The following is a 56,223-nucleotide window of genomic DNA, read 5'->3' as shown; positions in this document are numbered from 1 at the left end:
CATAGTTTTTATACTATGCTGAGGAGAAGTCTAGCTTGGGACATCCACTGGTAGGTCAGGCTGGAGCACAATTAGCCTAGAGCAAGTTGTACTCTACTGTTCCTTCTTGGAGATATTTAAAAACCATCTGGGCAATGCACTCTAGGTTACCTTTCTTGAGCAGGGGGGTTGGACTAGATGATCTCCAGAGGTCCCTTCCAAGCTTCAACCATTCTGTGATTCTGTGACACCCATTGGGATATAGCACCCAGAAAAAATCTGCATCTGAGTCACATTTGCATCTAAACTATGTGAATGGAAAGCGAACTGAGTGTGAACATAGGCACAGGTTTGATAATATAGATATAATTGAAGACAGTAAAGATAATGCAGCAGTTGGGAGTATAAATTGCAGGGAAACATGAGGAAACATGCATCTGCACACTGCCTATGTAACTAGTACTTTTGCAATAGCATTTCTCAGCTCAGTTCTGGTGCCCACAGTTCAAGCTGGTTATTATGGAAAACCTTTGGGAAGAGTAGAAAATAAGAAAACACGACAGGCAGAGAGACTCCACATGATTTATCTGTTAAAGGGACAGTTATAGTATACTGTATACCAGTATACCTGGCATGAAGGGAATACACCTTTAATAGTGAGCTTTAAATACAACATCTGAGGCCTAGAAGCTGAAGCTAAACAATCTCTGATTACATACACTGAACACATTTTTACAACAAGTAAGTCTTTGGAATAATTTGCCAAAAGCTGTGGTGGGATTTCCCAGAAAATCAAAATCTCTTGTTTTTCCTAAAAGAGGGGCTCTAATTCAAACACAAATTGATTAAGGGAAGTCCTACAGCTTGTGTTATGCAAGAGGTCAAGCGAGATGGTCATAACAGTCTCTTCTGGCCTTGCAACCTATAAATAGATAAAGCCCCTGTGGAAAAGAAGTGATTATCCTTATCTTGGGCTTTCCTAAAATACTGTGGAAAAAACAATAGGAATGTAGAAAGATCAGAAATAGTCACTTTGCAGCAATTATGCCTAGTTATGTATTTCTATTGAATAAACCAAAACATTTTGTGATCTGATTCCAGAACACCTTTTAAGCTCTTCCTTCATGCTATCAGAGCATAGCCATACCTAATACACATATTTTCAAAGCTGCTAGCAAGTTAACATTCCATAATTATAACAAAGGTTGGGTCTGAAGTCCGTGGGAGTTTTGCCATTCTCATTTAATGGGTGGATCAAACCACTGTATCTTTGAAAATTAAGGACCCAACCCAAATTCTCCATCGGATTTTAAATGAAACTCAAGGGAATTATGCCACACAGAGAAGTGCTGAGTCTAGAAAGAACACGCATTTCTCATAGAGGGAGAAAGCGTGCAAAGTTGTTATATTTAGGCAATATTTGAGAGTTCTACCTAATAAAGTGAATCATTAAATAGCCGCAGTATAAATGCCATACCAACAACAGACAAGAACATTTATTTTGTGTGACTGTGCTGCCTTCATAGTTCTTGCAAACATCGTTTACCACAGAAGTAGTCATTGGAATAAAAGAATATTTTACATAGCATGTATCCTCCTGCAACCCTTCTTGTGAAAAAAGCCTGCAACAACTTCTGTCTTTGATCTTCTGGGAGCATTCTGCATGTATGAATCAAGGAATGTAGGAGCAGTGATTTCTTGGTTTGACTGTTGATTTAAAAAATATAAGCAATGAAACAGCATTCAGGTTAAGTCAGTATCCTCCTTTACTCACTGAGATAATTTTGCCACCTAAATGAACCTCACCCCAATACATAAGTTCTTCAAATTGAACAAAACAATCCAAAATGTCTGAATACTTAGAGCCCTTATGCAAAAAGCAGGCAAAAGACTAGACTCACAAAAGTGCTGCTATTATTCCAGGGGTACCAGCCCCTTTTACCTGCAACTTATTGTCACACCTTGCTCTGAGCATGACAAAGGAGGGTTTAATTACTTCTTTTGTCAGGGGGAACTTGAAGCCATATCGTTTGCAGTCCACTGGGGGAGAAGAAACTCAAGTTCAAAATCGTTCTTTGGTTTGTAGCAGGGATTTGAAGCAAGGTGGTTTCTCTCAGGTCCAACTCTCATGAGTACGTGCTAACTAGCAGGCTCTGGAGTATTCCAAAATTGAGTTTTCCTCACTCTCTCCTGAGGTTTTTCTTTTCTTTTTAACGCTTGAATAATACTTTAATTCTAAAACACAAAGAAAAACGGCTCTCAAGTCTGCTGGCCAGGACACCTACCTGGGTGGTATGACACTTGGTCCTCTGCTACAAAAGATATTTAAGTATTTCCTTAAAAGAGGAACATTGCCAACAGACATGCCCAGAATATCGTATTAGTGTATTAACAGCTCATTTGTGGGAGAATAAAATGGTAGTTTAAATCTTCCCAGCAGAGGAAGATCTGAACCCTAGTTTCTCACACTATAACTGAGTGTCCTAAGCACTGAAAATTAGGATGAAGTGGGAACTGTTATAATAGTAGAAGCAACATAATTGTCAGATTTGTGAATCTAGCTCAGAAAAACACTGGAGAGGCGTTCCTCCCAAAAAAAACAATGTGATTTCATATCAGCTCCACAGATAATTTTGAACCAATCATTCCTGCCTATTCGGGGTGTCCTTTGAAAGGACTGTCCAGTTCCCAGTGAACTGCCAGACTTTAGGAAGCAGGAAACTTCTACTGTTGGCAACAGCCTACTGTTGGCTCCCATTTACAGTCTTCATGAATTCAGTGACAATACTTCATTAATTTTACAGCCACCACAGAGTCTGGCCTTTAGATAAATTGTAAAAGCCCCATCAGAAGAACTGAGCATTGAAGAGTTCAGCGAACCAATAGGCAACCAATAGTGGCTATTAAAGATATACTTCCAAAGATTTTCAAATTCACACCTTAAAAAAATTGCATCTCAAAAATATGGTTCAGATTAGATCCATGCTTCTATATGCTAAATATAAAGCAATTATTACTGGAAACAAAGGCAAAGGAGAAACGGAAAAGATGTACAGATTCTTAAGTAACACGCTTCCTGACGGAGGTATAAAAAGGCCTGTGTTTTCAAATGAAAAACAGTCACCATTTCAGGCTGTTCCATAAAGAAAAAAAGCACTTTTTGAAGAGACTTCTGTTCCAGATTTCTGTTACAAGGAAATTGGGCAGCCGTGGAAAAATAAGACAGTGTTCACGTATCATGAAGATGTCCTAGAAATTATCAAAACTTACAGGAAATGAAGTTCATACAGGCAGGGTCTATTTTAAACTGAAACGATCTGAGAGAATAATAACTCCTATATTCTGCTCTCTCCTATAATCATATAGTCAATGGATTTTTGCTAATAGTATACATGGAAACAGGACTAGGCCTGAAGAGCACTTCTGACGATTCGATGTGCCAGCATGGCACCACTCGCCTGAACTATGCTGCTACATGTTCTCACACCAACTGGCTCTCAGTGTGAGTATCAGAGTCTAAGCTAAGAGATATGTGATTTGTCTCTAAGTTGGAAAAACACATTCAGTAGTGTAAAATGCCTTTCAAGTGCTAGCACAATATATATGTTTGGCTCTGACTCACACGGGCTCCCTCATGAAACTGGTGCTTAGGTAGAGCTTTACAGTTTGATTCTGGCCCGTGATGGGTCACAGGCTACTAAGCAACTGAACCAGGGCATTCTTATTACATTTAACTCTACTTTTTAATTTTACACAAAACCTATCTTGTACCCTTTGGGTACAAAATGAGATAACAATTATATGCTGTGCTTCACAAAACTGCCCCATGGAATCACAAGACTTTGATGTGTAGCTTTAAAGCTGCCCAAAACACTTTGGATGGGGGAGGGGGGAAAAAAATCACACAAAACAGTCTATTTAAGAAAATCTTGCAATTTTTATTACTTTTTAGGATCATTTCCTCATATATGTTTAAATTTTAAACCATCTATAGTTTAGCCTATAGATTTCTTCCCTATAGAAAGAAAAAAAAGTCAAGGAAAATCTTGGGAAAGAAAAGCTCAAGAAGTTACTGTCATTCTACACACACTGTATTGTTATTGCTTAATTACAATAATGAAGTATGCATGGCTGGGGAAACTGAGGCTGCGCGTTTACCCTTGGTGTTTCCTTTCCATTTTTGTACTTTCTAGTAGAAGATATGCCCCCTTGTGGAGAGAGGTTCAGACCTGTAAATCATTGGTCTTCCTTTAGCAAGATAAGTGTATCAGGCAAGAGGAACAGCTTTCATGTGCCAGCTTTGTTGTTTCTGCATTTATCTCTTTTCAGTCCCTCTTTAGTTAAGTGATGCTTGGAGTACCTTGTACAGATCTCTTCTGTGGGTTGTGGGGAGGATGAAGAAAAGTAGTAAGCCGTAAAACTCCTGAAGAGACCATAATGGATGATTACCGGAATAATTATAGTGTGGATCCAGTTCTTCCAGATAGGCCAAATTTTTTAGTTTTAGCACCACTGCACCTTCATGAAACAGAGTAAAACTGCCCTAAAGAAAGCACTGCATAAAATTTTGCTTGTGACAAGGATAAGGGGACAAGACGGGAGAATTCCCTGGCTCTAAATGGGCCGAACAAAAGCATAATCTCTGCACTGAACTCACTGTCAACAGGTTCTTAACTCTTGTCTAAGCTACGGTAATACTGAAATAGTTCTGAAGATGTTTTCAGGCAGTTAAAAACATTTTTTTCCTTCTTGTGACATCCATTTAGTTGTTGCTACTTCCATATGTTATATACATGCTGTCCTTACCCATGCCTTGAATTAATTTTATTATTTATTAAGACTGGTCATTTCAAAACCCTAAAAATTTAATTGACGTGGATCGTAAACATCCACTTACCGCCATTACCACGACATCAGATCTTAAAGTAATATAACAACTCCACCGGAGTTACGAAAGCTGAAGCTATCAAATTACATTCAGTCTGAACATAGGATAAGGAATACCAAACAATGTGATATCTCATGACTATTAAACATAGCGGGATGGTGTTTTTCTTCCCTTCAATATGAAAAGCCTTCTGGTGTATGAGATGCATGCAAATTAATTGTCTCTCCAAAACAGAGAAAGGGTCAATGGAACTATCAAATGATCTTTCATCAGAAGCACAAGACAAAAAACAAGCATATTAAAGCACTGAGTATAGTAGAGTGACAGAGGGCTATGGCACTCTGCATCACACAAACAGGGGGCAGAAAGTACACCCGAAGTGCAACATAATGAAACAGAAGGAGAGATGACAAAGAAAGAGAAGGGAGGAAATCTGTACCGACAATGCTTCTAAATGAGCTATTAGCATAAGACATGACAAACACCATGTTTTCTAGATTCATATAACAATATTAGTATCTCCTGCATCAGGCTTTTTGCCTCCAAGTATAAAGAATCCTCTTTCAAAAATTCAGGATCCTCTCTTAGAAAACCATTCACAGCGAGAAAGAGTTATTCTATACTGTTTTGTTCCTTACACCTCAGTACACACACCAAAGTCACATTTCTTATCGCTACGGATACATCTGTCTGCTTTGTTGCTCTAGACATAAATAAACTGCAATACGAGTATGCAGTAACCTGTGTTCTGGGTGCTGATTTTCATGGCAGACTATACGGATATTCTTTCCACTTTAACTTGCGTGGAATCTTCATCCCACTTTTCTTAAAATGAGAAATTACAGAGCGTATCAAATAAAACTTAACACATGAGATGGCTGGCAAGTTTGAGATAGTAACATAATTCTGACTTAGCGATTCCTATTTCTTCTGTGTTCCACGTAACATCATTCAGCATTTGAAATACCTGAGAACTGTAAAACATTGCAATATTCATCACTGTTGCAGTTGACTAACAAAATAAAATTGATAAAGTCAGTTGTTGGAAAGGTTCTCCCCTTTGCTCTCGTGCTCAACTGTCACATAAAAGGATGTGCACAAACTACATTAGCTTTGTGTCATAAATAAATTCGGGTAAAATCTCAAGCCTTCCACTGAATCATCTCTACAAAGATGGCCCATCTTCTCAGCTAGCAGCAGCCTACATAAAGAAAAAGATTTGTTTTATTACTTGGAGACAACATGATAATTCAAGGTTGATAATTCAAGGTATTATTAAACAGGGCAATTATTACTTACCTTTCTTTGGCTAAGAGAACAGACATCCCCACAAGCTTAGCAAACTCATCAGCTGTGAGAGAACCCTTTTCAGATACCTATCAAAAAACAAACACAGAAATAAACAAACTGTGGCATGAAAATAACAATGACGTTCCCCTCTCGGATACTAAATTGGCTTTTTAGTTTAATAACACAGCTATGCTTGCAAAGTGACAAATTGGTAGCAAATCTCTTGCAAAGACAACTAGTCTGTTTGCATTTTAGAAAAATTACAAATAATTATATGCAACTTCCCTCCAAAATACCTTTTAAGTGTCCTGGGAAACTTGCCAAGTATGAAAAATGGGACATAGAAAGGAGTTAAATCTGTAAAAATATTATTTCTTTCCATTTTTTAAAAAAGATACCTCACGAGAAACAAATGGAAAAATTAAAATAACTCACAGTCAGCAGTATACTGTTGCAATCAGTATTTACACAGCCCAACTGTACTAAGTGATTCTGTAAACAGTGAAGCTTGACAGAGGAAATAAAAGGCAGCAGGGCAGGAGGGGTCATCAATTTAGAAATTTCAGTCATCTCAGAGGGAGGTGGAGAATTTGAGTTAGTTTAAAATATCCCACTGCCTGTAATAATTTCAAAAACCTTAGTACACAACCCTAAATTACAGTATACTAGTGGGATCAGTAAAAGATACTATCATATTCAGACAACACAAAAGACAGGTTCAGTCTTCAAACTTAAAACTTTGGTCCTGTTTTCTCAATCACATTAAGTTTCCACATGCGAAAATGAAGCCTTCTTGCACAGGCTGGGCACCTGGATCCTTAGAATATTAGTTGTCAATTATAGGCTTAATACTGCATTGAAATTGTCATATAAACACGTTTTATTACCCTAGAATTAATATTTCTTATATTTCTCCACTGGTTCAGATTCAAGCAAACTTTAAAATCCAGATGTAGTTGCCATTTCCTGCTTCCCACATAACTGTGTTGGGAGGGGTTTACTTTGAGACATTCTCAGCAATCTCTGTGTAGTAGTTTCCATTTTACAGTCTCAGATTAAATTAGCCCTAACTTAAAATTTTTATGAAGCTAAATAATTGAATTTGAGTAATGCAAATCAGTTACACAATCTAACATGGCATATGGGTAATTAATTATGTTTTTCATTCCCAAATCACTGTTCTCATTAAGAGTGACTTCAGGTTCCTTTGATATCCATGTCATTTCCTGTCTTCATCAGCCATTCAAAACCACATCACTCTTCTGTCTGAAGCCCTGTGACTTCCTTTCACTTTTTCTCAAAGGTTCATGTTACTGTACATTAAACACTGAATATACGGCTGATTTTGGCCACAGTTCTGATCTCATCTAGCCCTTATGGGCTAGCCTTCCTCATTCAAAGCCTCTCCCTTATATTTTACTATGAAGTCAAAGCAGAATATTATGAAAATAAAAGAAAAGGAACATCTGTAATAAATCCACTATCTGTTGCCCTTTGTGGCTGACCTCATAGGGTATGTCAGTATTTCTACACCCCTCTTGAAGAAGGGTTTCTCCTTTCCTTTATGGAGATGAACACTTTTGCTGAAGACAACAAATTCATGAGAAAACAAAGATTACCAGCAAACAATTGAAATGACCTTTACATTCCTTTGGAAATATGAAAAATAAGCTGCAAGGATTAACATGAACTGAAAGGTTTAAACATTTTAATTCTTACAATTTAAGACTGTACTTGTTAACAAACTCTGGTACCAACCGCGCAGAACACACTGAAAAATCTGTCTCACATATGAAGTGAAAAGGTGCCTGTGGTAGCCCTACTTTTATTCCTCGACTGTATGTCTAACTTTGGAAGAACTAAATCGGCCTTTACACAACTTTGTGAAAAACAGAAATTAACACTCTGCTGAAAATCACATAGGAAAATGCATCAAATAATGGGACACCAGTACTTTAAACAGTCAATAGGTAGGTAAAAACAGTAAGTTTTATCACAGTGAACAATTTGTGCTACTTTTTTTTTTGTGATGAATCTAGCTTAACTGTAGAGCTCTTCAGAGCAACAAACTCAGTATGTTTCACATACAATGTCCTATTATTATATGAAATGAACCAAAACCAAACTGCCTATATTGACATTTAAGAGCTACTTTCACTACCTTCAATCATACTGTGTACAGAGTTTGAAGTCCATTTTTGTTAAATTAAGTGCCTAATACCATGCCTGAATTTTATCCTGCAGTACAAAAATCCTGGAGGAAGGCTGAAGGTAATGAAGTTTGAAAAAAAGATGGAAAAGTGATTTATTCCTTAAGAGGAAAGCAATGACTAAGACAACTGCCTGAACACCACTTTGAAAAGTGCTATTTAAGTACAATATAGTACTGTTAGAAGATTTTGTGGAAAAATATGTACTTCCAAACCTCAAAAGGAAATCCTGTACCTTAAGTTGTTATACCTGATGTGTTTAAATTTCCCCATCATGGTTAGAACATTGAAGAAAATGAACGTTCACATACTGTCTCTAAAGCAGAAGCTACCATTTCCTCTTCATTGTGGGACTGGAGTTCAATCACCATCACACCGCTGTCAAATATCCGAAGCCTAAAATCAAGAGAGAGATTCAAAGTAACTAAAACCTCTGTGTATGTTACCCATGAGCATATTTCTCATCTGTTCACATATATAAATGTACTAAGAAAGAAAAAAAAAAGTGCTGTTAAGATGAACTTAAAATAAAAATATCTTTAAAATCTGAAGAGGCATATACCAGGGCATATGCCTGGGCTTAATTAAACACTTATCCCAGTCTGAAAAACAAACTACAGTAATAGTTGGGTGGAAGAAAACAGCAACTTACATTTGCCACATGTTAAGTGACCATTAGCTTGGTGTTTCATGAAGTTAACACTTTCTGCTTGTAAATATGCACAATTCCTCATTCTAAGTATGGATGGCTGACTTTTAAAGGAAACCCTGTGAAACTTTCTGTGGGCCTTAGGTATGAGATATGTGTGGACAGAAAAAAAGGGTCAAGGGGATATAACTATTTTTAGTCTTCTGCACCTTTTTTCTCAGCTCCTCTATAATTTTTGAAAACTACTTTGGTCAGTAAGCTATTCATCTTCCTATTTCTGTTTTAGTCTTAAACTTCCACTGGAATTAGTAGAACAGCACAGGTTATTGTAGCCATGACGGTCTAAGGGATGTAAATGAGATGGGATTTGTGTTGCAAAAAAAGGTTTTGTGCCTAAAAAACAAGCTACAAACCTTGTCTTTTGAAACTAGTGGCTGAACAGGCAAGAGCATGTTTACATGTCTGAACAGGCAAAAGGCATGTAAGTAAGTTTTTTCTTCTTTTAAAGAGCTAAGTTACAATCTTCTTAAACAACATCTGACTAAGTTTAGGTGTCCAGAGTGTGTCTACATCCGATCTCGTCACCTCAAATACTTTCAAAATTTTATGGAGACCTAGCTGTTGTAGTCAATGATTTGATTCACCTTAATCTAAAGATTTGGTCAGATGAAGCCTAAGCTTCTACCTTAGATGTACACTACTACATTTTACATATCAAAAGTTCAGCAAGATGAGTCTCCCTCCTTTTGTCCCTTAGTAACTGAAATAGAATGAATACTTCCTTACTTGGCAGGGATATTATGAAGAATGACTTTAATTAAAGAGTGCAAGATGCTAAGAACAGTAATAGATCCATCTGAAAGTTCTCAATCAAAAGATTTCAAGCACAAATTTTAACTATCAAACTTAGAGGAAACTATAGGAAGCAAAAAGAATACTGACTTCTAAGCAGACAAAGTGAAGTATAGTTACAAATTCATATTTTAGTGCAGAGTGGATGTTCTTAGATGAAATAGTTCTTGGACGACTTTGTTTCTAAAATCTACTGTATGCAATACATTAAGTCTTGCACTGTGGCCTGGCCTGTGAATGCTGTGTTTTAAAAATGCATCAGTAATTTTCTTACCTTAGTGGTAGTTTCAGTGACTCTAACATCTTACAAGCATTTACCAAATCTTCTGGTGACAGCAACTATTAAAATAATCAAACATATTTATTCACAGTTTACTTGTGAAGTATACAGTATTATACAAAAACAAGCAGTTATTACAATTGCAGCCATAAGATGCATCAGGTTACATAATTTTCTTCATTTATTTTGTTACATCCTCCAATCTACTCTCTCGGCTGTTACACTCCTTTCTGTTCTCTTAGTATGTTTTCTGTAATATTGCTTCATGTCATGTCAACAGAGAGGATTGTTTTATTTTAGCAACAACTTTTCACCATCCTCTTCTACTTTCTGTCCTTTTAGTTTTCTTTCTAGATAAGCATGGATTTTCTCTATTACACATAATGTTTTCTTTTCTCTCTTTGTCGGCATGATAAAAGCAGCATATATTATGACAAGCTATGGAAGAATGTAAATATTATGTGGAAGGAGGAGAACGGAAAAAGGTGGAAATTCCTGATTTTAATAAAGGACTGATTTCTTTGTGCTGTTAGACAAGGTAGAGCAAGCAATTGGTAGAGAATACGCTCATGCTTCTTTCTTTAATTAGCTTGTCAATGAAGTACATTCTGTAAAATATTTGAGAGTATCTATTTCTCACCTCTAATCCTCGTGCTCGATTTACCATACAGTAGACCTCCGTAAGTGACATGATCCCTCCTCGCTCCTGTGTAAGCACAAGACTGGTAAGAGAAACAGTATTGATCTTGTAAACACAGTATCTCACTTGCAATTGACTGATAAACAGGCAAAACACAGGAGTTAAATTATGAGCTTTAATGCAAAAATCTACCCAGACAATACCAAGTATTTCTATCATTAGAGAAAAGCTGTTAAATTATATCTTTCTCTAACCATTTTAAAATGTAAAACACTGATACTATATTGGAGGGCTGTGAATTATTTCAAGGTCAAAGTAGAGAATAAATTATAGGAGCAAGGAATTTTAATATATTAAATCTATAAATCACTTTACAGTTTTAACTTCTCAGATAAAGTCAATTTTCCATTCTGATCACTGCAGGTGGCATATAGCTTTCACAAAGCATATATGCTTTTTAGGAGACACATAGCCTTATAAGTTTCTATAAGAAACCAAACTTTGTGGTGAAAATCTGGAGCTCTGTAATAGCTTAAGATAAAGTAAAATACAATATAATTCCACAATAGAAAGAATAATATGTAATAACTGTTTTGTTAGTAAAATATGTAATTTTAAAGCAGTTTTAAAGACTGCTCATATTTTCAAAATCAGTGTTGTTTTTCTTTTTCGAATAAAAACCAATATTCTGTGGCAAGAAATGAATACAAGGGTCTTTAAACAAGAAAAAGACTGTTAATGTTATTTACAAAAGTATCACCCATACTCTGCTAACTGGAAGTTGAAATGCCATTACCCCAAAGACAAATTTTAGTGCTTATATTTAAAGGTTCTCATTTAAAAAGAGCATATGTTTTCCTAAGAGGCAAAAAAATTTATTTCATAAAAGTTGAATATGAGGCTGCATTGCTAAGTCTGAGATTTAAAGGAAGGCACAGTACTACAGTCAAAACACATTTACATCAAAATTCAGCAACATTCAGAAAATGCACAATTAGGCGTTTTACCTCTAATGGAGTCTGCAGTATTCCAGCTAGTTGCTTTGCCAGTTGCATATGGTAATGTGTACCAGATCCATATGTTTCTCTGGTAACTGGATTAGCTATTCCCATACTCAGCAGATAGGATTTGAATCTAATAGTCTAAATAAAAAAATAATAAGGTACATCTGCTAGTGAATGAGTCTGTTCTTTAAGTCTTTGATTTCGTTACTGTAAGACATTTTTGGTGACTAAATCAAATCAGTTTACTACCAATAAAGTCATTTACTAGCAAAGCAAAACAAAGGCAAAACTAACACAATATGCTTTTGACTAGCAAACTAATGAAAACCTCAGAACTGTCATCATGCTCTACTGAAAGGCAGTAATATCTTTGCTTTTAAGAAGTGGTCAAAACAAAAGGTAACATGTTAGCCATTTTACCTAGAAGAAAAACAGAAAAACCCAACCATACTGAAGTGTTTTTTTACTAACATGAAATGTACTATAAGGATAGCTTTTTGCTTCACAGACAAACATTTCTGTCGACTTTAAAAACAAAGTTCATTTACCTCATCCTCAGTGATGTCACCTTGTTTTTCTTTAATTTTATTAGCTATTGACTTGGATAACTCCACCATGTCCTTAGCCTATCAAGACAGACACACACACACATATATATATATATATATATAAGTCAACTTTCAGCTCAACAATGTGCTTAAAAGCGAGAAAACAAGAATAAGTCCACAAAGATACATGCCATACCTTCTCCATTAGTTTACTAAGGTCCTCAAAAGCCTGCAATGAAAAGCATTGACACTGCAGTTAAGTGTAATTACATAATTCAGGATCACAGAGTCAGTGAACTGCCTCTGTCCACCTACCCAGGATATACATAAAAGCTCCTATGACTTTAGATTAGTATATTACAATTTAAATTTTTATAATAAAAGGCTTATACATGATTAATATTTTATACATACACCTTGAAAACAAAAACTAGACAAGCCAGAAACAGCAAAGAATGAAGGAAGATCAGACAATCGTACACTTTTCTAGTAGGTGAACGCTTTTCTAGTTAGGTTCAATGTAATTTAGAAGGTTCATATAATAGGAAAGAATTGACGAGATATTAAGACTCAGAAAACATTATTTTCACCAACTTCATTATGCTCTCCTAAAATATGAGGGAGGGTTTCTGAGTGATGATGGTAGGTTTCCTTCAAATATTGAACCCTCCCAGAAGCAGAGCTCTATTGTTTTCCGCCAGCAACAAGCTGACAGAAGTATGCCTCCTCAGAAGACAGTTTTACTTTAATCACCAAATGTTACTAAGTTAGTAAGACTGGAGTTAATTTAAAAATGAACAAGGAAGAGGGTATCTGCTTTCAAATATATGCTTAACTGAGAAGATAAAGAGCCTGAAAATGTTGGCAACATCTTTTCATTTAAGTATCTCACACCTAGAAACAGTGATGCTACCACAGCAAGCAAAAAATCAGTTAAAATTAGAATGAAATAAGGTCTATGATATCAGATAAAAAATTTGGATGGAAAAATAATGTAAAAAGCATCCTCTGAAAAACTCTAATTGTTGGATCTAAGAAAAGCAAAACATCTGCTAAGCAAGGAAAAGAATTGGTTCATACAAAATATCAAATTTCTACTCTGGTGAACTTTATAATTTTTTTCCCTCTAAAATATGTAATAATCTGGACTTCCACCATAGCGCCATGATTATATCAAGTCTACTCAGCTTAATAAATTGCTGCAGTCTCAATTACAAAAATACTACAACCACCAACTCCCTGATGGCTCAAATAAAACATATTTAAAAGAAAGCTGAAGGTATACTAACATTCAGAAGTTTTACAATTACATAAAAATAACCAACTAGCAGGAAAAAAATAATCATTTATTTGATAAGAGAGAAAAAAATGAACTAACAAACATATTAAAGCCATTCAAAAGCAGCTCTCATTTCTCCTGGCCTCTGCAACACAAATCCCTTTCCCCAGACTCTGAAACACATCAGGAGATGCCCAGGGGGGTGGTCAACACTTCCGAACAATCTTATTTTGAACAACTGCTGTGAGAAAAATTCCAGAGCCTTTTTAAGTAAAGCATGCCAGAGAGCAGCATCCAGTCCTCTCCACACCCACAAATAAAAGGAGTTCAGGTAGAGTATCTTCCGGCCACAGACACCTCTGGCCATCCCTGCTGATCCAATAGTATTAACAGTATTGTTTGTTATGCAGATGAACAACTTTCTAGCTGATTCTAACTAATCCCCCACTACACACATTTTAGAGTAACTTCAGCAGCAAGGCCAACTGCACCCATCTATACTTAGGCACCTGACTTAGAAACTTATTGGTCCAAGGTTCCACATGCAAAGAGGAGAAAAAGATGGAGGTACAGAGTTTCTCATCTGAATTCCATCCTAATAGTGCCCATGTTTCTCCATGGGCTGGAAAAGTTCCTGCTGACTTGCCTTCTAAAGCCTGGTACCTTGGGAACGTATGCAAAATTAAGTGGGACAAAGCTGGATCCAAATGGAGAAAGGAAAATATACCTCTTCATAATAATAACCTACTAGTATCAGAACAAAAGCTTCTCATTTAAAATACTTTTCTTTACTTCCCCATCTGCCAAATTTCCTAATTTACAATAGATTTCCCAATCTCTGGTGTAAATTAAAATGCTTCTACTGTACTTCTATATTATATCAACAAATAAAAGGTTTTCTATCAAGGCTTTTCCCCGCTTATTTCTAATCTCAATAACATGCATGAAAACATCATTTATCAAAAAAACCTCTTGATTTAGCTAAATAAATACCATGCTGTGTATAGCTCCTCCTCCGCCTGACTCACCAAGGGCAGGCCTGGAAACAAAGGGAAATGTGCACACACCTAACAGGAACTTCCTCAGATAAATAAAAGGCTAAAGAGCTGCATTCTTATCAGCAGTGAACAGCACACGCAGGAAGCCTTTTCCTGGAAGCCAGGGCACTATTTTTTTAAAAAATTAAGTCATTTATAACATTTAAAGCTGGAGGAAGGCAGGATATCATTAGTTACAATTTTCCTCTGTTCATACAACACGCATAAATGGTTTTCTTTCACTCTCTAACAGAGTTGCTACGGAAAAAATAACCAGACAATACCTTTTGAACTGTATGTAAATACAATACATATGTAACTACAATACCTTTTAAACTACACATACAGAGCTTCATTCATTATATCCTTCATAAACAGAAAAAAAAAGTTTAATCCTAGCAGTAACAAACAGCATACTGCTTAAAAACCTACCATAAATTTCTTATAAATCAGAACACTGAATGCCTTTTTTTTACTGTGCTACTCTCAATCAAAGCATAAAGCTTTGCCATAAGAATTAATCCACTGTAGTTAATTTATGACTACTTTTGTTTGGCATTAATCTCTTACCTAGACAGAACCAGACAGGTTTTGAGGGTATCACACCAGATATATCTAAGAGACTTCTAGTGGAGAAATTAATATTTTCTATTGTTCATATCTGGAAGTCAACTATTCTGCTGTTTCTGGGGAGAAGGACTGTCTCCATCTAGCCTAAAGATTTTGCACAGATACTTGTAACATCTTGCTGGTGCACGGACTACCGATCATTTTGCTGTAATTACAAGCTTAAATCTAACATTTAAAAAATGAATATTTATCAGATGGAAACTCACTATACCACAGCTATGTGAAGACATTTAGACCAGCACATTCTTCTTAATATATATTAAATTTTCAATTTTCAACCAAAATTAGCTGCACATAGAGAGGAAAAAAAAAAAAAGCCTGTAATGGATTCTTTCTGCAGAAGCGTCTGTTCTGCTTCCCTGGATAGAAAGCCACCGAACTAAGATTTGTAATTCTGTCAAAATTATTTTATAAACATACCACATCAGTTCCACAGAACAGTCTTCCTGAAAGGAACTGTTTAAATGAAATAACCTTACATATACTGAAAAGGCTAGTTAAAAGTACGTAATTGTAAATCATACACCCATAATAAATTCATACTCTCAACATCAACAACAAATAATCTCAGCTGCCCCTAACAGAAAGTGTGAATGAGTGTAAATAGCTCACACAGGTGGTTGACCTTGAAACTTTAATAGTAATTACCTCGGAAATGTTTTTGTCAGTCTCTTTTCTTTTTTCCTCTAATTTCCTTTCGATCCCTACAATTCCTACAGCCCTTATTCTTCCTGCCTGCAAAAGAAAATAATGTAAGGAATCAACATAGGAAATGCTAAGTTTTCTCATCCGCCTCACTATGAAAAAGCTTTTATTAGAAAACAGAAAACTGATAGAAACTGATAGCCAAAGAACTGATATCATACATACAAAATTTCATATATTTCTTGAAAGTCTTTTTTACATCAGTGTCAAACATTAAACAATAAATGTAAAGCAAGTATGAATCTCCTGTAACATATACAGATAATAATTAACATATTGAAGCTATTAATATAGTTATACTTAATCGTCTGATCTAAACTAAGCATTCCAACTCATCTCGGCTAACACCTTTCCAGTGAATGTGAATATCTACATTGCAGAGCAGTGGAAATGCTTGACTGTATCTGAACACAATCACCTGAAGAAATTCAGCCTGAAGAAACAAAGCTACAGCAACATAGTGCTATGTACAGCCTAATTTACCTTGCTGACAAGCATCAGCATGGAGGTACCTAAGTCTGTGATGGAGAACTTTTTGTCTGCTGCTGAATGTGTTTTAAAAAGGCTGGTACCTAAGTGGCATTGCTGCCAGCCCTCAAATACCTGCCTGCAAAGCCTGGCACTAGTGGTAGTGATTTGCTGTAACTTATGAATGAGAGCAAGAGGTAAGTCATCTTCATTAAGTGGTTCTTGACTCAAGGTATCTACTTCCTCATCAGTCAGTCAAATGCAAGTGTTTATACATACTACATTTATAAAGGATAACATATGTGATTTGACACTGAGCTAGCTTTAAAGCATCCTAGTTCATTGACAGTACTACATATGCAACAAAGATACACAGAAACACTAACCATGTATTTATCCAGAATTTATAACCTAGGAGTATGTAGACAGATTAAAGGAGGCAATCTAACATACGAAGAAGAGATTCTTCACAGTAACAATGGTCCACTTAAAATATACATTTAAAAGAGACATATACAAGTTACAAACAGCTATATGAAGGTTATATGTCATATATTTGACTCCCAGACACAGAAAAACAGAAAAGAAATCTTCAGTCTCAGATTTATCGTGCTGAATAAAATTATAGGCAAACACACACACATATATGTATATATACACACGCGCACATACACACAACTACATAAAGAATGGAGCTTATTTTTATTTCATTCAAGTCTGAACACACCCAAGGAAGGGAGGTCACTCTGTCCTATATAAAGTGAAAACTGCAAAGGAGAGATTAATTTATGCCAGTGGAGAAATGAGCAAAGTAAAGCTGAATTCATGCATGTCCCCACAGTGCTGGTTAAAACACACATGCCTGATGCAGCATATGGAGCGGCACAAAGTGGAAACAAGAGATTACAGATTGGCACTTAAGGTAAGCAAACTGACATGGGACATAAAAAAGAATGTCAGAAACTATGTACATACCTGTGGGCTTTTGTTAACCTGAATGGTCTGAGCAGCAGGCACGTTCTCCCATCTCCTTTGTGTGATTTCTTCTGACAATCGTCTATAGAACTACAAACGTTAAAAAGTGACAACAGATTAATTTATTAATTTTGTAGAGTATCTTGGAGTATTTTTAATGTCTTGGTGAAAGATGAAACAAATTTTACTAAAATACAAAACATCATAAGATCTATGCTTTCACAGCGCAACATTCACTCTTTGGAAATTAAAAATTTCCATTCTTCAAAAATACACACATTAGAGGACAAGCCACATCAGTTACTAGTTAAGCTTGCAGGAATACTACTATAATGAAGTATTTTTCCAGACATTCAAGTCTTCCAAGACATATCAAAGTTTAAAATGTCCATGTTCAGTTTCTGCTCAAAGACAGGCTTTTAAAAGGTAGAAAATCTGATCAATCCAATTACTATTGATCTGTTAATTCAACAGTGTAAAGAGAACCACAGTAGACCAATTACACTTAGTTGTTTTATGCTAATACTAAAAGGTGGCATTGGTTAACTAACAATAAGTGTATCTCACTGAACAACATCTAGAAAGAAAAGTGTTCCATACTCCTCATTGTCCAAAGTTCACATGAAAGTATTCTGAAGTAATAAACCAAAGATCTGGAGTATAACCAGTATGGTAGGTAACCAATAAGCAGAGCGTTTGATTCTCAGACATGAACATTAAAATTAATAAATAAAGTTATGAGTGGGCAAAACATATACAATTATTACTAGGCACAAATCCACACTTTTAATAAGCTGGAATCTGCTCAACAAAGAAGTGAAAATAAGTCTGGCCCAACACATGCATTTGTAGATATTTATACCTCATTCAAACTGAAAGTCCCAATTTTCCATAGTGAACAGATAAAGCTTTTTTTTTTTTACATTGCAAAAATCAAAATTCATAGTCTCTTCAAGCAAATAGCTTACATTCTGCAAATGCACTGAATTCTGCAAAAAAATTCACAGCGTGCGTTGCACTTTTTTTAGAATGCTCAAAGCCTCCATGATTAAATGCAAGTAAAAAAATCAAAATTTAGAAAACACAAAAGAAACACATTTATGAGACAACAGAAAGTATGCAGTAACAAAATTAGAGCTGATAAAAATTAAGTTGCTTGATTCCTATTCAATAGAAAGTTAGGTACAAAGAAACAAATTTTATTCTGTTAAAACAACCAACAGATCTCAGAGTCATCATTTTGGAAAACACTGTGTTCAATTTAAAACATAAGATGTGATGTATTATCTTTAAACTATTAATATGATGCAGCCTAGTAATATTTCCTGACAGTTTTGGAATTCTATTTGTACTATTGAATTAAAGCATAAAATATTGAAGAATCACAGTTCCTGTCTTCAAAAACAATTTTTGGAAAAAGCTCCCCCTTGAAAGTAAACATGGAAATAAGGGTAACTGTCACTAGCAGAGTAAGAGCAGAAAAGTGTGTCCAAAGATCTGATATACTGGGTTTGCAAGACACATAACTTACCTCAATCTGACCATGTTCTTTGAAAGAAAGTTTGATGTAGGAATACTTGCTGCTTTGGAATGGACCGGGCTCTTTGTTTGAAGAAGCAGGATGAAGATGAACTACTATTTTGGCACTAAGGAAAAATAAAAGGAAAGAGAAGAAAATTTATTTTCTACTATCTAAAAAATTACTTCTACAAAGTTAATCATTTAATTAAAATATATATTAACTTTACTTCATGTAAGAATTAAAATATATTAAACATTTCTTTACATTTGTGCATAAACAACATTAAGTATTTTGCCTCAATACAAAAGCTGATCTTGCATAAAAATATGACTGTAAACTCTGAAACTACAATCTCACAAATTTAAAACATACACATCATCAACTCTTAAGAAATAAATTTAATAAATTTTAACATTTCAAGCAATCATTTCTGAAAATGTTAGCTGAGGTACAAACCAGTTGTCAAGCAGTGCATTTGATTTGGCTTTTAACTTGCAATAACTACTGCCAAAATATGCTATCTTTGTCACAGGAAAACAAAGGTCTCAATATTATGTTTGACCTATCCCACTTGTATATGTCACTAGTGAACAGTGTACATGAACTTGTCCAAAATCAACATTCAAAGGTAACGTGCATGGAAATAATGGTCTAAAATGATACCTACCAGCAAAACAATCCTTGAGATTGCATTATTTTAGGACTGTAACAAACCACTATCACAGTGCAACTTCAAGTCCATCATTCTTATTTCATTTTACAGGTACTTTTTTCATAGGTCTTTATTTAGTTGACTTCACCAGCACTAGTGAATTACGTGATCTCTGCTGGACACCTCCAGCATATTGCCTTATTCTACCCATCTGACTGTGGGCTGCAAGCAGATATAAACTGTTCATATTTCCCCAGTTAATTTTTTTCTCTTTTTCTGGTGAAACTTTTTTGCACCCATAACCCTCTGATTTATCTATCCAGGTGAGCTGAAACAACTGAGTTCCTTCCAGTCTTGGCTAGCATTTCCAAGCCAAAAATCAATCAGATGGTCATGGAAAGTTATATAAACCAGGATCTGGCACAGTTTCTATCCCCAACCAGTTCTGTGATATAGAAGACTATAATCAGCTTTCAAGCTTAGATCCAGCAACATCAGCATGGCATTGATGGATAATAAAATGAAAATGGCAAGCTAGAGCATGGTTTTTGGTGATTACAATATGATTTAACAAATCAAATGAAACATAATTTTTGTCATGACTCTCCCATGCATTTGATCCTTATATCTTAAGGGACAAAACCAGGCTTCTGTAGCCATCAGTCTTGGAAATCTGGATTACCTTCTGAATTTACCATACACTAATGCATAATCTTGGGTATGTCACATAATTTATATGCCTAAATTATCCAACTGAGAAAGTCAGAATGTCTATCACCTTACCTTTTTCCTATCCCAGCGGCCTGCTCTTCAATGAAGACAATCTGAGATAAAGGTAGAGCAATGCAGCATTCCTAGAAAAATTGATGCAAACGCAAGAGAAATTAAAACTATTTTCCTGAAGATTCTGTAAAATCAAATGTTTTAACTTCTTAAAAACAACTTTGATTTCTGTATGTGCTGTCAGAGGCACCCCATATAAAATACTCTGCTAATGGTAGAAATAATCTATTAGAGAGAAATTCAAACAGAAAACACAAACGTGAAGCTGAAGTTTAGATAACCAACCAAAATACTTGCATGTCAATGTGTCAGTTTTAGACCCTTCAGACTAGATTCATAAAAGATGTAGGAATTTGGTAAAGCTTTAAGACTTATGTTCAAAATCTAATCCCTAAATTTTCCACACTACTGCAGCTTATCCCTGTCAGTGCACAATGCTCATAGGTTCTTAAAATTTTGTCATTCATGGTATGTGAGGAGCTAAAAATCATACCTAAAACCTCCAGTCTTGTCAATGCTGAATATCTAATAAACTAGGCTTTTCTATGAGCAGCATAATTAGAAACTAATTAGAAACTAATTAGAAACTCTTAACGCCAAGGGCTTGATCCAGCAGCTGATGCATTTCAACACACACTGGATTCACTTTACACAAAACAGAACAAGGCAAGAAACAAAAATGCACCCATCTGTGAGAAACTAACCTATCCAGGGTAATTTTTTTTCCATAGGCATTTGAGACAGAAGTTGCTCCAGGGAGCAATTCAAAGCATCTAGTTAGGTGCCTGATCTTGCTTTTGTGAATACCCTCAATGTCCCCCTCCATGCAGCAGTTAGGTTCAGAGACGGAATGTAACCCATGTTTCCCATATTATAGGTGAATGCGTCAATCACCAATCTCTTGCATCAGCCACAAGGGTGTCCCTAACATCAGGGTATAATGTATATTGTCATGGGGTCTTCTCAAACCCTACTACCGAAATCATTCCTCTTTGCTCAGAATAATTAAAAACTTACTACATCAGAAATTAGGGAAGAATACTTGCAAGATCTCTTACTGATGAGTAAATCTCTCATTGGGAAAAAAACGTAGGTTCCCTGCTCTAAAAACTCTAAACTGTTTAGATTCTTCTATGGCTCTAGATTTTAACTGCTATACAAAACTGTTACTGTTTGTATAATACCCACATTGTTCTGGATGCCTTAAAAACAGGCAAAACAATGCTTCTGTTAAAAAAAGAAAAAAGGGACTTTTTTAAGATAACAGAAGTTATACTGTGTATAAGTACACATATTGTACATACATTTTCAAAACAATTCATTCATTTATAGCTCACAATCAAAACGTTAGAACTTACTGTTGGCACAGGGACTTATATTACCTTCATAATGTGAGAAGCAAGAGGAAATAATACAAGAGAGTTGAGTTAAAAATGCAATGAAAATCTGAAATCAAAGACTTTATTTTGATATGTTTCTTAATGTCCAATGCTCACATTATGTACCATTTCACGATTTGAAACGTTGTGCAGGTCTGGCTATATAACAAACTTAAAAGAACTATGTAATTTTTATTTTGAAATCAGTATTTTCTATACCGTTCCAACTGCAGATGGTATGTAAAAAAATCAGCTATAAAACAGAACCGACTGTTTTCATGAAAAGGTTTGTGATGCTAATCTAAGGACAGGTAGCACCCTTTACTACTAAAGTTTACTGACGCAGTAGAAGACTGTCTACCAGTTTATTCCTGGTGAACTAGCTAAGGTTTCTAAGGTTGATGTTATATTACAGCTAAGCTCAGCCAACTACTCACTATCAATGTAAGAGGCCATTGTGCTTCCTGTTTCATTCCTAAGAGCTTGAGAAAAGAATCACCCTCATTTACCACACTGACAAAATTATTTGCGTACCACAGATTAAAAAAACCCAACCAACCTCCCCCCCCCCCCAAAAAAAAACCATAATAAAACACAAAAAAGGTTGGCTCTGCTGAGATAGATCTATACCAGATCAGCGCCGAGTAATTTCTGTTGATCTGCTGGCCATGTGTTCCTTCTCTTAATCAAGCCTGGAGCTTGTCAGAATCTTTGTCCAGTTGAATTAATTTGCTAACTCAAAAGAAAACTATTTTCTCTTTCTTCATGATTCTTCTCTGCTGACTTAGTAAATTCAATGATCTTGGGAGAGCAGAGGGAACCACGTGGCCTAGGAGCAGGGAGAGAAGCTGGGGAAAAGAAAGGAACAGCTTCCTTTTGGTGGGAAGAAGAGAAAGGGGATATGGATGGTTGTTAGCCTAGTTCAAACCATGATGCGTAACGTTACCCAAGCAAGTAAAAAAAGTCTAAGTGAGAAGACTAGAAGCAGTACACGGTGCAGGACACATTCACCTCTTAGAAAGAGATTCTAATGAAGAAATAGGAGGTGATATACAGGTACAATTTAGCACAGGTAAGTTATCTCACAATGACTGGGCATAAAAAAAGTTAATTTATATGTAATAGCTCATGATCTGGACAATCAACCTTTGGCTTATTTCACAGCAACCTCACCCTGGAGACCAGCTCTTAAAATGAAGCATTTTGAAAAATTTCAACCAAAAATAGTTCTGATGTCTCTGAGAACAACTGCTAAAGATATGTTGTTTTGCCAAAAAAAAAAATCCTGGTGACCTTATCTTTAGAAGGCTCTTAGTAGCTCCTTGCTTTGGAGCAAGGATGTGATATTCGGCAACGAATGACCTTTGGGTGTGGGAGGCACTTCAGCTATCCCTGTGAAAATCTATTCCAGTAGAGAAAAATACATATTTGAAAATTGTCATCTGCACATGCTCTGTCTAAACTTTGGCTTCCACGGATACACATTTGAAAACTGTCATCTGCAATTTCTCTGTCTAAACTTTGGCTTCCATGCCTATACTTTCTTAAAGATTGTGTCCAAAATAAGCATGATCCAACCTGTCTCTGAGGAGAGCTTTTCTCTCAACTGCAGCTTTAAGATGGTCCATATTATGTCAGTCTACATGTATGGCTTCTTATGCTTTCAATAACATCCTTACCGCATTCATAAAGTTTGGAGAAAGAAGCTACCTATTCGCGTGTTGCAGAAAAAGAAAATTTACATGATTCATTTCCATCCCTCCTCATCTCTGCATGATCATTTTCTTAAATCAGAATTGGGTAAAATAATTTGCCTTGTACATAATTTTCTTTCCACTATGAGTCAAGAAATGGACTATGCTTGTAAGACAAAATGCATACAAATGAAAGAAAAATCTCCTCCCTATATACAGTTTTTCATTGTAAGCAACCTGTTGTTTATTACAAACTTACAATTGAACAACACACAAGAGAGAAAGTGGGACTTACATGATTCTTCTGATCTCTCCAGAGGAGTCTGTGTGTGCTAAGCAGTAATACCCCACTATCAAATCTCACCTAAATGGGAAAAATAAAACAGATTAATAACAAATGTAATTGGTAAATTGTATAAATAATGATTTTGGAAGCATTACACATTACCACAACACAGCAATCAAATTCAATAAGCTAATATTTTCACAACACTCTTTTTATCAGTTAAATGAAGTTTATGAGACAATAGAGAAAACTAGTACAGATTTTTTTTTTACATTTACATATATAAAAATAAATAAATATACAAACTTCCTTTTTCAACTGTATAAACTTTCCCCCAGGAAATCCTGAAGGATCCTCCCCTCCATATGCTGTGTAAGATACACAAACACTCTGAAATATTATCTTTAAGAAGGGCTATTGGCTTTGGAACACTATTTGAGGACAAAGAAAGCAAGTTATGTAAAAAAGCAAAGCAAACCATTAGGAATGTTATGCAAAGTCTGAAATCTTATGGCCTATCAAATAGGAGTATTCTTCTACTCATTTTATTTGTTGAAAAAAAAAGTTCCTTTTTTATCAGAAAACAATTGCTATTTCGAACACCTGTGTTAGTAAATCACTTCCTGCTTCTAAAATTAAGGGAAGTTTTTAGAGCTTTTTATGAGGGCATGGAACTACTCTGGTGCAGAAGAAGGAAGAGAGAGCAAGAGTTAGTCCAGTAAGGAAGAGGAGTAATAACTGAGTTAGTTCAGAAAGATGAGAACAAAGGGCAAGACACCACCACTCAGGATTAACGTTAAAAGGTATTTTATGGCTACCAGGATGACCCAACTGTGAAATGTATGACATGCCTAGTACACAACATCAAAGAAAAAGAGGTCAGCTTGTTGTGTGGAGCAACATCAGGGAGGGCTCAGCCTGGGACCAGGGAGACAGTGAGAACCCAAGCAATGGGCATCAAGTTTCATCAGAGCAACACCAACTATGCCCTGTTGGGACCTCTCCTGTCCACAAACTCTGTGACACATACTGCCCGAGGTCTTTCCTGCTCCCGCAAACCCCAGATCTCCTTCCAGCAATCTTCCTACAGAGCCAAACTCTGCCAGACCCCTGAGCAAAACCTACTCCAAGCACATGCTAGACACTTGCAGGATGTTTCTCAAAGTCACCTCACATCCCTCACCCGATAACAACCAGGCCCTGACATCTCTTGTGTGATACCCCAGAGCCAGATCAAACCCCTTGTCCGATAAACTCAGACCCAAGGCCCCTCACACCTCCGCCCCACACCCCATACCCAGACCACACCCCTCGTCCCATACCCCATGGCCAGGTCCCTCACACCCCCATCCCACACCCTGTACCCAGATAACATCCTTCATCCCATACCCATGGCCAGGTCCCTCACACTCCCATCCCACACCCCATACCCAGATCACATCCTTCATCCCATACCCATGGCCAGGCCCCTCACACCCCCATCCCACACCCCATACCCAGACCACACCCCTCGTCCCATACCCCATGACCAGGCCCCTCACACCCCCATCCCACACCCCATGCCCAGACCACACCCCTCGTCCCATACTCCATGGCCAGGTCCCTCACACCCCATACCCAGATCACATCCTTCATCCCATACCCATGGCCAGGCCCCTCACACCCCATACCCAGACCACACCCCTCGTCCCATACCCCATGGCCAGGCCCCTCACACCCCCATCCCACACCCTGTACCCAGATCACATCCTTCATCCCATACCCATGGCCAGGCCCCTCACACCCCCATCCCACACCCCATACCCAGACCACACCCCTCGTCCCATACCCCATGGCCAGGTCCCTCACACCCCCATACCCAGATCACATCCTTCATCCCATACCCATGGCCAGGCCCCTCACACCCCCATCCCACACCCCATACCAAGACCACACCCCTCGTCCCATACCCCATGGCCAGGTTCCTCACACCCCCATCCCACACCCTGTACCCAGACCACATCCTTCATCCCATACCCATGGCCAGGCCCCTCACAACCCCATCCCACACCCCATACCCAGACCACATCCTTCATCCCATACCCATGGCCAGGCCCCTCACACCCCCATCCCACACCCTGTACCCAGATAACATCCTTCATCCCATACCCATGGCCAGGTCCCTCACACTCCCATCCCACACCCCATACCCAGACCACATCCTTCATCCCATACCCATGGCCAGGCCCCTCACACCCCCATCCCACACCCCATACCCAGACCACACCCCTCGTCCCATACCCCATGGCCAGGCCCCTCACACCCCCATCCCACACCCCATGCCCAGACCACACCCCTCGTCCCATACTCCATGGCCAGGTCCCTCACACCCCATACCCAGATCACATCCTTCATCCCATACCCATGGCCAGGCCCCTCACACCCCATACCCAGACCACACCCCTCGTCCCATACCCCATGGCCAGGCCCCTCACACCCCCATCCCACACCCTGTACCCAGATCACATCCTTCATCCCATACCCATGGCCAGGCCCCTCACACCCCCATCCCACACCCCATACCCAGACCACACCCCTCGTCCCATACCCCATGGCCAGGCCCCTCACACCCCCATACCCAGATCACATCCTTCATCCCATACCCATGGCCAGGCCCCTCACACCCCCATCCCACACCCCATACCAAGACCACACCCCTCGTCCCATACCCCATGGCCAGGTTCCTCACACCCCCATCCCACACCCTGTACCCAGACCACATCCTTCATCCCATACCCATGGCCAGGCCCCTCACAACCCCATCCCACACCCCATACCCAGACCACATCCTTCATCCCATACCCATGGCCAGGCCCCTCACACCCCCATCCCACACCCTGTACCCAGATAACATCCTTCATCCCATACCCATGGCCAGGTCCCTCACACTCCCATCCCACACCCCATACCCAGACCACATCCTTCATCCCATACCCATGGCCAGGCCCCTCACACCCCCATCCCACACCCCATACCCAGACCACACCCCTCGTCCCATACCCCATGGCCAGGCCCCTCACACCCCCATCCCACACCCCATGCCCAGACCACACCCCTCGTCCCATACTCCATGGCCAGGTCCCTCACACCCCATACCCAGATCACATCCTTCATCCCATACCCATGGCCAGGCCCCTCACACCCCATACCCAGACCACACCCCTCGTCCCATACCCCATGGCCAGGCCCCTCACACCCCCATCCCACACCCCATACCCAGACCACACCCCTCGTCCCATACCCCATGGCCAGGCCCCTCACACCCTCGCCCCACACCCGCAGCCCTGTCCCCGCCTGACCCCCGGGGGTCCGTGGCTCCGCCGCGCCCGCACGGCCCGCCCCGGCGCCCCGTGTGCCGCCGCCGGGCCCGCACCGCACCGCCGCCGCCATCACCTTCTCCTCCCCATCGTAGACGCGCACGCCGCGCTGCTGGATCACAAGCGTCTCCTCCAGCTCCAGCAGGCCGCTGGCCCACACGAACCGGTCCATGGCGGCCCCCTCCCCCGCCCGGCTGCTCCCGCACACCAGGCCGCCGCCGCCGCCGCCCCCCTCCCCGCAGCGGGCGGGCGGGCAGGCCCCGCTCCCGACCGCCTCCCCGCAGCCGCGGCCGCACGGTGCCACCTAGCGGCGCCCTCCGGCGCGGCCGCCATCTTCCCGCCGCGGCGGGGCGGGGCGGGGCGGGATTTTGCCACGCTAGAAGCTCCCCCCCTCCACCAGCCCCCTCGGCACCTCCCCAGCGCCCCCTGCTGGCCCCGCCCGGCGCGCGCGCCGGGAGCCGCCCCGCCCTCCGCCCGCCCCCGCGGCGCGCGCCCATTGGCCAGTTCAAGCCCCGCGGCCGGCCCAATCAGGGAGGCGCCCTCCGGCGGGTAATTCAAACGGCGGCAGCGTCGGGCAGCGGCCGCTCGCGGCCCGCTATAAAGCGCCGGCGGCCATGACAGCGCGCCCCTCGCCGCACCTGCCGCCCAGCCGCCGCTCCGAGCCGGCCTTCAGAGGTAAGGGGAGCGGGGCCCGGCCCGCGGCGCTCCGGCTTCCCCGAGTCGAGCGTGCGGAGCTCCGCTTTGAGCGGACGCTGCTGTCCGAAGCCCCGAGGCGCCGGAGCAGCGCGTGTCCGGGGGCCGCGGGCGCGCTGCCGGGAGCGGAGCTCCGCGCGGCCCCGGCAGCGGCCGTGTGCTCACGCCTGCCCGGGGCATGCTGCCTCTCGCGGCTCCTCGGAGCTGCCTCCGGTAACTAGCACAAGGCATCGCGCTTTGAGTATGCAAGGACCTCTCAGCTTGCTTACACCTGAATAAAAACGTGTTTTTGTGGAAGTTAATTCTTGTCTTAGAGGTTACTTCTAGAATAAACCACACACCTTTGTTTCTACTGGGACCAAGAGATGCTTTGTACTGGTATTAATTTGTTTTAGTACCTGTGAATGTCCCTGCTCTGGGGCAACGAGGAATATGCTGCTCCTGCACAGCTTTGTTCCCTCCGTGGGCTGGGCTTTCAGGTCATCTGCGAAGCTTTCGCAGGGCATCAGGAGTGGGTGACAGCCCTTCATTTAAATACGATGTGTGACTGCTCAGCACCCTGTATTTGCATGCTCAAAGGGAACACCTGAGAGGTTACCTCTGTGGAGGATGTGCTACTATGGTACAAGTATCTTCTTAATTTTCTAACAGAAACTCTGAGGCTTTAGCCTTCATTTCCTCAGAAGAAGGGAAGATGCAAGTCTAGGGGGTTGAAGTGGTTGATGAAGTGAATGAGGGCTGGACTATTAAGGCCAGCATAGCTGTGGGGAGTGGTAAGCATCACTGCACTCACATTATTACTGACCTCACTGCTTGATCATCCAACTGCACTGAGCACATAAGCAGAGCCTTTATCTTTCTTAAAGCAGCCACTGCTTTTTGTTTATGTAGGGTAGTAACACAGAAAATCACTTCTGTTCCAGCACTTCTTGAAAAAGATCAGACTTTGATTAATCAGAATAGCTTAGATTTTTACTATTTAAAAGTATATCTATAAAAGCTTCTTTCAGGCTTATGAGCCATATAGAAGTTGAATCCTAATACAAATGCCCAGCCACCAGCACTGGTACCCTAGTTCCTCTCTTAATACCTAAAACTCATCAAAGGGCAGAATGTTTGTTGTAGCAAACTCTGTGCATGTCTAAGGGAATTACTAATGCAGGTTTCTTTGCAGGACTTCAGCTCTGCAAGCTTCTTCCCTTGTACCCACCTGGGAAGCTAAGTTCTCCCAAATATGCAGTTTCTACTTTTCAATTTCACCTGAGTTTGAGTGCACTTCTTTCAGCTCTGGATGATTCTTTCATAACTTGTTTGAGGTATCCCTGTTAATTGTCACATACCACAGATAGCTACCAAATCAGTCATGCACCCAGCTTTTCAGCAGAATGGGCCCAGCCTCATAAATGAAACAGAATTGTAGTAAGCCCAAGTTCCAAACCACTCTCAGCTGTGTGATTCAGGCTTTAGTATGCCAGTGCATGAGAACTTGCTTTTCTGGGTTCTCCCATACTAGAAGGAGGCCCTGAAGATACCTGCCACATTCTGTGGGATGAAAACTTTCACCATGGAAACTGCACAATGAAGTAGTGAATTCTTGCTGTAGAGGATGAACACTCGTGATATTTTTGCAGTTTCCAGCATCTGAACTTGATTAGCAGAGTATCTCAGTCCTGAGGGATCTTTTTGAGGCTTTTTAAGTGTGAATCAAGAATAGTGGGCAAGACAAGACATGAAGAAAATAAGCGGAGGCTTGGAAGGGGCATCATGGCTGCTATGGAGGTTCAGTTTGATCTGTGAATTCACTGAAGAAAGTTTCCATTGGTAAATGAGCCTGTTTATGATGGAGGACGGTGCAATGCTACAAGTTCTTGAATACCATAAAGAAAGTGTTGCTTAGAGTAGCTAATGCTTTAACGTCCTGTTCTGCCATCCCACTGCATGTGAAACAGCCGGAAGATCAGAAGTCCTAGTTTCTTTAGCTTGCTAGTTAATGTAGCCAAACATTCTTGTCTATAGACGTAGTGTGATTTCACAGTTAGCTTTGAATATAGCCTTTCTCAAGAAATGAGAGAATGTGAGATGTCAATGTTAAACTGAAGGCTTAATCTCCAGTGTCTGAGTTTCATAATGTCTTCATACTTTCCTAAATGCAGTTCCTTTCTGAAGAGACAGTTTGTCATGAATTAGTAGTTGAGCTGAAAATGAAGACAAAATCTAATATTTTTTTAACCCATTAGAGCAAAGAAGACAAAAAGTTGAAGAATATCTGTCAAGAAAAAAGACCTTTTCTGGTGTATGCATTCAAGAAAACCAGGCATCTTTCAGGTAGTGTTATGCTTTCTGCTATGGCTAATGTTCCTTCAGAAAATTTCGTGATTGGTGGAAAAGACTTAAATAGCAGTTCTTGCTAATAACCACAGATTTCCTAAGGTTCTTTTACTGGCAGCAAATACTAAAAGTTTCTGTATACAAATGCATCTTTTAATACAGTCCATGAGTTGCATTTATTACCTGCTTCTCTTGGTCCTGAGACAGAGGGACAGGAGTTCTTCAAGGCAGAACTCCTATTTTAGATGCCACTCTGCTGCTTGCCTCTAACTTTCATTCTACAAATAACTTTTCTCCAGTTTCTATTCAGGTTATACTGTTTGTGTTCACTGTGTCTATTTCGTCTAGCTTCATTACACTTAGTTACTAATTCGCTACTTTCTGTTAAAAGTAAATATATTATCATTGAACGCAGCCTGTGCAATGGATAAACAGGTAACCATAATGTTTTGTTAGCAGAATGTGGGCTCTGTCTCACCAGTTAGTTGTACTTACTAACTTTTTGTTGTTGTATTTAAAACTTCCTGCTGTTGGCTAAAATCTGGATAAATATTTTTTTAATATAAGACTTCCAAATAAGCAACAGAAGTTTCCTTGGAGAACATAATGGTGTGAAGCACTACAGAGCTTCTAGTTGTAACATTAGTTCATGGTGCAGTTTTGTCATGCTAATCCTTTTTTTTTTTTTTTTTTTTGCAATTGATAAATTTCAGTGTGAAATGTGTGTTCATCTGCTTGGGAACCCTTGTTTATCATTTCATATACTTGAAGTGGCATGGTCCTGGGTTCAACAGCAGATGGAACTACTTAGTGGTACAAATTTAACAGAGCAATTACTTTTGAATATAGAATACATCTAAGTGCCAAGGACAAATATCCTCTGACAGACACTCTTCGTGTGTCGTAGGAAAAGACAGTTACTTTTATGTGGTAGAAGAGAGAACATGGAGCTACTGGAGAGAGTCCAGCACAGGGCTACAAAGATGATCAGCGGGCTGGACCAGCTGCCCTATGAGGAACGGCTGCGAGAGCTGGGCCTCTTCAGCCTGGGGAAGAGAAGCCTGAGGGGGAATCTTATCAGTGTGTACAAGTACCTGAAGGGAGGGTGTCAAGGGGACGGGGACAAACTCTTTTCAGTTGTCCCATGTGACAGGACAAGAGGCAATGGGCAGAAATCGAAGCACAGGAAGTTCTGCCTGACCGTGAGGGGGAATTTCTTCCCTGTGAGAGTGACGGAGCACTGGCACAGGTTGCCCAGAGAGGTTGTGGAGTCTCCTTCTCTGGAGATCTTCAAGGCCCGCCTGGATGCAACCCTGTCTACCATGCTCTAGGTGACCCTGCTGAGCAGAGAGGTTGGACTAGATGATCTCCAGAGGTCCCTTCCAACCTTACTGATTCTATGATTCTATGAAAGCTATCTTATGTTAGAAAATCAGTGCAAACTGCTTGCATTGTAGCAATGGTAATAACTTAGTGTTTGGGCTACTTTAAGTCTTTTACTTGCTTTCAGTTCCTTTTCTGGCTATTAAATTCCAGGGCTATTTATAGCTTTCAGTTAACTCACTATTAAGTGACATCATGTTTGTGATTATGACTAATGCTTTTATTTTGCAGGTATTTCCCTTTCTGGAAGCTGTTACTAGCCTGCACTGTGGCCTGGCCTTAAGACTGAGTTTTCTGATCAGTTCCCTTAATGTATTTTCTGTATCATAGGTGAAAATGAGGTGATAACATGATGCAAACTGCTTTCTCCAGTATTCAGAAGTCACTAGTGTATCTTTACCTTCCTTTTCAATTAAGTTAGCTTTCATAACATCTTCTGATGTTAAGATATTCATTGCTAACTGGAGTATTAATTTTAAATTGCATGCAACTTGTGCTACTTGTTCTGTATATTGCATTTGAGGAAGGATTTGAATTTGTAACTGAAATATTTTCTTTTGAGTTGTCATTACATTGTCATAGCTTCTAGGTGCTAACGCTGGTCTTGCTGCTTACTGGGTAATGCGATCTTGACAGCTCTGATGCCTGGCTGCAGTTTTGGAAGCTCAGTGAATAAGAACTGTCCCTGCACAGACTTGCCCAAGAAGGCCTGGCTTCTGACTATTGCAATAGCTTAGCTTGGGTGCTTTTTGCAAGATGTTGCTCCTTCTCTTCCCTCCCCCCAAACATGAAGCATGTGCAAAACTTGACCTCTATAGAAGATGTGCCAGGCAAGACAAGTTGGTATTCTTTCTTAAACATGAGAACAAAAGTGGTGTCTGCAGTAAATATGGTCTGTTTCCTGCTCTCCCCTCAGCTAGTCAGCTCTGTATAGTGCAGGAAAGAATGTTCTGCAGTCTGAGCCATGATTGCTGCTTGATTAGCCATTTATCTTTTTTTGTTTCTGGAGGAAGAATACAAGCTGAATAGAAATGCTTTAATGTGAATTGAGCCTGTAGACTGCCACCTGGAGCATGTTAACTTACTCTTAAAAAAAAAATACTTTTTGTTATCTTGCAATATGATTTAAATTATTGTCTTTTTTTAAGCAGAAGCAGAACTGGGAAAGTAATTAGCAATAAACTGCAAGACAAAATACAGGCCTTAAAATCTGCAAAGCCAAAAATGGTAAGTCTTTTCTTAAATTGATATTCAAATACTGATGGCACTCTTCTGTGTTCTGAAACAGTTTTAGTGCACTGCCACATTACTGTATGTAATGTATCATACTGAGACTTTGTATCTGACTGGAAAGGGGGTGAAGAATTATTGCTCAAATAATAAAATTTTCACACCTTGGGGTTCTTGGAGCTTTTTGGATAGATTTAGTCTTCAGGATATCTTTTTAAAACCTGATCAAGATCTTCTGTTGTCAGAATCTCTATTATATTGTTACTTTTGTGTCCCCCCTGCACACCAAAACCTCCAAAAGACCAACAAAACCAGCTCATGAACATGTGTGGTTTTCAGTTATAATGCTGGCAAACTTAATGTGCTTGGAAGCAGTTGCTAAATACCAAATCAGAGTTTAAAGAAAGGTTTATTTGATATCATTTTGTATAACTTTTACAGAATTAAGATGTACCCATGTACATGGTTGTGCTGTTAGAAATAACAAAATGCACATTCCCCTCTAACCTGTTCTTAGCAAAAAGGATGAAACACTAGACATAAAACCTACACTTATGTTAGATGATCTTGAGTTTGGCAGTGAGGCATCCAAAATATTTGAGAAATCTGGGGTTATTTGAGCAAAGAATTTTGAAAACGCCTGAGGGAAAAAACCCATGGTGAGAACAAAAGTTTTTAGAATTTTCCAGAAGGAGGGGGATGATTTGGTTTACGCTAATTTCTCATGTCATTTTAAAGCTGAGTTGACAAATTTGGTGCATCCTTTAAATAACTAGTTCTTGAGTGCAAGGATTGCTGTTGACCTGGTCAAATCTAAAATTTTAAATCTGAATGATGGTTCAGGAAATAAGACGTAGTACAGTTTTCTTACAATTCAAGGTTGGAGGAGAATATGCTGTGGTCTACTTGAGTAATTTTGAGAGTCAGATCGTAAACAATATTCTCTGCAGCAATACTTTCCCAACTCCCATGAGCAATAAACTCCAGGCAGTGATCAGTTTCTGCAGATTTCCATGTGCTGTTCTGGTATTTTTCCTGCCTTTGGATATTTTACTTTCCCATAAGCAGCTTGAACAGTGCTGCATTAGTTGCTGTAGAACATTTTGAAGGAAAATACTAAATGTCTCTTCTCATGACCTCTGAGCTAGGATTACACTCAAAATGCAATCAAGAGTTTCAAAGAGTAGTAAGGGAGAATGCCATAAATCAAATTCAAGTCTCTTATTTGCTACTTTTTGTCTATTTTATCCTATTGTTTGTTAGAAAGATTTCTCTCTTCTGGTAACATACATTAATACCTCTTCTTTCAAGGGCTTTGCTTGCTACCTTGTGTTAATAGGCTATTCACACTAAGGGAAGGAATGGTTAAGTGATGGGGTATTCAAAGTGAGCTATTGCTTCTGACTGTATGCAGCCTAAAGCAAATCTGCATTTTTGACTTTTTTTTTTTTAAGGCAGCTTTGATAACTGAGGATTAGCAACTGCTTTGAGTTCAGTTTCAGAAAAAAGCATTTAGCCCTTCTATTGTTCACTCTTACTCCCACGGGAATTCAGATAATTCTTATTTGATTCTTGGATGTGAATTCTGCAGTAAGAGTAGATGACTTCCTGTATATGTGTGAAAGGCCTCTTTCAGAAACATGAGTAATATGTAGTATGAATGTACTTCTAACATCTCTGTGGATATGCCTTTGATTTCAGGAAGATACAGAGAATGCTGATAAACTTTCCTGGGACCAGTCAAGCAGAACCTTAGAAGAAAATGTTACTTCAAAGTCTTCTACAATCAGTCTGGCAAATTCCACACTGGGGACAGAGCTGACTTCCAAGGATGAAGTCACTGAAATAAAACCTCAACATGTATCACTTAGCCAGTCTTTTTTGCATGTCAGAAGCATAAAAGAGAAACAACTGATTGCAGAAAAGCAAAATTCAAATGTCAGGTTACCAAAGAAACCATTGCCTGGTACATATCGTGGCAAAGTTATCCAATCCAAGATAAACTCCTTCCGAAAACCACCCAAAAGTGAGGAGGGGGAAAGTTCTTTGCCAGACAAGAAGCCTCTTATTTCTGCCACCAAACCATCTGTGAGATCTCTTTCCACAAGCAACTGCAATGTAGTTATGAAGACCATCCAAGCTGCAAACTCCCCTAATTCTGTAAAATCAAAGGGTGTCCTGCCATTCCAGAATAAACCAGCTATCAAAGCTATTAACTCAGAGTCCACTCTGAACAAGCAACAGTCGACATCTGCTATATCACTAACAAAAGTAACAAGCCAGAAGATGATTGGACCAGTGCCACGGAGGGCTGCTTCTAACAACTCTGACAAGAAAACATTAGCAGTGAAGAAATTTGCAGATTCTTGTGAAGATGCAAGACCAGAAGCTACAGCAAAAGCAATTTCTGCTGTTCCTGTTACCAAGTCAGGACAGGATTCTAAAGCTATTGGCAACAGAAAATCTGTTCTGCCAAAAGAGTCAGCAGAAGAGAGAAGGTAACTGTATTACTGACTTGTAGCTTGATCTCATTAGGTATTTAGATCTTCTTTCCAAGAATACCTAAATTGATCTTGTTGCTGTAGATGCATTGAAAACTAAGAACTGACTGTTTAAATTGAACTTGATGTTGACCAAAAGTCAGACTGTAAACCTGCAGTCTTATACTGAAAAACTGGGATTCAGACTAATTGCAGTACTACTTCAGGTTACAGTTTGTCCTGTGCAAATATGAATAGAAAATTTATGTGTTTCCAGTTCTTCTAGGCTAAGTGTTATGACAATTTTTTAAGCATGACATGCTCCTGTAAATGAACTGCACATATACACCTGTGCTTAAAAAACCTCATGCATAGAAGTGAGCCTATTCATAGGCTGAGGGACAGCATGTGTCAATGAAAGATTTTTCAGCTTTGTGAATACGGCCTAGGGGTGATGACAGGTCATCTAAATGTTTTAGGAAGCCATGTTTAACAAAAAACGGTGGTCTAGGGAAAAAGTGGGAAATAGATGTGAAGACAAATACACTTGGACAACCTCAGTTCCAGATTTAAAAGCTGTGTGATAGTGTTCATGGTTGTTCTTCATGCTTTATCTTTAGAGACAGTCTTCCTTCTCTAGTTTTCTGCTCTGAATTGGATGATGAAGTTAGGCAGGAGGTGCCACAGACTAATATCAGAAGCACATTTTTACTCTCTAGAAAAACAGTTTGTAGCCTAAAGCTTGCTGCTGCTGGAGAGATTTAAGTATTCCAACTTGGTAGATAAGTAGCAGCTGGGGTGTTAGTCATGGTTCTGAGGTTTGTGTAAAGATTTGTGGCCACTATATGCTGCTTAGGAATAAAGGGAAAGGACTGGAAGACTGTATGGATACTAAATTCTCAGAAAGTATGTCTTTGACTTACCTAATTAGTGTCAGTCAATGTAGAAATAAACATCTGTGATTACATCTAAATGTTCTTAAATACAGAGTTCGCCTGGCTGAATGGAGGGCGTCCAAAGGAAAAGTGATGAAAAGACCACCTCCATCTGTGTTTCTGAGAGCCCAGACTAAAGGCGAAGCACAGGAATTCTCTTCTAATGATTCTTTAGAGCATTTATTACATAGTGAAAAAGTCAACAAGACTCTCTCAGAATGTCTGCACTTAACTGAACAGGTATAAGATCTCTTGCCTGCTGAGTTAATCATGTAAGTGCCTAGGCTGGTGGTGGAATTATGAATCAGATGCAGGGGACTAACTACTCCCTAAATTAAGCAGTATCATGTTTTGGCACCTGGACAAATCAGGTACTAAATGAAGTTGCTAAACTTAATTAGTTTACCAAACTATCCAATGACTTTAGCTATAATATAATAAAATAGAAAAGCCTTAAATTAATATTAGCTATAAAGTAACTAAGCTAAAACAAGTTTGTATTTGTAGAAACTGGTCTGGACCTCTGAAAAAGCCTGTTTACAGTAGTTCTGAAGATGTATTACTTCTGCTAAAAACAGAACTGTTTAAATAGTCCTTGTTTTGAGGAACAAGTGAATAAAGTCTCCTGTTACAGTGATCGCATCATATTCCTGCATAGTTCAGTCTTGTAAATACTTGCTATTTTCAACTTTAAGAATTATTCTTCAAAAAAAAAGCTTCCTTGTTTTTTTAAGTCAAAAACAGCTAAAATACAGTACCTTGGGATGTTCATTGCAGTTACATCTCTCCTCTCATGTACATTTTAGCAATGTCAGAGGGACAAAATACGTGCCATGTTGGACGACCTGATAAAGAATATTCCTGGGGTTAAAAAGCTTGCAAAGTATTGGATCTGTTGTATGCGTCTTGACCAGATGGGCCCTCTCGAAAAGCTCATTGTTGTCTACGAGGAAGCCATTTTGGCAGGAGCCATGGTAAGAAAGCTGTTTTTAACAGACTTTTAATTTTAATAAATACTTTTATAATAGGATAGCCATCTGAGCTATTGAAGCAAAAACTGGATTTTGCTTTCCTGTAACCTCCACAGATATTTGCTTATTACTTTCAAGGAGTAAGATTTAAGATCATTAATACTATATGATGCTCTGCTTAGGAGAAATTAAGGATTGAGACTTCTAGTACTGCTAGAAACCCAAAATAGAATTTAATTTTACAAGTGGACTTAATTCTTGTGCTTTCATATCTGCAAGATTTTAGTGCATCAAACAGCTTTGCCATGCAGCAGAATTCACTTGTGTTCTGACTAATATTCCAACAGCATTAAAGGATTTCTAACATGAACATTGTGCAGTCTGTACCACTTTCCCCGTAACTATTATACCAAAAATGTTGAAACTATTAATTTTGGAATTTTTCTGAAACAGTAACAAACATCTTTTTTTTAGCCTAAGGATGAACTACGACACACACTAATAGATATTATGAAAAATACTGAAAGCCTGTTTAAGTCTGAGGATGGTAAGTTTGAGTACTCTAAATTTGTCTTGACAGGCAATTCAAATCAACTGTTTAAAATATTTGTACTTATATGAAGCTTTTATGGATACTTACCCTGTGATTATGTTGTACTTGAACTCAGTTGTTCTTCAAAGTTAATCTTTATGAACTATTCCTTTTAATTGTTGGCATGTTAACATGGGTAATACCTGACAGTGGAGACGCTTTTGTGTTCAGGCTTTTCACTTAAGCGCTATCAGGTTAATGTTGATCAACTGCTTTAACCCGAGAATCAAACACAGCACATTAAAACATTCTTGTGAGCTAAAAATCAGTCGCCTCTCTGACACTTAAGATGCCTCAATAGTAGATGTCATAGCAAGATTGTGCTGTGACACAGGGTCAACTGAAAGTGGTTTTGGAAGTAAAGCAGCCATATACCTGTTTATTACATCATGATTCATAATGAAAACCTGGCAAATTTTTTTGAAGTATTCCTAAAAAGATTAAAATACTTGTTGAGCCCTTGTATCACATAGTGATTAACTTCTCTTTCCAATTTCAACTAATACAACCATACTTCTGATAATTTAATTTTAGGGGGAGCTACGATAGAAGCTCATTTAAGTGAGATAGCAGAAGTCAGCAAAGAAACTAATTCATTTGCAGAGCAAGTTCAGGAGGTCTTCAAGGATCTCAACTCAAATCAGGACCAGAAAGCAGAGAGAGATGAGGCAGAGACTAACAATGAAGTGATAAAAAATGAAGAAATGGATTTAGACTTGAAACCAAGAGAAGAGATCTTGCCAAAGAAGATTAAAAAGCACAAAACTAAAGATCGTATAAAGAAGTTGGGAAAATGTGAAGCAGAAGAGCGTAATGAAGACAGGGTAAAAGATGTAACCCAAGCACTTAATTCTCCTGGTAAGGAGAATGATACATCTTACTTAATGAAATGCAATCTATCTACAACTCCATACTTGCAAAGGTAAGATTAATTAAGGTAACTATGGAAAGTTTGCAGTATCTGGGTTTATGAATGCTTAGTTAAAAGGGTATCAAGAACTTTTTCTGCTTCTTCTGTCTATTTTTCAGGGAGAAGTTTTTTTTTTTTTTTTTTTTTTTTTTTTTTTTTTTGCCTAGAGTCAGCTATCAGCATGGAGGCCTCAAATTCAAATGAACTGTTTTACTTGTTGAATCCCCAAGGACAGAGTAATCAAATCTATTTATGCAGCAAAGGTGTGAATTCAGGATCCCCTTCCTGAACCCATGTGCTGATAGCACTTCCACACTGGGCTGGGTAAAGGGAAAGTAGATTTCCTCAGTTATCTCCTTTCTCAAAGGTGGTTGCATGTCATACAATAGAAAGGACGTGAACGAGATATAATTATCCTCTGGCACCTTGATTGTATCTTGAAGCAAAAATCTGGATGATAATCCTGCAACAAGACAAATAACATTTACGTCATTTATTGGCACAACGCTTCCTTCCGTGACAGCAAACTTAGCTGTGTTCAGCTTTGGAATTTGATGAAGCTGCACCCTAGTAACTGTCTGCTATCTGGAGCAGAAAGAATAGTTTCCCCTTGATAGAGCACCTAAAACTTAGATCTACCTTTGGAAATATGTTTCAGCAGGTTCACCAGATTAAAATATTTTTTCCTAAGGTAAGAGTTGCACATAAATACAATAGTTCTCTAGTTTAAGCTTATGAAGGAGAAGGGCCTGTCTGCTGGAAATACGAAAGATTGACGGGGAGTCACGATGTGCTATTTCTATTAGGTGCTGCAAAGGTAATGCTTGTAATTATGTACCTATGTTTAGTACAATGTTTTTCTTTTCCTAAGTATGAAGAAGCACCATGAGGCAAGTGACTCCAATGCTAAAGACCTGAAAATTGTAACCCCTTTGCGATATTCTCAACGTATACGGGAGAGGATGTGCAAGTTGTCAGATACTGTTAAGGATCACGATCTCTCTGTGTCTTCACTTGAACAGCTGGGAGAACTGGAATCAAAACTCACTGCATGTATCCACAAACAGAGCAATGCACCAAAAGAAACAAATATTGATGTAGAAGAGTAAAAGCAATAATAATCCAACAGGGGAGGGAGAGAGTTGGATCCTTTTTAAAGAGGGGTTTTGGGGGTTTTGGTTTTTTTTTAAACAACTTTGAGAAAGGTCCTATCCAAAATTTGCAAGCATGGATTAAAGGTCAAATTTGACTACTTGTGTCACTAAACTTTTAAACTCATAAATTTATGTATGTTCTCAGACTCCTGTGGTAAATCTCTGCTTTGGTACTTAAGCCATCAGTGTCTTCATGTTAAATATGATTCATGTTAAATATTGAATTAAGGACTAAGTATAATATACTGCATGCAACAGTTTTTTGATTGTAGTGTATTGCTAGCACCTACTGTTTTCCTATTGCTGTATGTTCATTAGAATTGCACATTAACTTTCAGTTTAAAGTACAATACCTTAAGAATTCCAATAGGGCTATGGCCACTATAGCAACTTTTAGTTTTGAGAACGGCAAGCAGCTAGGACGGACCGGAACTATGTTAAACAATATCCACAGTATCTATTTCTAGGGGTTATTTCAACAAACTGACTTTAATCCCAGTATCTAAAGGGATTGCTATCAACTAATTAATCTTAGATGGGCTCTCATACACTAATTACTATGTGATTATTCTAATACTGTTTTACATTAGTCTGTAATATGGTAGATGTATTAAACTGAACTGGACCTGTATTTGTTCTTTATGGTTTTAGGCTGGAAAGGGTAATTGTGGAACACGGCGACAGTCCTGATGGAATGAATGCTGGAAGTAGTTGTCAGGCTGAATGTTTTTGCATCCAAGGGAAAAGTTGACTTTTTTATTTCAGTATGTGAAGACTTAATAAAGCCTAACGTTGTAGGTGGCCACTGGCTCTCAGTCCTCACTGCCAGCTGGACGCTCCCCCTCACGCCCGGGACGCGCCACTTTGTCCCGTCCGCCTTCCCGTTACCTCGTTACCCTCACGCCGTGGCGGTGCGGTGCTGCAGGACTCCGCCTCCGCCCGGCCCCACCGGCGCCCGCGCCCGACTCGGCCCGCACCGCCCCCTCACGGCCAGGCGCCGCCATTTCGCGGGCGGGGCCGCGCCCTCTCCCTCCCGCCTGCCGCGGGGCGCTTGGAGCTCCGCCCGCCTTCCCGGAGGGCCGCGGCGCGCCGTCGCCGGGGCCGTTGAGGTGCGCGGAGGCTTTGCCGCAGCCCGCCCGGGCGAGGCCCGCCGGCGCCTGGCCGCAGCCGGGAGCTCCCGTCCGCGGGGAGGCGGGGCCGCGCCCATTTTGGTCCTGCGAGCGGGCGGCAGCCGGGGCGCGGAGAGCGTCTGCGCCTGCGCAGCGGCGAGCGCGCTGGCAGAGCGGTGAATCACGTAAGCTGCGTGGGGTGATCTGCCCCCGCCTCCCGCGTGCTAGGGGCAAGATACGTTACGGATATCGCGTGGGTGTGTTCAGGGTTTTAAGTAAAGCGATCGGCGTGTTTATTTTTTAACCTCAGAATAAAAGTTTCACCGTTTTGGAAACCGTTAAGCCCTCAGATACACCCTTCAAAAATAGTCGGAGTGCTGCGTGTGCTTGGGTATACATCCAAATTAATACTTGAATTGTTGGTGACTAAGTTAAAAGTACATACGTTTTAAAGGAAATGCATAATTTGGAAATCTGTTAAGTCACTGAGGTTTTTAAGTGAACACCAATAACGTTTTCCAACCCTACAGAATCCTGTTTTCTCCTGTGTATACTGTTTTGTGGGGGAGTTGTTGGCTCCTAGCGGTTTGAAACTTGCTGCTGTTTATTGTTATTTTGCTTAAGAATTTTGTTTAGAATTATGAAACGATCTGTAGAAGTGCATATAATTAAAAACAAATAATGGTGTACTGAAGGGTATAATTTCTATTATCAATTAGCTTTGAACATTCTAGATAAAAGATTGTGGGGCTACACTGCATTAAATTAGACTCTTGAAGGTCTTTTTTACAGTAAAGTCATGAATGACGGTGATCAAAAATTGTATTTATGGTAGGACTGAACAATTGTAGGTACCCATATACCGTAATTGTCATCCATTCTTATTATTTTGGACTTCTTTCCACATGCAGATAATATAAAAATGGCCAATGTTTTTTGAAAAAAAAAAGAATCAAGGTCATGACAAGGTTTAGAAGTTTATCCTGTGAAAGAGAGCATTTAAAGAGAAGTGTTGGACCTTAGTTTACAGAGAATGGAAGAATACAAAGTATTGAAAGTACTGGGAGAGGGATCCTTTGGGAGAGCTCTCTTAGTTCATCATGAAAGCAGCAATCAAAAGTATGCAATGAAGGAAATAAGACTTCCAATGGTAAGTGTTACATTTACATCATCTCCCCCTCTGCTTAAAAAAAATCCCAAACCAAAAAACACCATAATTTTGGTTATATTTTCAATATGCTGAATGCTTTTGTTGGGAGTTATGTATGTTGGATATCTGCATATATAACTGTGTTTGAGTTGATGTCATTGATAACAAACAGAGTAAAGTTTGTGGATATGTTTTAGGAAGGATAGCATATAGGAAGAGCTACTGAATGAGTTCCTTGTTCTTCCGTGTCATTGACTGGAATCCCATTGGCTTCACTAGAACAAAGATTTTATCTGTAATACCTAATGAGGAAATACTTGATTTTCAGGTATAATAATATTAAGCTATTCAGCTTATCAACTCTGTATTTAACTAACAAAAAAAGCACAAAATTACAGGCTCTTGCTCTATCCAGGTTGAAGCTAAGTTAACACCGAGACACTTGGCTTTTACTCAGTTTATGCAATGTAGACTTCTAAGTGTTTCAAAGTCACTGTGTGCTGCTTTGTTGCATAGGTACACATTGTTAAAATACAAGAACCTTAACTGAAGCAGCAAATTGTCTTCTTACTTAGAAAAACAAAGTAAGAAGTCTTAAACTAGTAATAACTTATAAATGAAAAATGATGGAGTTTTCAAGCTCCTAATTAAGTGACTTCTTAAATGATGGAAGAAAATAAGTTGAAGTCCAGTTCTTAAAAATACTTCTCTTTTGGAAATGAAGTGTGTAATGTGTATGTATGAAGACATTAGTGCATCATTTATATAAGTGTGCTTACATTTTCAGTCTTTATCTGGCGCAGAGAACTCCAGGAAGGAAGCTATTCTGTTGGCAAAAATGAAACATCCAAATATTGTTGCCTATAAAGAATCATTTGAAGGTAAACATAACTGCTTTATTTTCTTTACAAAGTTCACAGTTTAACTTGCATGCTTCTGAGAGATTGGGATTAAATGTTTCTGTTTATAATGTATATAGCATGTAGTTGGAGTTTTATACTAACTAATATATTTATTGTGTTACTGAAATGACTAATAATTCTTAAATTACCTAAACTGTAGCTGATGGACATCTTTATATAGTGATGGAATATTGTGATGATGGAGATCTAATGCAAAAGATTAAGCACCAAAGAGGAAAGCTGTTCTCTGAAGATACGGTAAGAAAAGATGTAGTTTTGAACCAATGACCTAGGAGCCCTTTTTCATATAAGCTAAAGCACCCTACGTGACATAATAGATTTTATTTAAAATATTTAAGGTTTTTGTGAATCTGTAATTTGTTTTCTCTAGTGATAGATGGAGTATAAGCATTATTTCTTTGATAGTTTCCTGCAGAACAAGAGCAAGGTAAGAATTGGAATGAGAAAGGAATAAGCAAGAAATTGCTATCTGCGTCTGAGAAATATGCAGACAGTATGAAAAACATGGTCAGGTTTGCATGCATAAGAGCTTGCAAATAAGTGAAGAATTTAACCTCAAATTCTGTCAAATTTTAAAGCACAGTAAGAGGTACTGGAAATAAATAAAGCACTCTGAGATAGTGAAAGTAGCCAGGAGACTAAATGCCTGCATGTTATGTAGTAATTAAATGTTCAAAGCATCCAGCATGCTTTAACTTCTTTCATCACAGAAGCTGTAAAATTACTTAAAAAAGGTCCAAAGTTACACTGCAGTTATTGAAAACTAGTTCCTGCCACATCTAAAAACATCCTTTTAGATAATCTAGTAATCTAATCTAGTATTTAGACTAGCCAAGCATGTCTAAAAGCTTTATTTTGTATGTTTAAAGAGAATACTTTTCTTTCTAGAAACTCGATGCTAATTTTAAAAAATTGTTAATTAACTACGAAATCATGATTGCCATGCTTATAAAATGACCATCAGATAAAGTGTGCTCTACTGACTCTCTAACTTCATTTTTTTATTAGCTTGTTTAGATACAAATAGCAGACATTCTTTCTGCCATGTTAAAATGCACTTTACTGTGATGAATTGTATCATTCATGTTGACTGGAGGCTGTTATGCTGCAGTTACTTAAAACTCGTAGATGTTGTGAACACAATTGTTTTCTGCACTCCTTAGGGTTTTTTATTCTATCAATGGAATGTTCATTATGTAAAATATTGAGCTCTTATAACCTGTACTTACTCATTTCAGATCCTTCACTGGTTTGTACAGATGTGCCTGGGTATGAAGCACATTCATGATAAACGTGTGTTGCACAGGGATATCAAGTCCAAGGTGACTGGAGCATGTTTCATTGCCATTTGTAAATCCTCTTCTGCCTGCAGTAGTTCAGTTCCCTTTTCATAATGTCCTGTTACTTCTGCATGCTATGTTTTTCATTTGAGTTTAAGAGTATTAGGCAACTGAGGAAGTTGAGTGTATGGGATGACCTAACATTTTGGGCTGAAACATCTAAGTATAGGTGAATTTTTCATATATACCCATTTGTGTGATTTCCGTACTGCTGATAGCACCAATTGGTTGTGACAGGCTGCAGATAATGTAAAAAAATAAAAGAAACAAAGAAAATGGTAGTTATGGGATATGCAGTTTGTAAATGTCTTGCCTCTCATTTTCTCTCTTATTATCTTAGAGTAGAAAGATAGAATTTCAGAAGGTGTGGCTATAGCGGTTTGAGTACAGCACTAAGATGAAGGCATTTCTAAGCTCTGATTATTCCTGTGCTACTTATGGCAGGGCTTTAGGCTAGTTGTTTGACCTTTCTATTTCCCTCTAAACAAAATGTAATTCTTGACATCTTTTGTAGAAGTACTGTAAGAAACAAGTGAAAAATACTATAAAGATAAAATATCAGAAGCGATTATCATTTTGTTTTCCATATATACAAACTGCAGAAACAGTTCCTAGAAAAATTTTTAAGTTTATGAATCCTTATCTTTTTCTTGAACTGCAGAATGTCTTCCTCACTCAAAATGGAAAAGTAAAATTGGGAGATTTTGGGTCTGCACGTCTTCTTGCACAGTATGTAATATCTCCACTGATATCAGTGGTGTAAAATCTGTTTTTACTGTTCATAAATAGTACGGATGTCTTAAGGCATTGCTTTTCACGTGGCTTTTCTTCTCTGTTGTTTTGATAGTCCAGTGTCATATGCTTGCACATATGTGGGAACTCCTTATTACGTGCCTCCAGAAATCTGGGAAAGCATGCCATACAACAACAAAAGGTACTCATGCTTTCAGTGGTCACAGACAATGCCTGACTGATGTATGTCTTTACTGTTGTCTAAATCTGGCTTTGTGGCTGATCCATGTTTGGTTTGGAGAGGTATTGAGTTGAAGAATATTTGGAAATGGGTAATGTCAGATTTTTACACGAAAAGGCCTAAATTCCTCTTTGCTTGAGTAACTGAAAATGCAGTATCTGTAGTCTTAAAAATTCAAACATTGACATCTGGACTGCTCTCTGTGAACTTGTGAGAGTAAATATACATAGTGTATAGATGTAAATACACATACATATATGTGTTCTTGTCTTTTGACTGGTCTTATTTTTAAGCTATTCCTGCATGTCCTCCTCATACAGGTATAATGGCTACAGAATTGATAACTCTCTTAGGTTTACAGAGATTAGTTACATTGACCTGCATATAAGAACTTGTAATAGCATCCTGATAGTATGGTGTTCACAGTTTTCTCCTAGATTCCAAAATACTAAGCCATTTTTTTTCTCCTCTCACGGACCTGTTCCTTGATCCTAGTTGTACCTGAATCTCGTTTATCAAGTGATTCATTTTTCCACAGGAGGGAACAGAGCCATCTAGCTAGTGAAGTCTTTTCTCTTGCAAGAAGGGTGTCAGTTGCTTCTTGCGAAGAGCACAGTATCCACTTTCTGCAGAAGCAGGAGATGTTTTTTTTATCGGTAGGAAAATTCTCATTGGCAAGGGCCAGAATTCCAGCTCTCAAAATTAGGATTGTGTGGCTGCCATCTGATGAAAAGACCTGTGGAGTGCAAAGACTTTGCAGAGTGGAAGGATAAACATCATTGCAGCAAATTTCTGTGAATTCTAGGAATAAAATGCAAGCTATTATTGTATGGCAGTCATCCTTATTTACGTCAGAGCCAGATAAAGTAACAAGATCCTTTTCACTGGAGAAACTGAACACATAGTTGTATTGTCTTTTATGATTACTGATATTTATTTTAGCTTATTTAATTCAATTAGTGTAACATATGGATAGTGAATTTCACTTTTACTAGGCAGCGTAATAAATTGTAATCTTTACTCAAAATTTCTCATCTTTCTCTATACTTACAGTGATATATGGTCTCTGGGATGCATTTTATATGAGCTGTGCACTCTTAGACATCCAGTAAGTATGGCTTATTGCTATCAGAAAAGTTTTGGACTTTCTAAAAAATTAATTAGCCATTGGCTGTAATTTGATGGATTCCAAGCCAGTTACATACTTGGTGGATGTGTTTGCTGCTGCTGTTGTTGAAAGCAGGAAGTATTGCTTCATCTTCTCCACCCCATCTCCATTAGATACTTTCTATTTTTTAAGCAGTTCTTGAACTTACCAGACCCTCTTGTGAATCACTCAGTTTTCTAAATTGTTAGAAAACTTCTTTTTCCCTTGATTAATTGAGTTTCTTCAATATCAGTGAGGTAAACTGGGGTTTATTTAGGAGTCTAGTAGGTGCCAGACTGGTTCAAAGTATCTGCAGGGACGCTGCATTGTTTTATGGGGTCAAGATGCTCACAAAAGACAGAGGAAAGAACGCATGAGATCTTTGCTAATGAGCCTGTGTCGTATGCAAATGTGACTATACATAGTAAGCTATGAGCAAGTTTGGTACCTCACACGAGTGATTGTTAAACATGCTTGCTTATTCATCCAAATTGATGAAGTCCTCCGATGGGGCAGAGGGGATTTTGGTGAATGGTTCTCTTTCCCTCTCTCCGTGGCCACTGTCTTTTGTGTTGATGCTTTGCTTCCTGTGTGTCAACTGTCCATAGTTTCTGTATGCAGACACATGGCCAACATTTGATAGGCCTTATCAGGTAATGTATTTTTGACAAGACATATTTGTGCCCTTAAAGGCTATTTTTGATGCTTTTGTAACCAAAGGCTGCATCTTTACTGACTTACAATTTTACTCCTGTAGTTTGATTCTAATATTGAGTATATGAAGAAAAGGACACTAAGATGATCCAGTTTTCTCAGTGCTATATACCTACCAAAATAAAGTGTGAACAGTCATAATTTTTAAGAATAACTCCTATCTGCTTTCAAGTTTTACAGATTATCATTGCAAAGTGCCTGCTATAATCAGCTCTTTATTTTAGTTAAAATATGTATACAGAATGTGATGTTCTCATTCACAGCAAATTTAATTTCTTTAATTGTTAATATAAACAAGCACCCAGGTAATAGCCCTGCAAAACCTAAACAGAAATGTTACGGATGTGTTCACTGAGGGGTGTTTTTCCCTGTATTTGAATTAGAGCCCTGAAATTGTCAAATTGGAAGTCAAATCAGTATGATTATAGAGAACCTGCATAGGTACATACCATGCATTTTTAATATAATAAGTGCTGAATTTGCTTTTAAATTAATGTCAGCTTCTCTTTATCTTACAATTGAACTCTGTTCTAATGTTCGTTATTTTTAATGCAGTTTCAAGCCAATAGCTGGAAACATCTCATCCTTAAGATATGCAAAGGGTCCTACAATCCACTACCGTCTCACTATTCCTATGAGCTTCATTACTTAATAAAGCAGATGTTTAAGAGAAATCCCAAGAACCGTCCATCAGCTACTACTATTCTTGAAAGAGGTTGTTTAACCAAACTTATCAAAAATTGTCTCCCTTCTGAGGTACAATAAATTCTTTGTCTTTAAACAATATATGCACATTTTAGTTACTAACTCTGTTTCATTGTGGTCAGCTTGTCAGTTTAAAACAATATAAAATGTAGTGCTGTGTAGGTTCTACTTGAAAAGCTATAAATACATTTGCAGACTTTGCAGGAAAGTGAGTTGTTAGAAGGATCTTTTTAATGAAAAGTTGAGTATTGATGTGATACTGTGATACTGTTAAAATTAGATGGATACTGCTGACTGCAACAGTATTTTATGTATTAAGTCTATTTTTAACAAATAGCATATACAATAATTTGGGAAAGATTAAAACAGTGCAGTACTAGCATCTCTTTTTACGCATTCCAGATGACGTCTGAATGTGAACAGACATTAAAGGAAACCAAAAAACATGAAGACAGTGCAGCAAGACCAAAAGGTAGTTCAACAAACTTTTTTTTTTTTTTGATATACTGGTGAGGAATGACAAAATGACTAGGAATTGTAAAATCTTAAATACAGTGCTAGAGCATCAATTTTTTATGTTCAGATAGACTCTTAATTAATTCACAATCTAATGTCACTGAACTTGTATGGAAAATGCTTGAAGTGTGTGAATTCTATTCCAGTAGGAGGCTTTGTGTTAGAAGGCTTCTGAACTAGGCATAACTGAGTGCTGTGTGTTACCAGCCTCACCCTATCAGAAATACGAGGCAGAGCTGAACAACAGTATGTACATTGAAAGTCTAATTCTTAGATTTGTGATAGAAATAAACCATACAGTTTTAAAAAGAGGAAAACTTTTAGCTGTTGCATCTATTTTAAACATAGTAGTGATTTCTTTCTCAGAATATGATGAAGCAAATTATTTTCACTATTACTTAGCTTTAAAGAAGATGTTGGACCTTTTCCTATGTACGTATTTAACTACATCCAAATCTGTACGCACTTGCAGCACAAGCAGGTTTTAGTGTAAAAGAGCTCAGAGGAACTGAATAGTAGAGGTACTCCCTTGTTGAGAATGAGGTAAGTGGACTGAAGTGTAAAGAAGCTTAACATAATTTTCTTTCATTACCTGCTTCAGTGGCATCACTGTCATACCTCTGGAATACCCCTTTACCACACATTTGCCAAAAGTGTGAGTTTAACTTTGTCCCTTAATGTACTAGGTAACATTACAGCTGGTGGAAGCTCAAACAATGAAGCAAAAAATAGAGTAAGTATTCAAATATAAATACAATATTTATATTTTTAGCAAAAGAGAAAGTTCTGTATTACAGAAAAAATATTTTTGAAAATTACTTGTATTTGTTAAGTCATAGGTCAGCTTACTCGGTCAGGTTTCAACTGTGTTCAAGTTTCAGCATTTTCCTGTGCATTTTTGATTTCACACCTCTGTGACATTTCAGTGTGTTACGGGCTGATATTTTCCATATTTAGTTCAGTTCCAAACTGAACTAAATTCATTATAGCCCAAGCAAAAAAAAAAAAAAAAAAAAAAAAAAAACCAACAAAACAAAAATCTCCTGTTCTTCTGAGCTTGGAGATACTGCCTAAAATTATGCATTTTCTTTGCTTAGGAACATATTTTGAACAGGCTGCTGTACAACTAGTCCAATCTGGACATAATTCTCACTAAAGTTCAGTGCCCATGTGGGATCTCAAGTAAGGAGAATTAAGTCACAAGTGACCAAGAAATCACTTGTAAATTTCAGCACAGGCTGTCTCAGCAGTATTGACTATATTTTTCAAAACATGTTGCCAGTAGGGCTCATTTTTTCTCTTTTAATAGACCTGTCTGTCCAAGAAGCTTAATATTTGGGTGCATCTTGTTTTCTCTGGGAATATAATCATTTATCTTTATATTACTACTGCTTTTAAATATAAACAGTAAACTCACAGATTGCATCAAGTAACTACATTCGTGCTTAACTTCAAAAACTGAAATTGACTGTCAAAAAAAGACATGCAATGTGAAGTACAGTGTAATAATAGATGCAGTGCAATTGCAATTGCCTTCATTGTGTCAGCAATTTAGTTTTCAGATTGTCAGGCCAGCCATTTTGTAGCAAAACTTAAGTAAGTAATGCCACATGAATATTACTGCTTTGTTTTTTGGACAACAAAGTTAATGAGTAATACGGTCTTGATTCTTTTAAAGCAAAGTAAAGAACAAAGTAGCAAAAGTAGACCCTTTCAATGGGAAAATATTACCAAGGATTTGAGTGAAAACACACAAGAACAAAGGAAATTTGGTGAGGAGGGTAAGTTTTGCATGGTTTTAAGGTTTATGAATTTACCTTCATGTAGTAATACTGATCCAGCCACACTTTAACATGAACAGGTAAAGCGTACAAGTCTGCATCAATAGGAGAGCATGTCACTGTGTGTCTGGAATTACAGATTTATTGCTTCTCTGAGAATCAAAAAAAAAATTGGTATATATATTTGGTATAGAGTTAATGCATGGGGCTATTTTATACCCTTTTACCAAATTCAGACTTGAACTGATAGAATTAAATATCACTGTTAGTGAAGTCTGTATGACTAGTACTACTTTGCAAGGACAGAGAAATGAGTTAGATGCTGGTTATCATCCTCCTTTTTGTTGCCATTAAGCAGAAACTTCTGAAGTCTCCCCAGGAATTACTGATTTGTCACATCCTCACAGGAAGCAATGGGAAAAAAAGGTATCCAGTACCATAGTGGATGTCCTGGAAAATGCATCGTTGCTTTCTTCCAGTTTTACATCTGAAGAGATTAAAGGTAAGATCCACTTAAATGTATTTTCACACATTTTTAATGCAAGTAATATGAATACTTCTTTACAGATTGTAAAAGCCAGAATTTTACAGAGTATTTTTTTTAAATGTAAAAATAATTTTAAAATTTTCTTTTGGTAAACACTCAAAAAGTTCACAGTGCTGAAGAGAAAAGATGCAGGACCTCCAAGAAATTGTTCAAGTCTCAAATGTGTGACAAGAGGATTACAAAGAGTGATAAAAGCTGCCTAGTTAACAGTAGCAACCCTAAAATTATCATCATTACTAAGAAATTATGCTGCTAACCCCCCCTTAACATACTGTTCACTGGGGTAGCACTGAGGATATTGTACAAGGTTCTTTTGATGTACAATGAAGTTGCCTATCTTTCCAGTTCAGCAAGCTAGTGGGAGTATGTAACACTTACACCTCTACTTTACTATTAGTTAACACCCAGATAATGCCAGAGATAAAAACTATTAATGACTGCTCAAATGTGAGACAGACTCTTCCTTCTTCTACATCAACTGCTTTTACTAAGACTTTACATGGGGTTTCTTTTGAAAAATTTGTTGATTTTCAAATGTGCCACACCACATGCAATTGTATTATTATTTCTTGTGATTATGGGTATATATTCTAGGTTATTGAAATAAGTAATCAAGGTAAGAATAATCAAAATGTTCCTGAGCTGCAGTGGGAATGTTACATGATAATAATATATTGGGCAGTTGGGGAGGGCAGAAAAATGCATGTATTTAGTTGTTCTCCTACTAATAGGCATAGAAATAGCCATAGGCTCCATTGTGTGAGATGGGAAGAGGCACTGGTTAAGCATGCAAAGGCTTTGAGTCCTCACACTAGGTCCTGGTTTCTGCTGGCTCCCTGATAAGAGAAGGCTCCACAGCTGCCTTCTGTATTCTTCTTTCCTTATAATGCTGATACAGTCAACCTCAGTGTGTTGAGAGAGGGCAGCAGTGCTACAGAAACATCTAGACTCTTTCTTCCTGCATTTTTCTCTTAAATGTCATCATTGTAATGCATGTGGTTAATGCCATTTTATCTAAATAGTATCTGTTAATGACTTTATACCTAGGTGGCTGTGTTACAAACTACAGTGAAAATAAGCCACGTAAACGGTGGAACAAGGAAACTCCTCAGACCCTAATGAACATCCTCGGTAATGCAGATGTCAGCTTAGCATTTCAAACATACACAATTTATAAACCAGGTAAATTCCCAGTTTTCAGACTTCACTGACTGCAAGTTCATTTATAGAATTTTTTTTACATTGCTCCTGTGTATAGAGATTGTGCATTTGCTTTCATGTAAAACAGACTGTTTTTTTTAACGTTTACCAAATGAAATGTGAGCTTACTGAAAACCAGACTTCATGAGTAATAATAAATCTTCACTACATCTCTTTATGAAAGACTTTCACTAACAGCTTAATACCTAAATGAGGCTGTGCCATAAATCCAGAGGCTGCAGAGCCATGCAGTGTCTGCCCTGCAGAGTGTCACAGTGCATGTGGGAGGGAAATGCAGTAAATGCGCTGCAGCTCCATCAGATACATCTAGCAAATCCACTTTGACTAAGTCAGTAGTGCCCTTTCTTCATGGCAGGATGGTAGAAAAGTTTGACAAAACTATTTCTTCTGTCAGAAGTGCTTTATTTATCTCAAGCTGTATACTGTAAATATGCATAGCTACAGTCACACATAATAGTCTGCACGTTAGTTGCTTTATTAGTTTATCTCTACACTTATGCAACAAGTTGTACTCGACCTGCAAAAACCTTCAGACAAATTAGAAAGACTATATCGTATTTATATTTTTAATCTATTTTTGTTTTCATTTTTAATACTTTCAAAGCTTCCAAAAATATATTAAAAGGGCCTCTTTCTGATGGAACTGAAGCATCTGATGATGTAGATGGTGAACAGGAAGCTATTATCACAGATTTGGAGAGACTTGAGCCTAGAACTGATGAAGATGACACGTATGTCCAAATGGCATCTTTGTATTTTTATTTTCTTTGATTCCTTAAAGAAATTTTCCCCCAAAATTCCCCTGAAAAAATCAGTATATTTCTCAGCTTCTAAATCCTTCCTTCTTTTTACCTAATGATATTAAAAGTTAACAGCACTTTACTGTATTTATGGTTATTAATTACGTCAGGATTAAACAAATAAGCAGTTTATTTTTGCTGGAGACTTTGCAAGCATGAAGGCATGAGATCAGATCCACAGGAGAATACAAGCTGCCTTTTTGCATGAAATATCATTGTAGTCTGATTTTGAAATCAGATATCCAAGCAGTGAAACCATTCACTAGCGGTGTGCTTGTTGTATTTGTGCATTACGCTTTGTACTTTTTCATGCTTTGTGTAGTGAAATTGCTTTTGTACCATCTTAGATATATTTGTACAAACTTTTAACTTCTATCTTGTTTTTATGTTAGTGATTCATTTTTCATGTTTTTAAAAAAGGTGCACTGCAACACATTCTGAACATAAATATTTTATTTTATAGATGTATGCGTGTTTTGGAGACATTATTGAAATCTCAGTATGTGTTACTTTTTTATTTTTATGATTCTTAGAGATGAAAGTCTTTAGGTATGTATTACTGCAGTTAAGCTGCAAGCCATTGGTATCTTAAGATAGGCATTTGTCCTGCTTACAACTTAGTTTGGGTCAGTTCAAAAGAGAACCTCTGTTGGTTCAACCCAGTCTGAATGGTGCAAGGAATAAATCTCTTATGTTGTTATTTTAACTTAATTTCTTCTATTTATAGGATAATTTTGGAAAAAAATAAAGATTTATAAAGTTACATGATTTTGCTTCGTAAAATAACATTTTGAAATCTACTTTTAGGGACTTTGATGAAGATGACGACCTAGATTGGGTGTCGGAACTGAAAATGATATTGAAACACAGTAACTGAAAGCTTGAATTTCTCTACAATAACTGAAGAAGTTATACTTTGTAATACTACTAAAATCAGGATTTATTGTAGTTATTAATAAAAGGATCGCAATCAATTCTGAGTGTGCATGTTTTGTGTATCATGTACTAGAGGGAAAATGCATAATAAAATTTTGAGCTAGAATCCTTGTAAATAAGCAAATCTAGATTACAAATGCATTTGAAGTTGGTAATAGCTTTGTAGAAATGCTCAGCCAAAAGCATTTGTGCTAATAGTACTGTTTAAATTGGTCCCACTGTTGAATTTCAGTAAGTGGTCTAGTTTTTCTTCATGACTACACACTGAAATACTGTATGCTAGGAATAACTGAGTTTGTCTGAAGGGCATATAATTGAGAATATTTCTCTGTGCTAAATATTTGAGGCTAAGTTCATGCAGTTATTAATCCTCTGAAAATACCTGAGGCTGTGCTTTTGCCTAAATTACTTCCATGGCAACATCCTTCTAGATGCCATTATGTGTGTAGAAGCAAGCTAATTTCTTCATAAATACAGACTAATTTTCTCATTCTGATGTGAAAAAATTCTTTAAAAGATGGGAGATTTTTGATGCTACAGAAAGCACTGTGTGCCATGTCAGATTTGAGATTTGTGCTGGCTGTTGGGTACTGAAGAGTAAATTTTATGAGAGCAGCACAAAAGGGAAATGCAGAAGTGCTCTCCACAGTATTCCTGGGAAACTTTTGACTATTAATGTCTCGCTGTGAAGTAAACGGATAATACTGGAGAATAACAAATACAGAAATCTTGAGGAAGTCTGTGGATTAGGTATAGAGCTATTTCACGCTCCCATCTCCTGTGCCGCACAGGTGGCAGTAGCTGAGGCTCTAGCAGAGATGCAGGAATCAGTGATTCTCACGGTTTTTCTTCTTTGGCCCCCCTGCTGCTGTCACTCTTCCCTTGAAACGTCCGTAACGGCACGAAGGGGCGCTTTTGCCTGCGGAAAACAACGCGCGCACGAGAGCAGCACCGCGCCCAGCGCGCTCCTCCGCGCTGCCCCGAGCACGCGGTCCCTCAGCAGCCCGAAGCTGCTTCCAGGTGTCTTCCCGCCCCTTCCCGCCGCAGCCCGGCGCGGAGCAGCGCCCGCCGCAGCCATTTCGCGTCGCCTCTTGCCCCCACGGCAGTTTCGGCCGCGACACCGCCACCTCGGGGTGGAGCCGGGGCCGCTCTTCGCGCTCCTCCTCCTGGCCGCGGCGGCTCCGGACGCGGCTGGGCGCACGCAGGTACCGCTTCCCCCGGGCCGGGCCGGGCCGGGCCGGGCCGGGCCGGGCAGCTGAGGCCGCCGCAACGGCCGCCCGCCTCGCGCGCCTCGCGTCGCTATGGCGACGGCGCCGCAGCCAGGGCGGGAAGGGCGGGCCGCGCCGGGCCGGGAGAGCCTCCCGCCGCCACCTTGGTTCCCTGCCGGAGCGCAGCCCGCACCTCGCTAAACTCCACGTTGTGCCTCCCCCCTCTGAAGCGCCCTCTTCGCCCCAGAGCCACCAGCAGCGGGTTGTGAACAGTCACCTCGTGACTTTCCGTGGGTCCTGCGGGAAGCACTGGCCGCCCCAGCTCCTTCGCTTGGCCACCGCGCAGTGTGACGGCCAAGGTTTGCCGCTGAACCCCACCACCGCCCTTCCCGGTGCCTGGCCCTGCGGTGCCTCGCACCCTGCGGGCCTGCTTCTGTGCAACAAACCCGTCACCATTAGCCGTGGCTGGCCCTCAGGGCCCGCGGCGCTCGCACGTGCAGCTCGTCGCCCCTGTGGCGGGGCCCATGTGACAGTGCTGTCCAGCATGCTGCAAAAGTGACCGTTCCTCACCAGTGACTATGACAGGAGTTGATTCTGATACAAATACCAACATCAGAAATATACCTGCACATCACCCTACCAGGGAACTGTCCTGAAAAACCTCTAGTCATGGAGACAGCACTGAGTCTGCTAGGGAGTCTGCTGCAGAGCTTGCCTGTCCTCAGCACTGCAGAAATTGCAGTATCGTCTCAAATCTCCCCTGCTAAAACTTAGGCCAAATAACAAAAAACAGTTTCAGAGTGTGTGTTTTTATTGTGCTGGGTATCACAAATTCAAAGAGTGGCTGAGGTTGGAAGGGAGGGCCTCTGGAGATCATCTAGACACCCCCCCCCCCCCCCCGCCCCACTCAGCAGGGTCACCTAGAGTATGTTAGACAGTGTTGCATCCAGGTGGGTTTTGAATATCTCCAAGGATGGAGACTCCACCACTGTTCTGGGCAACCTGTTCTAGTGCTCTGCCACCCTGTGCATATTTGCTTATGGATAGTTTGCAAATATGTATGACATAAAACAGTGACGTTGCTGTTTGTGCCAGGGGTTTTCTACTGATCGCTAATGCTTAGCAGTGCACTTGGTTATGGGTTTCAGAAGGCCAGTTGTTGATGGCACTTTTTTTTCCTGCCAGCATTAGATCAGTTAGCATGAGTTAAATCTACAAGAAATGCTTTCTCATTTTAATTTTCCATGAAGAGACCATGTCTGCAGTGTTGCTAACTTCAAGAAATAATGTCAGGCTTTCCAAAATCTTTTAATAATCTTAAACAGTACTTCCCCCCCTTTTTTTTTAATTTATTTTTAGGGTATATTAGGG

At 39.0% G+C, this 56,223-nt stretch overlaps 3 protein-coding genes across 10 annotated transcripts; 2 read left to right on the top strand and 1 right to left on the bottom strand.

The window, feature by feature from the left end:
• Window positions 1-3,896: 3,896 nt before the first annotated feature.
• VPS36 (vacuolar protein sorting 36 homolog) lies at window positions 3,897-27,333 on the bottom strand. Of its 2 annotated transcripts, XM_062567057.1 has the most exons (14): window positions 27,183-27,333; window positions 23,760-23,828; window positions 20,392-20,462; window positions 18,966-19,080; window positions 17,435-17,524; window positions 15,935-16,021; window positions 12,537-12,569; window positions 12,341-12,418; window positions 11,796-11,930; window positions 10,789-10,854; window positions 10,143-10,207; window positions 8,679-8,763; window positions 6,167-6,243; window positions 3,897-6,068 (listed from the first exon to the last, which is right to left on the bottom strand). In XM_062567057.1, the coding sequence occupies exons 1-14, from the start codon at window positions 27,276-27,278 to the stop codon at window positions 5,975-5,977; spliced, it is 1,161 nt and encodes a 386-aa protein (XP_062423041.1). In that variant the 5' UTR covers window positions 27,279-27,333; the 3' UTR covers window positions 3,897-5,974. The 2 variants fall into 2 exon arrangements, with proteins under 2 accessions (XP_062423041.1, XP_062423042.1); XM_062567058.1 differs by lacking the exon at window positions 12,537-12,569.
• Window positions 27,334-27,720: 387 nt separating this feature from the next.
• CKAP2 (cytoskeleton associated protein 2) lies at window positions 27,721-39,931 on the top strand. The gene is made up of 9 exons (XM_062576685.1): window positions 27,721-27,781; window positions 30,037-30,124; window positions 32,659-32,737; window positions 34,442-35,238; window positions 36,209-36,395; window positions 36,962-37,129; window positions 37,601-37,673; window positions 38,253-38,640; window positions 39,500-39,931. Exons 1-9 carry the CDS (start codon window positions 27,721-27,723, stop codon window positions 39,735-39,737), a joined length of 2,079 nt encoding a protein of 692 aa, XP_062432669.1. The 3' UTR covers window positions 39,738-39,931.
• A 1,062-nt stretch (window positions 39,932-40,993) lies between these two features.
• NEK3 (NIMA related kinase 3) lies at window positions 40,994-53,682 on the top strand. 7 transcript variants are annotated; one of them, XM_062576651.1, is made up of 16 exons: window positions 40,994-41,076; window positions 41,803-42,041; window positions 42,829-42,922; window positions 43,125-43,201; window positions 44,203-44,286; window positions 44,966-45,033; window positions 45,152-45,238; window positions 46,331-46,385; window positions 47,694-47,894; window positions 48,246-48,315; window positions 49,046-49,092; window positions 50,038-50,140; window positions 50,496-50,642; window positions 51,735-51,869; window positions 52,513-52,639; window positions 53,516-53,682. In XM_062576651.1, exons 2-16 carry the CDS (start codon window positions 41,925-41,927, stop codon window positions 53,583-53,585), a joined length of 1,482 nt encoding a protein of 493 aa, XP_062432635.1. In that variant the 5' UTR covers window positions 40,994-41,076; window positions 41,803-41,924; the 3' UTR covers window positions 53,586-53,682. The 7 variants fall into 7 exon arrangements, with proteins under 7 accessions (XP_062432635.1, XP_062432597.1, XP_062432607.1 ...); XM_062576613.1 differs by having other exon boundaries at window positions 40,995-41,076; window positions 43,104-43,201; XM_062576623.1 differs by having other exon boundaries at window positions 40,998-41,076; window positions 43,104-43,201; window positions 50,499-50,642.
• Window positions 53,683-56,223: the final 2,541 nt, after the last annotated feature.

Source organism: Rhea pennata, chromosome 1 (genome assembly GCF_028389875.1).
Source record: "Rhea pennata isolate bPtePen1 chromosome 1, bPtePen1.pri, whole genome shotgun sequence".
In the NCBI taxonomy this organism is placed as follows: Eukaryota; Metazoa; Chordata; class Aves; order Rheiformes; family Rheidae; genus Rhea; species Rhea pennata.
The sequence above is the reverse complement of the archived record's forward strand: the minus strand, read 5'-3'. Positions and strand labels throughout refer to the sequence as shown.

Bases quoted from the DNA above. Each gene is read 5' to 3' on its own strand.
- VPS36 (XM_062567057.1), bottom strand. From the start codon at position 27,278: ATGGACCGGTTCGTGTGGGCCAGCGGCCTGCTGGAGCTGGAGGAGACG. The intron at 11,931-12,340 runs GTAAATGAACTT...TTTTTTATTTAG, and splicing joins GTGACATCACTGAGGATGAG to ACTATTAGATTCAAATCCTA. The intron at 6,244-8,678 runs GTATGTGAACGT...GTTTTTTGATAG, and splicing joins TAGCTTCTGCTTTAGAGACA to GTATCTGAAAAGGGTTCTCT.
- CKAP2 (XM_062576685.1), top strand. From the start codon at position 27,721: ATGACAGCGCGCCCCTCGCCGCACCTGCCGCCCAGCCGCCGCTCCGAG. The intron at 27,782-30,036 runs GTAAGGGGAGCG...TTAACCCATTAG, and splicing joins CTCCGAGCCGGCCTTCAGAG to AGCAAAGAAGACAAAAAGTT. The intron at 37,130-37,600 runs GTAAGAAAGCTG...TCTTTTTTTTAG, and splicing joins CCATTTTGGCAGGAGCCATG to CCTAAGGATGAACTACGACA.
- NEK3 (XM_062576613.1), top strand. From the start codon at position 41,925: ATGGAAGAATACAAAGTATTGAAAGTACTGGGAGAGGGATCCTTTGGG. The intron at 47,895-48,245 runs GTACAATAAATT...TACGCATTCCAG, and splicing joins AAAATTGTCTCCCTTCTGAG to ATGACGTCTGAATGTGAACA. The intron at 50,141-50,495 runs GTAAGTTTTGCA...GTTGCCATTAAG, and splicing joins AAGGAAATTTGGTGAGGAGG to CAGAAACTTCTGAAGTCTCC.